Source organism: Camelina sativa, chromosome 18 (assembly GCF_000633955.1).
Source record: "Camelina sativa cultivar DH55 chromosome 18, Cs, whole genome shotgun sequence".
NCBI classification, from domain to species: domain Eukaryota; kingdom Viridiplantae; phylum Streptophyta; class Magnoliopsida; order Brassicales; family Brassicaceae; genus Camelina; species Camelina sativa.
Window position 1 is genome coordinate 3,348,034 of NC_025702.1, and position 72,089 is coordinate 3,420,122.

General features: G+C 35.0%; 4 protein-coding genes and 1 pseudogene across 4 annotated transcripts; 2 read left to right on the forward strand and 3 right to left on the reverse strand.

The window, feature by feature from the left end:
* LOC104763102 (uncharacterized protein At1g43920, Chloroplastic-like) lies at positions 12,450 to 12,990 on the reverse strand. The gene is made up of 2 exons (XM_019240022.1): positions 12,817 to 12,990; positions 12,450 to 12,737 (listed from the first exon to the last, which is right to left on the reverse strand). Exons 1-2 carry the CDS (start codon positions 12,988 to 12,990, stop codon positions 12,450 to 12,452), a joined length of 462 nt encoding a protein of 153 aa, XP_019095567.1.
* LOC109130457 lies at positions 28,714 to 29,885 on the reverse strand. Its single transcript, XM_019240023.1, has 2 exons — positions 29,093 to 29,885; positions 28,714 to 29,033 (listed from the first exon to the last, which is right to left on the reverse strand). Exons 1-2 carry the CDS (start codon positions 29,883 to 29,885, stop codon positions 28,714 to 28,716), a joined length of 1,113 nt encoding a protein of 370 aa, XP_019095568.1.
* On the forward strand, positions 30,296 to 31,569 carry LOC104760428 (annotated as a pseudogene).
* Positions 36,023 to 39,246, forward strand: LOC104763103. Its single transcript, XM_010486518.1, has 12 exons — positions 36,023 to 36,169; positions 36,281 to 36,376; positions 36,642 to 36,724; positions 36,822 to 36,946; positions 37,035 to 37,119; positions 37,196 to 37,325; positions 37,404 to 37,492; positions 37,555 to 37,581; positions 37,660 to 37,783; positions 37,880 to 38,092; positions 38,188 to 38,368; positions 38,669 to 39,246. The coding sequence occupies exons 1-12, from the start codon at positions 36,023 to 36,025 to the stop codon at positions 39,244 to 39,246; spliced, it is 1,878 nt and encodes a 625-aa protein (XP_010484820.1).
* On the reverse strand, positions 55,370 to 56,569 carry LOC104760430 (BOI-related E3 ubiquitin-protein ligase 1-like). Its single transcript, XM_010483354.1, has 2 exons — positions 56,429 to 56,569; positions 55,370 to 56,341 (listed from the first exon to the last, which is right to left on the reverse strand). The coding sequence occupies exons 1-2, from the start codon at positions 56,485 to 56,487 to the stop codon at positions 55,519 to 55,521; spliced, it is 882 nt and encodes a 293-aa protein (XP_010481656.1). The 5' UTR covers positions 56,488 to 56,569; the 3' UTR covers positions 55,370 to 55,518.

A 72,089-nucleotide genomic window follows, 5' to 3' on the forward strand; every position in this document is an offset into this window, starting at 1 on the left:
CTAACAATCCTAAAATAATAGAAGAAAAGAGTATAAACAAAGAACCACACGATCTAAGCACTCGATGCAAGCATTCGAGTACAGGATCGGGTGGGATGATCGAGTAAGCAAATGAAGTATGAACAACTCGAGGGGTTACTCGAAGCAGGTGATCGTGTACCTGTTCGGGTAATGGATCGAGTGATGAATAAAAATGCAAGCAATTAAAATACGAAAGCTTCTAAGGATGGGGTAATCGAATCCTAAGTGTTCTTGACCAGTACAGATGTCTTACATGCCTCAAGCAAATATTCCCTAGACAACGAATCTCTAATATCTTGCTAAAACACTCTCGTGATAGAAATAATCAACCTTGATCACTCCCCTATCCAACTCTCATTGGAGAAACATGACCAAGCAGGCAATAAGAACCGATTCATTATTGTCAATAAACCCCTTACTCATCTAATCTCTAGCATTAGTTGATTCAAGCATTTCATCTACACCTCTCGGTGGTAAAATATCTTAAAACTAATCTCACTCTCTCGGTTTGTTGACAACATTAAGAACACCAACCTAGAAGGGAATCTATAAAACATATACAATCAAACTAAGACATCCTAACCGAACAAGAACACAAAATCATCTATCCCATCCCTAGAACTTTGCTACACTACTCAGATCTCATTGCAAGAAAAACAAAATCATATACGAATGAAAATTGCATTGTAATAAACGACAGAGTAGAGAAGTAAGAATACAAGATAGAAATCTAAGGAAATGATAAAAAGTTATGAAACAAATCCTAACAAAAAGTGAAAAGTGTTTTGAGTCGCTCAGTTCTCTCACAGAAGCTCTCGCTCTCTGGTTTTGGGTCTGCGGCGTGCTCTCTTGCGAGCAAGAAGAGGGGGGGTTTAATATGGAAACCCATTAACCCTAGCTTCCCAGTCCTGCCTGAGGGTATGCTCGATGGGGTGCACGAAGATATGCTCGGGTTGCTCTTCGGGTAGACTCTCGGGTTGTTCTTCCTGCTCTTGGATCCTCCTCGATCGTGTTGGGGTTCAGATTGTTCTTCCAGCTCGATGACTCCTTCAGGTACATGCTCGGATTTGTCTTTGTTTCTCCCCATTTAGGCTTTAAAGCACCTGTTTTCATCCAAAGTATGCAAATGCAAGAATGCAACACCCTAAATGGCCTAAAAGTTAAATCCTACAGTAAAGAACATCTCTTTCACATTCATTTAAGTGTTTGGCGAATTCTTGCAAATGGAAGGTGAATCAAGCTCAATCGGTTTAAGGGTAAGGCTTTTTGGTAAGGTTGTTTCAAACAAATTCTTTGGGTGGTTTTCTCTCAAAAGAAGGAATGCTAGACAGTTGTGAAAACTATCTAAGATTGAGAACAATTTGGGCATACAAAGCTTAACTCTTGATAATCTACCCTTTTCTCATTCACCATTTTTTATTTTATTTAAACCCCCTAGAATTAAACTACCTACAACCTTGATTTTAGCTCTTTTTTTTTTGTAATCCCTAAGGTTTAAACTTTAGATATCTAGCTCTCTTCTCTCTTTTTTTTTTTCTTTTCTTTCTTTGCTGATCGGGTGGGATGATCGAGTAAGCAAATGAAGTATGAACAACTCGAGGGGTTACTCGAAGCAGGTGATCGTGTACCTGCTCGGGTAATGGATCGAGTGATGAATAAAAATGCAAGCAATTAAAATGCGAAAGCTTCTAAGGATGGGGTAATCGAATCCTAAGTGTTCTTGACCAGTACAGATGTCTTACATGCCTCAAGCAAATATTCCCTAGACAATGAATTTCTAATATCTTGTTAAAACACTCTCGTGATAGAAACATTGAACCTTGATCACTCCCCTACCCAAATTTCGTTGGAGAAACATGACCAAGCAAGCAATAAGAACCGATTCATTATTGTTAGTAAACCCCTTACTCATCTAATCTCTTAGGCTAAGTGAGTAAACCTCTAGCATTGGTTGATTCAAGCATTTCATCTACACCTCTCGGTGGTAAAACACCTTGGATCTAATCTCACCCTCTCGGTTTGTTGACAACATTAAGAACACCAACCTAGAAGGGAATCTATAAAACATATACAATCAAACTAAGACATCCTAACCGAACAAGGACACAAAATCATCTATCCCATCCCTAGAACCTTTGCTACACTACTCAGATCTCATTGCAAGAAAAACAAAATCATATACGAATGAAAATTGCATTGTAATAAACGACAGAGTAGAGAAGTAAGAATACAAGATAGAAATCTAAAGAAATGATAAAAAGTTATGAAACAAATCCTAACAAAAAGTGAAAAATGTTTTGAGTCGCTCAGTTCTCTCACAGAAGCTCTCGCTCTCTAGTTTTGGGTCTGCGGCGTGCTCTCTTGCGAGCAAGAAGAGGGGGGGTTTATATATGGAAACCCATTAACCCTAGTTTCCCAGTCCTGCCCGAGGGTCTGCTCAATGGGGTGCACGAGGATGTGCTCGGGTTGCTCTTCGGGTAGACTCTCAGGTTGTTCTTCCTGCTCTTGGATCCTCCTCGATCGTGTTGGGGTTCGGACTGTTCTTCCAGCTCGATGACTCCTTCGGGTACATGCTCGGATTTGTCCCTTTTTCTCCCCATTTAGGCTCTAAAGCATCTGTTTTCATCCAAAGTATGCAAATGCAAGAATGCAACACCCTAAATGGCCTAAAAGTTAATCCTACAGTTAATGACCTAAAAATGCTAAGTTAAGGGTGTAAACAATGCAAAATATGGACAAAAAAAGGTTGCTAAAAACATGTAAATTAGAGAGTTATGAGATTGTATTCCAACAATCTCCCCTTCAAACCAAAGACCATATATGGGATTTTAACACGCCTCCACAAGATGATAATTCCTTCTCGAACCGATCCCCCTTGAACCGATAATAAACCCCTTCTTGGGCCCCATTACTCGGGTTAACAATAGGCATGTCCGTATCCACTTTTCTAGGTCCACCAGAATTTTAACTTTGGACTCTGATACCAACTTTTGTTTTAGCAAGAAAGATCAAAAACAAGTTTGTTTAAAAGAATAACTCTCTTTATTAGCTCAAAGAAAAATAACTCAAAAACTTCAAGATCTCACAATCTCTCAATCTTAATCTCTCTCACCAAAACTCTATATCTTTCTGCAGACCCTAAGTCCCCTTTAATATAAAACACCAAAACGAGTTCCTAATAGGAATTATATTGTTTCTAGATAACTCCTAAGCACAAGTAATCCTTATCTCCTAAACATAACTCGATTAGGAAATCTTTTTGTATGATTCAAGCTTATCCAACAGGTTCAACATTTAGTCACCACTTCGGAAGCTTTTCGATATCACAAGGCCACGAGGATGTGTAAATATGGGCATAAGACTTCACTCATTGGTAACGAAAGCTGTTATAACTCATATATCAGAAGCACCAAAACGATTATCTAAACCAATTGGAAGTGGTGATAGAAAATATTCGTCAGATAAGGTTGGTAGAGGAAAATGATGTAGTGCTTTGGAAGGGAAAAGGTGATTGTTACAAACCGAAGTTCAGTATGGCAAATGAGTCTCACACCCTATGCTTAAATACCCATTCCTAACATGGTTCACAATGTCAATATGAAATAGATTAAATAACGACGGGACATACTAACAATCCCCTTAAGAACATAAATTCAGATCCATTGTCACTCCACACAACACAAACCTTTTTGTCAAATTGTCTACCAACCATAACACAAAATTTCTTAATGGAATCGACCACTTAACGTTTTTCATGAAGAACATAAATCCAAACAGCTCGGGAGAAGTCATCAACGATAGTAAGGAAGTATGCAGCGCCTGAAGAAGAAAGAGTCCGATAAGGGCCCCAAACATCACAATCAATTAAATCAAATAACTCAGCAGCTTTATTAGAACTTTCATGAAAATAATCATGAGTTTGTTTAGCTCAAAAACATATGTCACAAATGACTTCTGACTCCGTAGTTTTTCCAACATCAACAGACCCAGATAAAAAAGATAAAACCCTACTAGATGGATGTCCTAAACAGCGATGCCATAAGTCTCTTGCTCCTAAAATGGATGCTGCTTGAGCTTGGGCCCCCATAACACCACGCAAAACATAGGCCCCTTTGCACTCTTCACCACCATCAGCATCTTCGAAGTACGGTCCTGCAACACACATAAATCTTCAGTAAACGTCATTGAACCCTTTGTCAATTTAAGTAACTTAGCAACTCATATCAAAGAGCATTGCAATTGTGGAGAATATAAAACTCCCCGAAGCCAAAAATGTCCCCCTAAATAAGTATCCCCTTGTTTAACGGCAATTGCTCTATCACCATCTGGTAATCCAATCGAGCATGGATATATATCACAAACATTTCTCAAAAGGTCAAGCTTCCATGTCATGTGGTGAGAAGCTCCTGTGTCGATAATAAAATCTACATTATCTTTCTTACCGGTCAGTTTGTCAACAGAATATTGCTTAGTTGTGTTGATGAACTGTCGAACTGCACTCCATTGGTCATCCGTCAATTGTGGGAAAACACTCCGATCAAGCTCCACTTTCATCATCCCAACATGATCCGCTTGAACAACATTCGACTGTGGTGCTTGTGCTGCATTCGCACGACCTCCATTGCCTCTTCTGCGACCAGAGCCTCCAAACGCTCCACCACCACGACCAAATCTCCCACGAGCACCACCTCCTCTGCCGCGTTCACCAAATTCACGCCCTCTCTCTCCCCACCATTCGGGATAGCCTTTCAACTGGAAACAATCGGCTTGTGTATGCCCATACTTCCCACAATGAGTACATGTTACATCCTTTTCACGAAAGGGTTCACGGTAAGTACGACTGCCACGTGGTCCAGCTGCCACCGAGAACCCGACGACATCCGCGGTGCTTGTCTCCCTATTTCATATCACCGTTTGTTGTCTCTCCTCCCGGATGATACATTGATAAACTTGAGAAAGCTTAGGTAGAGGTTTTAAGCTCGTAATTGTAGAACGTACTGTTCCAAAGCGAGCATCATCCAAGCCATTGAGAAACGTGTTAAGTCTCTCTTCATCCCGATTTTCTTCTAATTGAGTAGCCAATTCCCCACATGTACAAGTCCGAATTGGCTTATATATTGCCAATTCATCCCACATCTTTTTGAGCTTCCCGAAGTATACCATGACGGTATCCCCTCCTTGTCGACAATTTGCCAAGGCTGCCCAAATTTCACCTATCTGAGGTCCGTTTCCTGCAGAAAACTGCAGTTTCAAATCATCCCAAAGAACATTTGCTTCATCGACCATGGAAATAGAGGTTCTCAGTGTGGGTTCAATAGTATTCATGAGCCACGCTACCACCATCGAGTTTACGACCTCCCATTGATCTATCTCTTCTTCCATTTCAGGCTTGGTGAAAGAGCCGTCGATGAATACCAACTTTCTCTTCGTCCGCAAGGCGTTCCGCACGTGCTTGGACAAATCCTCATAGTTCTCCCCCCTAGTTGCACCGTGGTGATTAGATTCCCAAGTCCATCAGATGGATGAAGGTACATCGATGAGAGTGTAGCCTTATCCACCGTCGTGTTTTGTCCCCCACTTGCACCGCCTTTCGCGAGTGCGATTTGTTTGTCACCATGTTCTCCCATCGTCATCATTATTCAACTGGTCGTTTCTTTTTTCTCTTCTCTGTTTTTTTTTCAAATCCGCTCTAATACCATAACAATGTGGTAGGCGTCAAAGTTGTCTTCTCATTAAGCTTTACAAGAATATATACACACAATCACAAGAACCCTAAGAGAATATTCTAGACTTGAGGACCAAAACTCTTTACAATAGGAAATACTCCCTCGGTCTCACATAGATTGATGTTTTAGAGAATATTTCTTGTCTCTAAAAGATTGATTTTCTAGATTAAAAAACTAAAATGATATTTTTACGTTATATTTCATTCCAAGTGGCATAATATTTAGTGAGTTTTGTTTTGGAGAATTGTCATGAATACTATAATTTTAAGTTTTTGGGTCAAAAATACCACAAAGTCCAACAATTACCATTTCTAACATTTTCCATTAAACTATGTGACAAAATTACCCCTCATATTTTTCAAAACGTCTTTCCAAATCGTTTCTCCTTGCCTCCCCTCACACGATGAATCTGATACAGTGGGCACCGGATTCTCGTCACCTCGCCGGTCTATCTCGTCGGAATCTCATCGCCTCGACGGGGTAATGTTGTCTTGCTTTGTCTCGTTGTTTCGTGTTCTCCTTGCTACAACTCGCATCGCCCTAGCCACCACCATCCTTTCCCTTCACCAACAGATTTGATATACCTCGCCGTTGTTGTTGCCGTTGTATCTTGTCGTTGCAGTCTGTACATGTATTTGTGGTTCTTCTTCTTCCTTGATCAATCTTCTCCACAAGAGGCTTTGGCAGTGGTCATCGATGTTTATCAGTAAGCTTCGTATCCATTTGTTCTCGGTGTTGATGTTTTGTTTGACGGTTTGGTAGCCACCATCCGTTACAATTCTCCATTCATCCACCTCGTTGATCCCCATTTGATTTTCTTAGAATCAATTATTGATTGATTCATTGTTTCAATTTCAATTTGAGTATATTTGATTTCACTGTATTTTTGAGTATATTGTTCATAAATTTAGATTAGATGAACGATTTTATTGATACATCTTCATTTGATTAAGCTCCATTAGATGCACGATTAGGTTGATTCAGCTCCATAAGATCTCATTGCTCATTGTTTCGAGTTTTGATTCAGTTCATTGTTTTGATTCAGCTCCATTATTTTGAGTTTTCTTTGAGTTTTAAGTTTTGTTAGTCAAAGTCAGCTCATTGCTTTAAGTTTTGATTCAGCTCCATAGTTTTTCATTGTTTTGAGTTTTTGATTGCGCTCTATAGTTTGTCATTGTTTGAGTTTTGAGTTTCTTATCCAGAAGAGTGAGTTTAATCTTAGGTTAAGTCAATCACATTTACTTGTTTTGTCATTATGTGCCGTAAACTATGTTTCTTTGCTTTACACATGTGTATGAGCACAATACATTAGATTGTTTATGATTTATATATGTTATATTCTGTCTTCTTTTCTCCACATGTTTGCATATTTGTTTTCGTTCGATTTGAGGATTTTATGCTTGAACATTTATAAAGCGTACTAGAAACTTACATTGATTTGATAATACATGAAGAACTTCATAAAATTCTTTCATGAGTATACGTAATTAGACTTGTTGTTTTTGGTTGTGTCACCCTTGACTTGATAATAAAGGAAGAACTTCATAAAATTTGGATTTGCTTATACTTCAGTTTAGTATCTTTTTTATACATTAAGCTTTGTTTGCTAACTTGGTTCAATGTTTCAGTTTAGTGTCTTTTTTATACATTAAGGTCCGTTTGTTGCTTCTTGTTTGTTGAAAAGTTCAATGTTTTTGTAAATTTGATTGGTTTCTATGGATTTCTACTATATTTGAAAAGTCAGGAAAGAGTCTATATAATTTAGGATGACTTTCATGAATCATGACATGATCTATGTTTTTTTTTTTAAATTTTATTGTAGGTTATGGGTGATTCTTTCCCTACATATTTAAGACTCTCTGAGCTTCATTTCAATATAGAAGAGGATCCAAGATCAGATGTGAAGATAGACCAATTTCCAAATTACAAGTGCATCAAGATAAAAAAAAACATCCTCTTGGTTGCAGAGTACGAGAGGATGAAGATTTTCTTCCTAGGACCTGTTTAGAGGTTGATTCTTTGTTTTAAGATGGTAGATTCAATAATTTACAATGAATTATTGGAATATCATATGGTATATCTTTTCACATTAAGATTTAAATGTTAAAAATACTTGGAAAATTGTGTGTTTTGTGAAATAATTTTATTTTGTTTAGGAAGGGTGTTGCTAAATTCAGGATGGTCATCTTTTTAAAAAAATGGGGTAGGATTACACGCACCCAGAAGACTCAAACCCGTGATATCAATTAGAAGTGTGAGACTAACCAGTAAGCAAAAGTATATAATTTAAATTTTGGTTAACAACTTATATATATATATATATATATATATATATATATTTATTTATTTATATTCTGAGTTTGGGAAAGAATGAGTTATTTAGGAAGGATTTTGTGAAATTCATGATGGCAATCCTAAAAAAAATGGTGTAGGATTACACGCGCACCCAGCTTGAACCCGTGACATAAATTCATTTATGAGTGTGAGAGTGACCATTAAGACAAAGTCTATTATTCATATATTGGTTAACAACTTTGGGATATATATATATATAAACGTATTCTGAATTCCGGAAAGACTTAATAATATTTAGGAAGAGTGTTCCTTACCAAAAAAAAAATATTTAGGAAGAGTGTTATGAAATTCAGAATGGTCATCCTAAAAAAAATGGGTATAATTACACGCATCTAGAAGACTCAAATTCGTGACATCATTTCAATTATGAGTGTGAAAGTAACCAGTATGCCAAAACCTATTAAGCAATTATCTTGAAATTCAGGATGATTTTGGTTAACATCATGAATTATCTTGAAATTCAGGATGACCTTCATAAATTTAGGATGACTTTATAAAGCTTGAACAATTCCATGTGCGGATCCAGTTTATCTTGAAACTTAATAACCAGCTGAGTTATATCACCTTCCACAATATCACAAACAACTTAGAGCACAAAATTAGGAAGGACATTATAATGTTTAGGAGAACACAAAATCAAATCATTACCACAAACTAAAATAGAGCAATATATGATACATTAAGGCAAAATATAGATAAAGTGATTAAAAACCTCAAATTTTAAAGGATTATATAATGTTTAGGAAGACGTTCTTGATATTTAGAAGGTCTTCCTAAATTTGTTTTAAACCTGAGAACTTATGGTTATCGATTAAATAAGTGATCATCTTCATCTTGTGTTGTACGTACCAACAATGTTCCCTTGAATTTTCTCTTTAATTAGAAATGTACCATCAACATCAATCATTTTTCTCATCATTGAATGTAATGCTTTGCTTCTTCCCATCATGTGCACTTCTCCACTAGATCCACCTACAATTCTGTAAATTACAACATCCATGTCAAGCTGCTAAATATAAAACACGAATCATGAAATTTTAGAGCTCGAATAAACTTGAAACAACATTAAAAGTCATAAATTGGAGGATGAGGTAGAACATAAAATGCAAGTACAACAAGAACAAGCTTCCATCTTTTGGCAAGAAGAGATGCTTCTAATGTTTCTTATGAGTATATTTGTCTCTATAGCTCCACACAGACACATAAAAATCAAGACAAAATACGATTACATAGGTAATCTCAAATCAGATCAAACAATTTGATTCACCTGAATCGATATGAATACACTGACCTTTGTGAAACCAATACCCATCGAATCATGAATAATAATTGAGGAGTTATGGTTTCATAATCTCTCAATTTCAAACTCAATGATTCGCCAGCTTCAAGAGAGAGAAGAATTTAAAAAAATATAAAAAGCAAAGAACATTTATGTTGAGATACAATTAGAATTGAGATTGAATCGATTCAATTAACAAAGCAATCATGATGTCAGAGGAAGATAGATGAAGACGATGTTGGAGAATGACACTGTCAGAGGAAGACGGAGATAGTGATGCTAGAGGAAAACGACGCCATATGAAATATGAAATTGACGATGCTGGAGGAAGACGGGGACGACGTCGTAGCTAGACGGGGACGATGTCGTAGATAGACGGGGATGACGTCGTAGCTAGACGGAGCTGCCAGATCTCGCCGAAAACAATGTTGTTCTCCGACGACGTCGTTCAAGATCGAACGACGGAGATGGAACGATCGATATCAAGATCGATAAACCCAAAAAAGCTTGTTCAATTTGTGTTTATGCTACAAGGATAGAATTGTCTTTCTAATTAGTAACTAATGGTATTGATGGAAAAATAAAGAATGTGTGGTATATTAGGAAGATTGGGAAAAAAGCCATAAAAATCTTCAACTTATCATTTTCGTTGAATTAAAGCCCGAACTTTGTATATGGTGAATTTAATATCGAACTCTCATTGATGTAGCAATAAAACCTCGAACTTATGTTGACTAGGCCAATTTCAGCACCACGTTAACTCACTAAACGGAGGAAATAAACGTGGTTAAATCTCTGTTAGTTTTACCCGTTAGCAATTAAACACAGTCGTTTTTAACAAAACGAAAACCCCCAAATCGTAACTCAAATATTTCTTTCTCAGAACCCTAAAAATTGAAAACCCCCAAATTCGATTCCTCTCTTCTTATTCTTCGATTCCTCTCTATTTCTTCTTAGTTCCTCTTCCATTCTTCAATTCTTCTTCTAAATCGTTAAGTGATGGTGAATAAAAAGAAGCCTTCTAAGCGTCGTTCTAAACGAAAGAGGGTTGATGTCGAATCGACTGCTCTCGAATTGGCTGCTCCCGAAGCGACTAATGGTGAAGGTAATGCTCTTGTAGTGTTCGGTGGTGATGCTGCTGGTGATAAAAACCGTGAGGACGTTAGTGAGGATGATTGTGAGGTTGTAGGCGATGATGATTGTGATGGTATTGGGTATGAAGATACTGGCGAAGCAAATAGGAATTGTGTTGGTTTAGAAGAAATTATTTGTGAAGACATGGCAAATCAGTNCATTGATGTAGCAATAAAACCTCGAACTTATGTTGACTAGGCCAATTTCAGCACCACGTTAACTCACTAAACGGAGGAAATAAACGTGGTTAAATCTCTGTTAGTTTTACCCGTTAGCAATTAAACACAGTCGTTTTTAACAAAACGAAAACCCCCAAATCGTAACTCAAATATTTCTTTCTCAGAACCCTAAAAATTGAAAACCCCCAAATTCGATTCCTCTCTTCTTATTCTTCGATTCCTCTCTATTTCTTCTTAGTTCCTCTTCCATTCTTCAATTCTTCTTCTAAATCGTTAAGTGATGGTGAATAAAAAGAAGCCTTCTAAGCGTCGTTCTAAACGAAAGAGGGTTGATGTCGAATCGACTGCTCTCGAATTGGCTGCTCCCGAAGCGACTAATGGTGAAGGTAATGCTCTTGTAGTGTTCGGTGGTGATGCTGCTGGTGATAAAAACCGTGAGGACGTTAGTGAGGATGATTGTGAGGTTGTAGGCGATGATGATTGTGATGGTATTGGGTATGAAGATACTGGCGAAGCAAATAGGAATTGTGTTGGTTTAGAAGAAATTATTTGTGAAGACATGGCAAATCAGTTTGGAGAGGATGCGAGAGACGAGGAAGACTTGACTGATGCGGATAGTGGAGATGATATTTGGGATGAGGAGAAGATTCCAGATCGTCTATCAGATAGTGAAGACGAAACAATGTTGATGGCGATAATCATGTCGAACCTGAAGATGCTGAAGAGATGCTGCATTTGGGGAAAACGTTTAGTTCTCCAAATGATTTCAAGCTTGCTGTTTTGAGGTACTCTCTTAAAACTAGATACGACATTAAGCTATATAGATCGCAATCTTTGAAGCTTGGAGCAAAATGTGCTTATGTTGACGAGAATGGTAAGTTTCTATGGAGATGCTATTGTGCTTATGATAAGAAGAAACACAAGATGCAAATCAATCGATATGAGGGTAAGCATAGATGTGTGAGGTCTGGTTACAGTCATATGTTAAAGAGAGGAACAATAGCTTGGTTATTTTCAGAGAGGTTAAGACCTCCTAACCATGCTAGGAGGAAGGGAAGATTTGAAACTGCCTCTTCAAGCACCACCAGATTATCACGACAAGGTAGAGTCATGACATGTACAAACTGCAAACAAGAAGGTCACAATAGGATATCTTGTACAAACCCGAGTGTTGCAGATCAACCTAAAAGGCCAAGAGGTCGACCAAGGAAGAACCAGGTTTGTTATATTTTCAAAATTCTCGTTTTATTATTGTTAACACAACAAGTGGTCATAATCAATATCATCTCTTATCTCTTATAGCTTGAACTAGGAACCAAGGAATGCCTTGTTTGGACAAGGACAAGCACAATCAGAAGGAGAATCACAACCACAAGCAACACAATGGGAACCTCAACAAGGATCACAACCCTCTCAAGGATCACATATGCCAGCACCACAATGGGAACAACAAGCACCACAGAGGCAACAAGTATCAGGAGGCTGGACATCATGGTTTCAATGCTCAAGTTAGGATGGAATGTTTTGGTGTGTTTTAGGACCAGCAACTTACTTATTTTGCGGTTTTTAGACAATGAGTTATGTCTCTTTTGTTATCAAACCATGAATGATGTCTCTTTTGTTGTTTACTAACTCTTTTATTATTAATGAACCATAACTATGTCTTTTATTATGAATGAACCATCTCTAACTCTTTCAAAGGAAACAAACTGATTTCATTACCAAACATACAAACCAACATACAAGTAAACAACACTAATAACCGAGAACAAACTTGGGTTGTTTTACATTACCAACCATAAGGTAAACAATGAAAATTGTTATTACACAAAGCCACAGAAAACACATTTTCCACAACAGTTTAAACTTGCATATGTCTCTTTTCCTTTGCATTGCATCATCCTTCAACTCTTGCATAGCAACATTGAGCTCATTTATCTCAGCTTTGGCTTTAACAATCTCGTTTGCCATAATTCCTAGTTTTGGTAATGCATCTTCAATATCCTCATAGATAGCATCCTCCACCCACTTAAATAAGTGACCCTAATGCATAAACAAACAACATTACCATTACCATAACACACATAAACAACATAAAAAAAAACCACGAGCTTGAGCTTACATCTCTCTTGCTTGTCCATGAGCTTGCATCTCGTTTGCTGATGCAACGGAAGAACGGTCGGCCAGGATTATCTTGAGTTTTTGATGTAAATTTCAATACCCTTTCACCACATACACACTTCGAGGGCAATCCACGATCACCGATTATCACCGACGTCTCCGAGCTAGAACTCATAGTAATTGCAAGAATAAATCAAAATCTGATGAAAGTGAGAAGAATAAAGAGGTATCGAAAAGAAATAGAGACGAATCAAAAAGAAATACAGAGAAATTTAGGGGTTTACAATTTTTAGGGTTCTAAGAAATAGAGAATTGATTTACGATTTGGGAGTTTTCGTTTTGATTAATTTAACCGCGTTTGATCTGTCCGTTTAGTAACTATGGTATTTCTCTTATGTTTTCTTTTTCTATCATAAAATAATTATAAATTGGTTTAAAAATAAAAAAAATTAACTTTTTCTTAATATGTATGAAACTATTGAAACATCAATATATGTGAGACAGAAAGAATATAATATAAGTGTATATATTTATACAATAGTCCCTAATACATACATAATGTTTAGCTAGAAAATTGGAATGAATCCCTCTTGTAGATTCTGTCATGATCCCATCGAAAGACAAAATCACTCGAGGTTTGGTCCGGTTTAACACCTAAGCTGCGCTCGGCGATTTTCAACAAGTTGAGATACAATTTAAAGACCTTCACTGTTAACTCCTTTATTTATCGGTTATTTTATTCTAACTTTATTTATTTAGTTTTTGTTTGTGATCAAATTTATTGTAGCTTTATCCAAATCGATATTCCATCTGTCTCATAAATATTGATATTTTGATATATTTTTATATTCCACAAAGATTGATGTTTTGTAAATTTCAAGAAGTAATCATTGAAAATATTTAAAATTTTGAATTGTTCGTGGTTTAAAATTAAATAATATCTCTTTAGTCAAAAAAAAATATATTTAAACTCAGTAATTGATAATCTCAAATTGTAATACCCTAATGGTACTAACAGTCTTGCAGTAGTAATACTCTAGGGGTCGAATCCACAGAGACTCAAGATCAAACACAATGGATTATAGAGTTTTATGATTACACTAAACAAGTTGATTTAAATAAAGAAAATCAATGCAAAATATTCAATAAAAGCTGTGTAAATTCAGATGATCAAAAAGCTAGGCCTAGGGAATTTTTCAGGAAATTATGAAATATTAAATCAATAAATTAATTAGGATTCAAGCAATTAAAAACAGATCTAGAACTCTAAAGAGTTTTGTAAAATAATTCAGTTCTCACTGCCATTATTATCTAAATTTAAAACCATAAAATCCAAATCTCTTTGTAAAATTCTAGGTTAAAAATCAGCTTTAAAAACATGTTTAGATTGTTCACAAAATAACTAAATCAAATCTCTTTGCAAGAAGTAATTTTCCTCATCAAAAGGTTTTATGAGGAAAATCAATTATAATCTCATATCAATTTATTTTCCTAGGGTATTAATTCTAGGTGATCAATCAAGAATTAATATGATGAAGATCTAGAAAGATAATGAATCCTAAATAAACAGATCTAATAAATCATAAAATCCCTGTAAAAAACTCTGAACCTAACAAGCAAAATACTCAAACATAATCAATGAAGCACAAGACATTATTCTGAATAATATGCAATAGAAATTAAAAGAGTAAAAGATGGAGTTTATGAATTCTTCTCTCAAAGCAGTTCAGATCTCTCTCTCCCAAAAGCTCTCAATATCTCACAAGGTTGCAGAAAATAAAACTTGCTAGAATAAAAATTAAGGGTTTTCTAAAACCCAAAAACAATATATATATATATATATATATGTCCTAAAACACGTCAGGGACTTGTGTTGCAATTTAGGAAAACTTTGGGCAGAATTGTAAAACTTCCAATTTCTTGTTCTCTCGTCGGATAAACAGGGGTGTCGATTGATGCTCCTTCAGTGTCGATCGGCATTGGTCAGTTGATCAGACTCCAAATTGACTTCTTCGGTTAAATGCTCCAAAACGATCCAAATTGCTCCATCCGTGTCAAAATCCTAGATAACCTGTAAAGACTCAAAAAACAACCTAGAAAAAAAATGAAAAGACTCAAAAAACACACTTATATCATGGTTAAAAACCGTAAAAACCATGATATATCAACTCCCCCAGACTTAGCATTTGCTTGCCCTCGAGCAAAACAGAAACTTAGACCTATGAAAGAGGTTTGAAAACATAGGAACTCACTCAACTGCAGATAACTGATCTTCACATTTTTCATCACCTTGACTCTCAAGAACTTAATTCATATATTTTGTCATTTGAAAAGCATCAACATTCCTTACTCAAATCCCACAATCCTCTGGAATCTCTAGTCTCACCATTGTCATCTCATTACATAAATTAAAGCAAGTACAAGTGAGTTCTTACCTTGGTGTATCGATCAGTGGCATATGAACTCTTTTCAGACCAAGACATTCTTCATACATCTCCTTTCCTCTCCCTTTTCTCACTTCTAATGAGTTGATTGCTTCCTAACTTTCTTCTTGTTTTTTTTTTAATCAAAGATGTAAGCGAATACCGGGGTCATTGGTAATTTACCTACCCCTCGCTTCCAACGTTTGTGTGATCATTTGACTCAAGAATAGAATAATGAGGTCACAGGTAATTTACCTACCTCTCTAAACTGATCAAAATCATCTCATCTTTTAGTCTTCCTTTTTTCTGATCTTTCTCTCTTATTTTTTTTTTAAACAACACTGAACGGAAGAGAGAGGGGATACATACTTTGAAAAATTGCACTGTCTTGTATGGCCTGAAAAAGAAATCTAGTCCACTAATTTCCAACCCCAAAGTAAGATATTAAGTCCGGTTAAAATCCTGATAAAAGTTGAGACAAAGTTAGTTTAACCAGATATTCTTTGAATAAGGGCTTTCATGATTGTTGATACAGCTCATAGTCTTTACCACACTTCAGTTCTGAGGTCAAGCTTAGTCAAGAGTCATTAGAGTGTTAGCCAAAGAACAGTAACCATTAGTTAGAGATCATAATTCCAAAAAAATTTGAAAAAAATTGACTCAATAAAAACAAAAATCGGTTTTGACACACTAAAAACCAAAAACTATGTTAGTAGTTAGTACTAACCTCCCCCAGACTTAAACGATACTGTCTCCAGTGTTTTCAAGCAAGGGAAAGGCAAAGAAACAAAAACGTATTGAAAATTGTAATGAAAAGATGAACTGTTTCCGGGTTACCAGCTGGTGTCGACCGATACCATTTCAATGTCGATCGACACTCATCACGAATGGTGTTTTGTTGGCCGAAACTCCTTGTTAGTTGCAGTTAGTTGTGTTGATGAGTTGTTGGATCAATCCTTTGGTGTTAGTTCTGTTAAGAAGCACTCAAACACAAACACAAGTTAAAAGCAACATGATAGATAGATAATTCATAATTTCAAACAAAATTCAAACAAAAACTGACTCAATGCAAAAAAAAAAAAATGACTCAAAAAGAAAAGAAAAACCTAGAAGTGGGTTGCCTCCCACTTAGCGCTTGTTTTCAGTCATTAGCTTGACTGCGTTGAAGCTCAGGCATCGGGTGGATCAGAACGTGACAGTGAATGCCTCCGAAAAAATGTCCTCTTCATCCAAGGTGGTGTATAAGCAGTAGAAGAGTGAGGTCTACCAAGTACTTGAGGAGCAGGACCAGGGTGGGATTTAGGGATGGGTTTTCTTCTTTTATGTCCTACAAAATCATCAACACAAGAAACAAGCGCTCTACGATAATCTCGTGGCTTGGTTAACTGCAAAACAGTTTTTGTATCTTTGAAAGTCTTATTGATTATAGGAGGAGGTTTGGGGGAAGAAGATGCATACCTTTGCCTTACCTGAGGATTCTATAGTGTGGAGTTGGAGGTTTCTGTTTGGGAACAGCTTTCTGACTTGGAGCATAGAGAACATTCTGCAAGCCATCAGTTTTAGACAAGGTTGGACTCAGTCGTAGAAGAGTGTCGATCGATGCTGCAGCGGTGTCGATCGACACTGAGCTTGATGCTCGAAAATCAGAAACTTCCTCAACAGAAAAAGTCTGTCCATCAATAGTAGGAGCCCTCCTCAGCTTATCCATCTCAAAGTTCATACTCAAACCTCCAGCATTCAGTGTTATATGTCCCTTCTGCACATCTATGATGGCACCAACTATAGCCAAGAAAGATCTTCCTAACATGAGAGGATCTTTAGGCTCTTTGTCATATTCCAGCACCACAAAGTCAGTGGGAATCATGAAGTTTCCAGCATTAATTGGAATATCCTCTAAGACACCTTCAAGAATTCTTCTTGAGCGATCAGCTAAGATAAGGGAAATCTGAGTTGGCTTGAATTCTGTCATCCCAAGTCTCACAGCAACAGAATGTGGCATCAGATTGATACTAGAGCCAAGATCACAAAGTGAGTGTGCAAACTTTCCTGTGGAGATAGAACAATCTAACACAAAACTTCCACGATCTGGTAACTTCTTTGCAATCATACTCTGGATCATTGCACTCACTTTCTCTGAGACAACCACCTCTTGCTTTCTTTCCTTCTTACTTTTTGGAGGCTGGTTCAATAAAATTGCGCTGACATCCTTGGTAAGCAGTGCTCCTACTTCAGGGATCAAACCATTGGATACCATTCTCTTCACATACCACTTAATCCCAGGAGAAAATTTGACTGCATCAATCAAAGGCATCTCAATCATCACCTTATCCATCATAGCCTTGCATCTAGCTTCCTCAAGCTCCTGCTTGGACCTTCTTGGCTTAGGAAAAGGGACCTTAGGCGTGTACACCCTCTCAACAGCTGCTGGAATTGGAGATTTTGTAGTTTCAGGTTCTGTCTGAGATGAGTGTCGACCGACACCAAGTTGGTGTCTATCGACACCAACATCTGAAGCCGACAGATTTGTCGATTTCTCTCCCTTTTCTGCAGAAACAATTTCACCAGCATCTTGATCTCTTACTGATATGGCATTGCAAGCATGCTTGGGGTTTGATTCAGTTCTTCCAGGAAGAAAACAGACCCAACAGTCTGCGCAACCTGATTCTCCAGCTTCTTAACATGAATATTCAATGCATCAATCCTCCTAGTAAGCTCATTGTAGACATTATCCATCTTCTCATTGAATGGCACTGTTAACTGTTCCTGACCTTGTAAAATTTGCTCTATCATAGCTTCCATTCGACTCTCAGAAGAAGTCTGTGGAGGAGGAGACTGATAAGATGAGTTCCCATAGGTTCTTGTGAAGTTTCTCCCTTGTTGCTGCTTCTGAAACTCAGGCTTAGGAGTGTAGCCTGAGGAGTTCCCACTGTAAGGCTTGTTGCTTTGCTGATTACTGAATCTTTGTCCTTGATACCCAGTTCCATACACATAGTTGACATTCTCCTCTGTATTATTTGGCTCTGGCAAATTTTTCAACCTCAGCAGCAAATTGGACTGACTTCTTACCCACTAGAAGATTGTGAACTGAATCCAGCTTGGCATTAACAGAAGCTTGATGTTTTGAATCAAATCCTCCATGCAATCTCTTCTTTTCAGTATCTGCTCTCTTAGTGCTATTGCTGGAAGCCAAATTCTCAATCAAAGCTTCAGCATCTTCTGGAAATCTTGTCTTGAAGTTCCCATGGCTTGCAGCATCCAAAGCTAGTTGATACTCCCAGTCAATCCCTCTGAAAAAGATACTCAACAGCTGCACTCTTGAAAATCCATGGTGTGGACAGTCTCTTTGATATGCCTTGAATCTTAACCAAGCTGCCATGAAAGCTTCATCTGGTCTTTTCTTGAAGGAGGACAGCTTGACTCTTAGCTCATCTGACATGGCATCATCATAAAAGTAGTTGAAAAAAGCCACCTTCACTTGTTGCCAAGAGGTCAAAGATCGAGTTGGCAACTGTTTTAACCACTTAGATGCTTCTCCTGCAAGTGAATAGGGGAAGAGCTTGCAGTAGATGTAGTCTTCAGTCACCCCATTGGCCTTGATACTAGTCACCAAGTCTTCAAAGTGCTCAATATGATCCAAAGCCTTCTCATTTGGCAGGTTAGAGAAGGGTCTTTGTCCAACTAGCTGGAAATATGCAAGCTTTAGCTCAAACTCATTCCTTAGGAATGGAGGTGGAACAATTGTAGAGCGGTTTTGATACATCAAGTCAGCTCTGTTGAAGTCCGCAATGGTCCTGATCAGATCCCGGTTTTGATCCTGTCTTCCAACTGGGTTGTAGACGTGGTTGGCAGCTCCACGTACGTCTGCTGGAGGTGGGTGTCGATCGATACCCTCTTGTTGACGTCGATCGACACCAAGGTTAAGCTCCTCATCGGCAACAGCTTGCTGGTTGACAACAGCTTGTTCGTTGACAACTGGTTCAACAATCACATTGCCTTCTGCATCAATCTTTTGGCCCTGCTCATTGCGCAAGTGGCCCTCTTGATCTCTCAAAGATCCATCTTCAGCAACTCTCATAATGACTGGATTGACCATCTTTGCTGATTTGGCTGCTTTTCGGTTCTCACGCTCAAGTTTTCCTAGCTCTTGGTTCGAAAGTTTCACAGTAGGACCAGTCTTGTTTCTCCTTGTGTGAGGTCTAGGAGGCACACACCTGAAAAACCAAAGAGAAAAAAAACAAAAATGTGTAAGTAGGAAATAAAAACAAAAAATTAGACGAAATAAAAAACAGAAATCTAATGGTAGATCAAAGAATCCCCGGCAACGACGCCAAAATTTGATAAGCTCAAATAGTAATACTCTAATGGTACTAACGACCTTGCAGTTGTAATACTCTAGGGGTCGAATCCATAGAGTCTCAAGATCAAACACAATGGATTATAGAGTTTTATGATTACACTAAACAAGTTGATTTAAATAAAGAAAAGCAATGCAAAATATTCAATAAAAGCTGTGTAAATTCAGATGATCAAAAAGCTAGGCCTAGGGAATTTCTCAGGAAATTATGAAATATTAAATCAATAAATTAATTAGGATTCAAGAAATTAAAAACAGATCTAGAACTCTAAAGAGTTTTGTAAAAATAATTTAGTTCTCACTGCAACTATTATCTAAATTTAAAACCATAAAATCCAAATCTCTTTGTAAAATTCTAGGTTAAAAAACAGCTTTAAAAACAGGTTTAGATTGTTCACAAAATTACTAAATCAAATCTCTTTGCAAGAAGTAATTTTGCTTATCAAATGGTTTAATCAGGAAAATCAATTATATTCTCATATCAATTAATTTTCCTAGGGTATTAATTCTAGGTGATCAATCAAGAATTAATATGAAGAACAACTTATGATGAAGATCTAGAAAGATAATGAATCCTAAATAAACAGATCTAATAAATCATAAAATCCCTGTAAAAAACTCTGAACCTAACAAGCAAAATACTCAAACATAATCAATGAAGCACAAGACATTATTCTGAATAATATGCAATAGAAATTAAAAGAGTAAAAGATGGAGTTTATGAATTCTTCTCTCAAAGCAGTTCAGATCTCTCTCTCCCAAAAGCTCTCAAAATCTCATAGGGTTGCAGAAAATAAAACTTGCAAGAATAAAACTTAAGGGTTTTCTAAAACCCAAAAACAATATATATATGTCCTAAAACACGTCAGGGACTTGTGTTGCAATTTAGGAAAACTTTGGGCAGAATTGTAAAACTTCCAATTTTTTGTTCTCTCGTCGGATAAACAGGGGGGCCGATCGATGCTCCTTCAGTGTCGATCGGCACTGGTCAGTTGATCAGACTCCAAATTGACTTCTTCGGTTAAATGCTCCAAAACGATCTAAATTGCTCAATTCCGCTCTATCCGTGCCAAAATCCTAGATAACCTGTAAAGACTCAAAAACAACCTAGAAACAAAATGAAAAGACTCAAAAAGCACACTTATATCATGGTTAAAAACCGTAAAAACCATGATATATCAGTAATCATTGTTTTCTTAAAATGTGTAAAAGGTTCTAAACTTCAATCTTTTAGAGACAGATGGAGTATAATTGATCGTGTACTTCTTTGGTCTTTGTTGATTCAAAACCAATCTTTGGTCTTTGTTGATTCAAAACCAACTACTACTGCAATTATTGATATATGTGTATTTGCAGTATTTGATTTGGGTTAAACATGTGCTTAACACTCACCACTCACAGACAAGTTCTTGAAGAAGTATGTCTGTTCTTTGGTAAGATACACCTTTCAAGTTCTAACTAACAGTTCATTCGATGTGGAGAATCACCGATTCCGCCACCCTGAATGATTTGAAGTCTGACCAAGCATCTTATGCTCCGTACGAGAGATAAGGGATGCTTAAACTTTATTACATTTAGAAATTTATTACATTTTATAACATATTTCAAAAATATATATACAATATATTTATAATTTTCTTTAAAACTTTAATATTCGATAATAACTATATTGTTTGTTATGAAAAAATTAATTTTTAATGGTTATTAAAATGTTGATTAAAAAAGTGTAATTATCAAAAGCCTTTAAATCTGAATTTTATTTCCCTGTTTTAATCCTTTTTTCGGATGATAAGAGTAAATTATTTTAGACCAGAGTAATATATTAATGAAACTTTACACTATACTTGTATTGTTGGTCCCATTCCATTTAAAAGAATCATAATATGGGAAGCTCAATTTCTGTTTTTTTTTTTTTAAACTACTTAATACCATAAAAAAAGGACGAAGCAGTACTTTATCTTCCCAATTTGCCGATGACGACTAATCCAGGAATGGTGTCGCATGTGACGCAGTGGTGGTGCTAGGCTTTGATTTTCCTCTTTCCATGCATTGGGACTGTGGGCGATCAAGTTCACATGGCCCATGTATCATGTGTTTTTTAACCAATTCATATCCTTCCGAGTCGACATCTCTCTTTGGAACTTCTGCACTAATTATTTTGGTTGATTATTTCTGGTGATGGATTTTCTCTAATCACAGTAGTACGTGGGCATATTGTACACCTTTTTTGTGAAATTCTATTGTGTAAACCACTGTAAACGTGAATTTTGATTACATTTTTTTGGTATTATTATTAATTTTTAATTTAATTGTGGTGGATAATTTTAGCGAATGTGTGGGAGGTTATTTTTTTTTTGTTAGTTTTTGGTTCTCATATTGGGTGTTTGGTGTTTGTTAGTTTTTGGTTCTCATATTGGGTGTTGGGTACTTTTTCTTTTTTTGTGCTGCTGCGGGTATTTCCTCCTCCATTTGATGGTGTTGTACCATAATGTATCCTACAATGTTAATATCAAAGTGTTAGCACTGTGATATTTTTATGGGTATTTTTTAAAATTTCCTTAATGTGTCTCCTCTAATTTGTATTTGCGATTCATCTATTTTTATCCCTACGCCCTACTTGAAATCATACTAATTCGATGCATTTTTTTGTAGCCGACTGAGAGTTGGGAGGGTAGATTTATAAATCATTGTGTCGACCTTTTTGTTTTGATGCCCTGATTTTCCTCCGCTTTCCCTGGTTTTCTCTTGATGTGTGTTGCTCAGTGGTTTTCAAAGGCCATTTCTGAGATTCACCCATGGTCGCCGTTGATTTGTTGAAGCTTTTTGGTTTAATATACTTCTGTGTTTTGGCGTAGTCTAATGCGCTGCTATCCCGTTTTGGCTATACGTCTTTTTGCGGTATGTGTGTGTTTTCTGAGAAGATTATTGTTTGCCTTGGTTTTTTTAATAATATGTACTTGTTGAGGTGGCCAGCTTGGTTTGTGACAAACCCTTTTGTGTAGTTCACGTTACTAATAGCACCCATCGTATTTAGTAAACGGAATCGTCCCTTCGAAGGAGAATCTTTTGTGTAAATAAAGCATTGAGTGGTTAATTAATAATAACCCAACGTGTATCGCCGTTTCCGTTTCTTCCCTTTGAAATCCTTTTGTCCATCTTATTATGATCAGTTTAATTTGTTTGATTTGGCCATAGTCTTTAAATTATTTAAACCATATGAATATTTCATGTGTTTTATTTTTTTATTTTTGCCTTTTATTTCTTCCCCGAATTATATTTTTCGTGTTCTGCTTTGGTTGTATTTTGTCCTTCTTTAGCAGTAATTAATGATTTATTCGATACAGTGTTTTAATTTTATTTGATTAAATATTTTTGTTTAAATTAATTCATATTTTGTATTATTATAATTTCACATGATGTCTTAAATTTCATATATTTTATATTTGTGTGCCATATTTGTATATACAAATATAATCATACCAAGAATGGACGTATGTTATGGATAAAGCATCTATAAAATAGTGACATGCGTCCATTCTTGGTCGTTATCTAGAAATCCCCTTGCATGACATGCATCTTTGAAAGTGTTGTGTTTTACACCTCCAACTGTTAAAAGTTCTTCAAAACTTGTTGCCCCCTTCAAGGCATTCACCAATATTCGAAGATAATATATTTCTCCTGTCGATGGTTAATTTGTTTCAATCTTTTCGATTATACCACTTTCTTTTCTGCGTGTCCAGATTTCATTTACCCTAGCCCAGACAAATGTTGAAGGCATGTCCGTGTAGTTTAATTTCCGTGTGTCGTTTGACTTTTTAATCATTTCAAACCATTCAGTTCTCCTATGTGCATGCTTACTTTCACCATGATCTTCATCTCATGTGTCTTCTAAAATAGTAGCGTGTTCTTTTGGGAGGTGAATTGGTTGCGGTTGAACTGTTGGGTCATGCGAGCTGTATAAGTTTGTGATTTTGGTCATTGCAAAGTATATATATATATATATTGCTTTTGTTGGTTCTTTTAATAATGCAGTAAGAGTGTTTTATGTAGACGAATGTGTTGTTTATATAAATAATGTGTAAAGGAGATGGTTTTGTATGTATGTTTTATTGCTTACGTACCTTTTCCCAGGGAACATCTTGATGGCCGTACGTCTTCCAAATATGGTTGTGTGAGAACTTCATTGGGCTGTTTTTTGGAGCATGACATATTATTAGGTTGCTTGTTTTGCTGTTGTTGTTTTGGGTTGTTTTTGGACTCCAATGTTACCTTTGTATTGGGTTTGGCAATGAACTTGAATAGTCTGGCAATGGGTGTGTTTCTTTGGTTGTTTCGGCGGCCTTCTGATTCTTGGTGGGTTAATGGCTCCATGACTATTATTCCGAAGCTACATACATAGAAGATGTGTTACAGATTGTGGTGGTTTTAAATGCCAATATTCGGCTACTTTTAAGAGTATAAAAGGGAGTTGTTACTTGTGTGTTTTACCCGGTCGATTTTGAGAGCTGCTGGATAGCGGGAATGGTAGTTTTAGAAAACAATCGACTGGCTTCTGTGTAGTTTATTATGATTTTACCTGTTCAATCAGGCATTTTTTTTTTTGATATGTAAGGGATCTACAGTAACAGATCAGGTGGATTGTTTTTGTGAGAGCAAATGATTATGTATTTATAAGGAATTAAGGTACTTTACGAAGAGGTTACATTTTAATAGCTATGGTGAAGACAAAATAGTATGGGTAGCCTATGGTGATGAGCCGTTTTGGAAGAACAGTAAATTGCACTATTTATGTTAAAGTTTAAGGACGCAACATAGTTCTTTTGACAGTTACAAATTCATTTCTCATACGTGTTGAAGAGAAAGAGTCAGCAAAAAGAAAAAGGTGAAAATAATAGCTTCTGAATTGATACTGGTTTTGCTGTAATGGGCTGCAGTTAAATAAGGCCCAAGTATGTTTTGTTTGTCTAAGAAATAGTTATGTGATACACAAAATTTGATTTATCACGTAGAAAATTGAAGACGGAGAACACGTGGCACATTCTCGGGTGATGAGGTGGCATGGTGAGGGAGAGAGTTAACCAACTTTTATAGTATAGATTATAGCGTAAAATTTTTATGTTTTAAAAAAATAAAATTTTGTTTTAGTATATACAAATTAAATTCTTTATAGTTGCAACATATTTTTGTCAACTTTGCAACATTTCAGTTTTTTTTTTACATACAAATGTACAATATAAAATCAAGAAAAAAGATTAGTTAAATTTTGTGAATGATCTTTTTGGGTATTACTTAATAATAATTTTCATCCCTAGTAATAATTAACGGGAAATTTACGTTTTAAACTTTCAAAGTGTCACTGGATAGCATTTTAAATCTCAAGAGAATTTCACTAACACTATAAACCTTTAAAATGATTTTACTGACGCTTTAAACCTTTAAAATGATTTTACTAACACTTTAAACCTTTAAAATGATTTTACTAACATTTTAAACCTTAAAACTAACTTTCATTTTATACTGTTAGTGAAAATATCTCAAAGTTTAGTGAAAATATCTCAAGGTTTAAAGTGCTAACTGAAGGACACTTTAAAGGTTCTCATTTTTCCAATAATTAATTGTTCGATGTATTTTGTGTGTGAGACCGACGCCTGATACGACTTTTGAAAAGGCAATATCCGTACAGTCTATTACGTACAAGAAAGTTTCAATTTCAACATAAACTATAAGTCTATAACTCGCCTACGTGTTATTCGTTTTCGCCATTCGTCAGCAAAATTCCGGCATGGTAATAGCCCAATTATATTCAACGTAAAATTTTCCTATATAACCTTAAGTCTCTTGTTTTGAAACTTTGAGATCACACTTAAAAGAACAACTCTTTTTTTATTAGCTTAGAAAACTTCCTCAAAAACTAAGCTCTCAAACTCTCAATCTCTCAATATCATGGGTTATGTCACATTTCAACACATCCTTATTTATACATTCATTAATTCTATTCCTAATTGAAATAATCTTTGGTTTAGATAACTCCTAAACCAAACTCAACCTTATCACTTTAACAAAACATAGTTTAGCTAGGAATAGGATAACTTCTAACTTAGCTTATTCAACATTTTCCCTCCTAAGTTTGAAGTCTTCTGCTGCAATCTCTCTCATGCCAATGAGCTCCCTCATTTCCTTGAATTTGTTCCTTCCAAGCGCCTTGGTTAGTATCCGCCTTCTGCTCATTTCCAAGTACATGAACCACATCCACTTGTCCATTCTCCACACATTCCCTGATAAAGTGATACCTAGTTTGAATGTGTTTGCTTCGACCATGGAAGACTGGAGTCTTCGTTAGAGCAATAGCAGATTTATTGTCTATCCGAATGGTAACCTTCTCACTTGTGACCCCATTAACTTCTTCAAGCAAATCCTGTAGCCAAATAGCTTGTCTAGCTGCCTCTGTCCCAGCCATAAACTCTGCCTCACATGATGACAAGGAGACAGTGTCTTGTTTCTGAGAACACCAAGTGATCGGACTCTCACAAAGATAAAATATGTGTCATGTAGTGCTCTTGCCGTCGTCAGGGTCGACATTGTAGCTGCTGTCGCTATAACCAATTAGTCGTGGTATCCTCGAGGTCACACGGCCAAACGTCAGTCCAAGATTGATCGTACCCTTTAAGTATCTCAGACACTTCTTCATAGCAACTCCATGAGACGTCCTTGGATCCTGCATATAACGACTTAACACAGTATGATAGGTCCGGTCTCGTATGCAATAGATAACGTAGACAACCAACATTCCTCCTATAGTTAGTAGCATCAATCCTTTCTTCCTTCAGTGCTTTGTCCAACTTTAAACCTGTCTCCATCGGAATGTGTACCGGGTTGCAGTCTTTCATTCCAGCCTCTTCTAGAATCTTTAGAGCATATCACCTCTGATTCAATGTAATTCCTTCCTCATGTTGACAAACTTCGATTCCCAAGTAATATGTTAACTTTCCCAAGTCACTCATATCAAAATTTGTGGCCATCTCCCTCTTAAACCGATTGATAATGTCTTTGTTTGTTCCTGTAACAAACAAGTCGTCAACGTATACAGCCACAATAAGACGTTCACCACCTACCTATTTTCGATACACCGATGGCTCCTTAGAACACTTCTTAAAACTTAGCTCACAAAGAATCTGGTTGAGCTTGTTGTTCCACGCCCTTGGAGCTTGTCTTAGCCCATATAAGGCTTTGTTTAGCTTGTACACCTTATTCTCTTTTCCTCTTTCTTCGAACCCTTCAGGTTGATCAACATATACCGTTTCCTTTAATTCACCATGTAGGAATGCTGTCTTAACGTCAAGATGATGCACCTCCCAACCGTTGGAGGCTGCAAGATTAACAAGGAGTCGGATGGTCTCCAATCGAGCAACAGGAGCGAACAATTCTTCAAAGTCAATCCCGTGTTGCTGTACATATCCTTTGGCAACAAGACGTGCCTTATATTTATTTATACTCGCATCAGCATTCTTCTTGAGTTTAAAGACCCACTTTAAGCCGATTTGTTTCACGCCTGCAGGTAGTTCAACTAAATCCCAAGTATGATTCTTGTTAATAGAAAGAATCTCATCTTCACAGGCCATGATCCACTCCTTGGTCTCACTTGCTTCACTAAAGTTCTTAGGTTCCTCATTTAGACATAAGAGTAATGTTTCACCTTCTTCCTCCACCAGTTGTAAGCATTCTTGTTATGTGATTAGAACATAATCTCCAAGGTATTTGGGTCTTGAAGTCGTTCTCATAGACCTCCGAAGAGATATTTGAGTGTCTTCATCCTTGTTTTCAGTATCAGTCCTATCTTCATCTGCTCTGTTTTCAACTCCTCTTTTTTCCTCTCTATCGATTCTTTGCTCTGTTTCGATGTTTTCATTACTCTCCATCTCATCATAAATCCCATGATTCCCAAATTCGCCAAGAACTATACTGAAGTTGCCATTATTCTCTGTTTCAGACTCCAGTCTTTCCCCACACCAGTTACAGCCCTTTGTTTCATCAAATACTACATCTCTGCTAACCACTATTTTCCGGTTCTGCATATCATACATCCTATACGCCTTCGAGCCTGGTTCGGTTCCTAAGTGAATAAGCTTCTTTGACCTGTCATCAAGCTTCCTTAGGTGTGGTTTGTCTATCTTGGTGTAACCAATGCATCCAAATACTCGTAGGTGTCCAATGTTCGGACTCTTGTTTCTAAACATCTCATATGGTGTCTTGTCTTGCAGAGCTCTTGTAGCTATATGATTCAAGAGATAGGTTGAATGTCGAATAGCCTCTCCCCACATGAAGTTTGGTAAGTGCATGTGCTTTAAACAGCTCCTGGTCATCTCCAATAACGTACGGTTGCGCCTCTCAACCACTCCGTTTTGCTGCAGAGAGTAAGGAGCAGTGAGGTGCCTTCTGATTCCTTAATTCTCACAGAATGTGTTAAACTCATGAGAAACAAATTCTCCCCCTCTGTCAGTCCTAAAAGTCTGAATGCGTTCTCCTGGTTCTTGCTCAACTAGTCATTTAAAGCTTTTGAATTTTTCAAAAGCCTCTCCTTTCTCCTTAAGCAAAGTTGTCCACATGTAACGAGTATGATCATCAACAAGGACAAAAATGTACATGTTTCCTGCAGCTGTGCTTGGGGTTATAGGTCCACAAAGATCCCCATGAACCAATTCTAGTGTCTTGGTTGCCCGATATGAAGTTGCTTGTGGAAATACTCGCCTAACTTGTTTACCAAGTAAACATGAGCTGCAGATTTCCTTCTCAAAATTGACATCCGTAGTACCTTGTACAAGCTTCTAATCAAACATAGACTTTAATGTTTTCGTATTTATGTGTCCCAATCTCGCATGCCACCTACTAGCCTTGCTTGTTTGTGAGAGGTTGAGATTCATAGTATCTCTGACCATAGTACCTTCGATCCCCATTCGAACTTTGTAGAGACGGTTTAATGACCGTACAACTTTAGCAAGTAGTTTCCCGTGTTGATCATGCATAGTTAAGATTCCTCCTCTAAGTATTATGTCACATCCTGATTCAGTGGCTTGCCCGAGACTTATGATGCTGCTTTTCAGGTTCGGTATGTAGTAGACGTCTGTCATAACTCTGGCTCTCCATACATATCAGTGAAAGCAATGGATCCTTTCCCTTTGATATCTATCCGAGAGTCATCTCCAAAACGTACCTTCCCAGTGATAGAAGTGTCAATCGAATCAAAATAGCGTCGGTCTCTAGTCATGTGGTTACTGGCTCCATTATCCAGGTACCAAACATTCTCTTCCCTTTTATTTGTTTCAAACTTGCTTGGTATACATCTTTCTTCGTTCAAGAAAACGATCTCGTGCATCATGAGTTCGTCAGCTTCTTGTGTTTTGCTTTTCCCATCTTCATGTGTTTCTTGCAACTTAAGCAGTCGATCTGGGCAGTTGAAAGTGAAGTGTCCGGTCTTGTCACAACAGAAGCATGTTATTTTTGACATGTCTCGACCTCCGCCAAAGCCTCTTCCTCTGCCAAAACGCCCACGACCTCTACCTCTGTAAGAAAATCTTCCACCTCGTCCTCTGTTTCGATATTCTCCATTATAATCACGGTTTGTATAGTTAGATTGTCCCTCCAGGTCGCATATAGCAGCTTGGTGTGGTCTTCTTGTATCTCTTCCTCCTCTGAGATTCGTTCTTCATATGCCTTTAAGCGTCCAACAATGTCCACGAAGCTTGTGGTGTTAAGATCCAACACCTGCTCCAATGATGCAACCATGTGTATGAATTTTGCTCTTGGAAGACACTTTAAAAACTTCTTCACCATCCTTGATTCTTTGAGATTTTCTCCTAGTGCAGCCATCTTGGCTGAGACTTCAGATAGTCTTCCCACAAAGTCATCGACCTTCTCGGTGTCCTTCATACGCAAACGATCAAACTCGGCCATAAGAGTCTGTAGCCGAGCCTCTTTCACCCTTTCTGCTCCCACATGTCTTGCCTTGATTGCTTCCCACATCTTTTTCGCCGAGTCAAGTTCGCCGACTTGCAAGGTAAGAGATTCGGGTATGGATTGGACAAGCAAGGCAATCGCCATGTTGTTTTTGTCAATGTTGATGGTGTCTGTTGCAGATTCCGGTTCTATAACCTCCCAAACCTTATGGACCCTAAGCGCAATCCTCATCTTCATGGCCCATACGGTGTAGTTTACTGTATTTAACATCGGACATGAGATAGAAGGAGATCCTCCTCCTCCTTCACTTGATGTGATGTTTGAGACGGTAAGATTTCCCATCTTTGAAACTCGCCTGAAGCTCTGATACCAATTCTTGTTTTGAAACTTTGAGATCACACTTAAAAGAACAACTCTTCTTTTATTAGCTTAGAAAACTTCCTCAAAAACTAAGCTCTCAAACTCTCAATCTCTCAATCACATGGGTTGTGTCACATCTAAACACATCCTTATTTATACATTCACTAATCCTATTCCTAATTGAAATAACCTTTGGTTTAGATAACTCCTAAACCAAACTCAACCTTATCACTTTAACAAAACATAGTTTAGCTAGGAATAGGATAACACAAAACACTCCAAGCAAACAAGACCAAAAAAAACACACACAGACAAGAACACAAAACACTCCAAGCAAACAAAAACAAAAAGATGTTTCTAACACAACTATAATGGAAGCTTCGGCAACACTAATGAAGCTCTTCTTCTTTGCCCTAATTCTTATCATTTTCGCCATATCTCCGGTGATGTCAACGGCGCCCGAAGAATGTGAAGCGGAGTCAACTAATCCATGCGTCAACAAGGCTAAAGCCTTACCTCTAAAAATCATATCCATTGTAGTTATCCTCGTGACCAGCATGATAGGTGCCTCGGCTCCTCTCTTCAGCCGATACGTTCCTTTCCTCCATCCGGACGGAAACATTTTCACAATTGTCAAGGCTTTTGCATCCGGAATCATCCTCGGAACAAGTTTCATGCACGTGTTACCAGATTCTTTTGAGATGTTGTCATCAGAATGCTTAGAGGATGATCCATGGCACAAGTTCCCATTCACAGGATCTGTCGCTATGTTGTCGGCCCTCATCACTCTAGGTCTCTATCCATTGACTCCTTGGCGACTACCTTCTACTCTAGCAAGAACGGTACTGAGATCGTACCTTCTGCTAGTAACGGTGATCAGAAGAGAGCCAATCCGATGATAACTCATGGCCATAGCCATGGTCATGGCGTTACACTAACTAATAAAGATGATGGTTCTTCACAGTTATTGCGGTACCGTGTCGTTGCTATGGTAAGTTTACCACATATATAAATGTACCATTTAAAGTGATATAAGTTTTTACAAAATTAGTTAACAATTTAGTATGGTTTTATAAACACATGATAGGTGTTGGAGCTTGGAATTATAGTTCACTCCGTAGTCATTGGGCTATCCCTAGGTGCAACAAATGACACATGCACTATTAAGGGTCTTATTGCAGCTCTTTGCTTCCATTAAATGTTTGAAGGCATGGGTCTCGGCGGCTGCATCCTCCAGGTAAATCGCAAACTACATCTTTATTGAGGTCTTTTAATACACATAATAGGTATTTTAATACACTATATCCCATAGATATATTGAATAAATGTTTACTAACAAAATCTTGTAAATTGTGAGTAGGCGGAATATACGAATGTAAAAAAGTTTGTGATGGCTTTCTTTTTCGCGGTTACAACACCATTTGGAATCGTTTTAGGGATTGCATTGTCGAGCGTTTACAGGGATAATAGCCCGACCGCATTGATCACTGTTGGACTGCTTAACGCGTGCTCAACAGGACTGCTCATCTACATGGCCCTCGTCGACCTTTTAGCGGCTGAGTTCATGGGACCAAAGCTACAAGGCAGCATCAAGCTTCAAATCAAGTGTTTCTTTGCCGCTCTACTTGGCTGCGGTGGCATGTCAATCCTCGCCAAGTGGGCTTAGAAACTTATAAGTTCGGTTTTAGAAAGGGTCGTTGGATCTCTGTCTGTCGCGTGAAGTGTTTATGTCTTCTGTTGGTTACTTGCATATAAATTATGTAAAGAGCAAGAATTTTCGTGTGATGAATAATAATTGTGTATTAGTATTTTAGAATAAACTTTCAAGATTGGAATTTAACACAACGTAACAGACAAATTAATGATTTATATATAAGACAGCATAACAAAGCATCAGACCAACCGTTTTAGGCTCTTAAGCAAAAGTTTAAAAATATTTTCTCTTTATATAATGTCTTCTAAGTAACATGAAGAAAATTTAATAATTTTAAAAATTAAAATAACTTTTTTTGTTAGTGGAAGCAAAAAAAATTGGGTTATAAACGAAAATTGATTTGTTTTAAGTTACAATGTTTAAACTTGGTGAGAATTGCACACCTCGATTTACCTCTGTAGTGAACCGCATATCGTGACTCTGCCTCTACTCCTCGTCCATTTTACAGACCAATAACATAACATAAACATAACACAAAGATTTATGAGTTCTTCTCTGATTGAGGGTACATCTCATGTGGGAACCTTTTCCCACAAACATCCACTATCTATCACTCTATCACTCAAAGTTTACATTGTGTTTCATATACAAAGCTTAGAGAGTAACTAATCAAAGATCAATTAATAACCTAATGTGTACTCAACCACGATCTAGTGGTATCGTTGTAACACTTTAGGATCAAATCCTCAAAGACCAAGAAATTGTACTATGAAATTGTGTAGATTAAATATAGCTAAGATAATGTAAAAGTTTGTGAATGAAAGTAACTATCAAAAACGGAAAGTAACAAGTGGTTTAAATCAAAAGAAAAACATTGGGCGCAGGGAATCATTAGGGAATATAACCACAAAATTAGGTGATTAGATAGGGATGCATTAGACACCGTTCTAGAACTCAAATCACGGTTGTAAAGCTAACCCACTCTCGCAGCATTAACTATCTAAGCAATGAATTTACTAAACCCTAAACTCTCGTTTGAATCTAGCAAACAAAGCAAGCATTAATAAGTTTAGGTTTGATTAGTTCATAAGGTGCCTTAACTTCAACTTTCGTTGGGTAAGGGTCACTTTGCTCACCTATTTTCTTTTCCAGCAACTCAACAACACTTTTGGTGCTCCGATGAATTAAACCTAAGATCAGAAACTAGGTAGCTAATCCACTACAAGAAAATCTGCAATTTGGGACTCCAGTTTGTGACTACTTTTTTGGTTGCAAAATAGAGTGATGCTTCTGAGACTAATTTGCGACGATTCAACGACTACAAAATAATTGAAGAGAAAATTTCGATTATTAACGACAAAACATATAAGTCACAAAAAGTCTCAAATTAGCGACTACATTAGGACTAGTTTGCGTCGAATAAATATTGGTCGCATAATGGTCACAAATTACGACTACTATGTGACTCTTCATTTAGTCGGTAAAGATAGTCGCAAAAGTATCGCATATTGAAGACTTATTTTCATCTTCATTTTTTACCCTGATTTAGTAACAAAGAGGTCACAATTTGCGACGAGATTGCGACATACCTGAAGAATTTGCGATAACACATGATTTAGCTACTCTTTTAAGACTATTTATCCACTCTGGATATTTTTTATTTTGAAATTTCACATTTGAGATTCATTTACATGTTTAGGTTGATGTTTATGCTTTGTTTTGCTCGACCTTATCAATAGTAACTTTTTCAAAGTCTTAAATTTCAATGATTATAACTAAACATCCATAAGTTCTAAACCTATCTTAAGTGTTACATGTTCTTTTGTGAGAATGTGTTGCAATGAAGAAAATTTTCAAAACTAAGTGATGAAAACAATGTTTTACTAAATCTTACCATTACATGTACTTTATACTACTACTATGAGTTCTCCTAAGTGATTTATATAAACAGTTTTATTCATAATGTGTAGAATTCAAGATTTTTATTTTGTGATGTATATTAGGTAGTCTCAAAAACGTCACAATGTGCGACTTATTTCCCACTCTGTCGAGACTGATTTTAGTGAATTTTGGCGCTTAATTTTCCCTCCCAACTATTTACTTTGTGACCAATTTGCAACCATATAGGGACTCTCCTTCGTTAATAACTAGGTAAACAACTTAATCGATTTCTCTTCGCTGATAATTAGACTCGATCTAACATTCAACTCTCTCCTTTCCTAAAGAGATTTCTCTCCCAATCTTTTCTCATTTAATTCATCTCATTTCTAGAACGATCTAATGGCTCTTAAGGGTATTAGATCTACCAGAGGTCGTGGAGCCAAACCTGTATCAGGTGTAAGAACATTCAATGGTCAAAATGCCACCATAGGTGTCAGTGCTCACGGAACTTATTCTCACTCGTCCAACCCATCGGCAACACATTCTAAGACCCATTCACATCAAAGTCGTCCTTCGCAGTTTCCGCCGAGGACAGAGTATGGGAGCCATTCACATCAAAGCCCTCCTTCGCAGTTTCCATGGAGGACACAATCTGGGAACCATTCACATCAAAGCTCTCCTTCACAGTTTCTGCTGAGGACATAGCCACTGTCACTACAAGAAAACACTTGATTTGCGATGGAAAAATATCTAGCAAATCCCTTGCAAAACGACTATAGCAAGGGATTTGCGAGGGAAGTCAATTCCTCGCAATTCGTTTCTCGCAAAATGGTTAACATTGCAAATCCCTCGCAATATTTGCTAGGAACAAAATCCCTCGCAAAATCATTGCAAATTGCAAGGAATAAAAGCGGTCGCAAATTTCTTGCAGTTCTGTTCATAGTACATCTCTCGCAAAGTTTGCTATGGATTTGCAAGGAAACATAAAAATGAAAAACTAAAGAAAATATTAGTTTCTTAAATAATTTAATATATTTAAAATTTTATTTAGCATATATAAATATATATATATATATATATATAATTATAGATTTAGTGACAGGTTTTTTAAAATTAATATATATTGGTATTAATAAACCACCCAAACCGGGAATTGATTAAGAGTTACAAAATTGAACCGATTACAAATTGTCGGTTGAACCGAAGGCTAAAATCAACAAACAAAAAAGACCCTAATCCCACAGCTGACAAGCCCCCGTTTCCAGCTGCTAGTATGTCGGCCTCTTGGCCAATTAATCCCTCAAAAATGATCTTCAAACCAACCAGATTCTCAACCCGGTAAAGGGGAAGAACCAGCACTAGCTCCACTCGCGGCACAAGCCTTTTGCTCCGCCACCGTCTCCTTTAGCACTCATTTTCTGTCGCCGGATTTCTGTTTCCATCTTCAATTATAGTGGTGGCTAGAAGAGGAGTTCAGATTCAGAGATCTTCAGGCAACATATCTAAATCTTGTTGTGTCTTGTTTCGTGGTGGTGGTCAAATCTCTGTCTGCGGCGGACTTTACTCTACTCAGGTCTAGACTTTGCTCTGCCACTGTCTCCTTTAGATCTTGGGATTTCTTTGATTATCCTTCATCATTTTCATCATTTTTATGTCAAGAGAGGTGACGAAGTAAAGAAGGAATAAGGAATAAGGGATAAGAGAAAAGCGTATAAACCCATGATTATCCTTCATCTCTGTTCGTAACTTAGGGATAAGGGATGGATGAGGATTGAGGAGAAGAGGTGACGAAGAGGAGAAGGAAAACAAAAAAAAGGGAAACAATGATATCCGTCAGATTTAATCTAATCAACGGTTCGTGATAGGCTAAAAGACCAATCCATGTCTCTATGAACTAACCAATAGGGACTCAATATCTTTTGTTTTATTAATTTTGTAATTTGGATTATTATTTGGTATATTAAAGGTAGACAAAATATCTTAAACGTATTTGTAAATCCCCCTTTTAATAAAACGGAAGTACACGACTTAGTTTTTGTAGACTTTACATTATTAATAAATGGTTAGTAATATGTTACGAATATAGGTTATAGGTTATACATTAATTCCAAAAACGAAATATTAATAAACGATATACACCTTCACAACTACATATAACTTTCGTAACTAATAAAATATTTCACCAAATGGTTAACAAGATTTATTCAAGTAAATCTTCCACCAAACGGTTTATCTTAAATATTCCAAAATATATACTTCAAAATATTTGATTAACAAATCAAATCGTCCTTTATCATGTCGTTACCTAAAATCTCTAAACTCATTATTCTAATTGTATATTTCCCAAGAATTTATTCCCACGAATTTATTAATAACCAAAGGTATTTAGAAAGTTAAGCAAAGGTATAATAATATGAATCAAAAAAAGGAATAAAATCTTAATAATTTAACAATATCATACGAAATCTCGGATATCGTATTCTTCAACTAAAGAAAAAAATCCTCAAGAAAATCTTACTTTGTATATAAGTAATGCTAATCGACTTTCATTACGTATATTCAGAGATTTTAAGAAAACAGAAGAATGACGATACTTTCTCAGTTTACCATGCTAAACAATCTCAAGCCATACAAGAATTCATGGTGTATTCGAGCTAAAATACTGCATACTTGGACACATTACGACAAGGATGTTGGTATGTCTTTTGAGATGGTTCTCTCGGATCAAGATGTAAGTAACCTACTTATTTATTCTCATTACTATCATCTGATTTCTTGAGAGTAGTATTCAATATTCATTGACAATCTTTTATATTGATACTTATCACTATAGGATAACTAGATTCAAGCAGCGGTGAAGAAAGAGGATGTTTCGAAATTTAAGAAACATCTCACTAAAGGGGATTGGAAAGTCATTGATGAATTTTCTGTCACTAAGGTCACTGGACAATATCGATCCACCATCAATCCTTACAAAATAAATTTTCTGTATACAACAGAAATTTCTCCTTCAGATCCTATGTCCAATAATATTTGGCTTGATTTGGTTAATTTTAACAAAATTAACAATGGTGCCATAGATCTAAATTACTTGGTCGGTAAGTAAACCCTTCCTTATTATTTACTTATATATTACTGTTGATTTCTATTAGTTATATTTCAAAGTAATCTTCGATTTTGTAAATGTAGATGTTATTGGACAGTTGGTGAACGTGAGAGACATAGAGTTTCTTGATGTCTCTGGAACCCCCAGGAAAAAGATTGATTTCCAATTACGAGATGTTGAGTAAGTCAATCCATTAGAAATACTATAAACATATTACTAAAAAATCAAAAGATCTACATAACATTATAATGCAAATCTGTGCGAAAATCGGTTACAGGAATAACTACCTCAACTGTACTCTTTGGGGAAAATGGGCCGACCAAGTGAAAGAGTTATCTAAAGAAAACATTGGTGGGATGGTCATTTGTTTAATTCGATGGGGCAAAATAGTAGAGTATAAAGGTTAGTAATAGTCACATCTTATAATGTTAGTAACTCCCTAATGTGGATTTAGTGGATTTACTACTCTTTTATGTCCATTTTGTAATAGGTGTGAGGAGTTTGACCACTTCTTTTGATGCATCTGATGTATGGTTTAACCCTGACATACCAGAGGCAGTGGATTTCAAAAATTTGTAAGTATTTTCAAGATCCTTAAAATTTTGATCACATTCGTTGTTTAAGAAGTTACAGTGGTGGAATATATCTCAGGTTACCTTCGGATGGTCTTGCCTTATCCATGTTGGGACCTAAACCGAAATTTAATTCCCGGAAAATAACTGATGCAATGGCAAATCTGCTTCCGTGGAGAACTATATCAGAGCTTCGTGACTCTTATGAGGTGAGGGTGGATTCCATTAATCGTTTCTCATTAATAAACATGTGTTTAGATATTCTAATGCAAGTTTTATGACAACAGCCTGAAAATGTTCGCATCATGTGCTCAATCCTGGGATTTGACACTGACTGGTCATGGTATTACTACGGTCATGTTAGTTGCAAAAAAAGGTAACAAAGAAAAAATCTAAATACCTTAATAAGAAACAAGTCTATTGGTGTCAAAAATGCAGACAAGAGGTCATTGAAGTTGTTTTAAGGTAACTACTTTTTATTTGCCAAATAATTGGATAATAGAATCTTAAATTAGAATATACTAATCCTTTTAACTTATACAGATACTGGCTACATTTGCTAATAAAGGACAGCACAGGTGAGGCGAAGATATTCTTATTTGATAGTACTCCACAGGAAATCATTGGGCAAGAAGTATCTGAAGTAATGGAAAGCTGCGGTCCTGAGGTATAATAAGACCTTAATCTTGCTGAAACATAATAGTAGAATAATAAATGTTTCTTAATACATACGTCACTTAAATGTTAGTGTTTAACTTTTCAGATTCAAGACCCATGCTATCTACCTGCTGTGCTTACTAAACTTATAGGGCAAAAACATCAATTTGTCATCTCAATCGCGAAAGACAATATAACTGGAAGTAATGATGAGTACAAGGTAGAAGAAGTGCTACCAATTCACAACTTGAATGATGATTCATGTGCTATCCATTCACAAGGCCCTATGGAACTATCTACAGCCAGTTCTACAGACCAGGTAGTTACGTGATTACCTCAAGTTCAATATTTTTTTATAGTTTTATAGAGGAAGAACCTTGCTCAGATTAATGGTTATATTTAATATGATTCCAGGTTTTAATGCTTACTAATAGTTCCGAGAAATCAGACTGCACAATGAATTTGGTGTCTACTCCCTCATCTAAACGAAAGGAAGATTCAGGTGACGGATCAAATCAGTCATCCACAAACCAAAACAAATGCAAGGGAGTTGTGGACGAAGAGATTATAGATCTTGAACAGAAGGCTGTTGATGGTACCAATCTCATGCAAAAAAATACAAGTTGTGGCTGACAATGAAGCAGATGGTAATCAAAAACTGGAACAAATCATGCTGAAGAAAGTTAAGATTGAATAGATAGCCGAGCAAAAGGATGTCAACTCAGTCAATGAATTGAAAAGATAGCCGAGCAAAAGGATGTCAACTCAGTCAATGAACGAATGCTATCAATGTTGAATGGTAAGTGTTCCTACATTTATTTAGTAAGTATATTCTACAATCTAAATTGAAACAGTCATGTATAAGTTGAAAACAATTTGTGTGATTTATATGTAGGTGATGAAAGAGTATATTTAAGCTCAGACAGTATTGATCCTTCCGACAAGAGTTCTACAAACAATCCAGTTTACTCTCCAGATTTGTTTAATGGTATAAAAGTTTATGGGTTGCCTAACCATTGTTTGCGACTAAAAATAGGTTGTCCGGTAATGTTGATTAGGAACATTGACACATCTAAAGGGCTATGCAATGGAACAAGGCTACAGATCACTCAAATGGCATATCATGTGATTGAAGCTAGGGTTATTACAGGTAATAGAGTTGGAAAGATAGTTCTTATTCCTAGGATGCTAATCACGCCATCAGATGCCAGATTGCCATTTAAAATGAGGCGTAGGCAATTTCCTTTAGCTGCAACTTTTGCTATGACTATCAACAAGAGTCAAAGGCAGACACTACAACATGTGGGAATTTTTCTACCTAGACCAGTTTTCTCACATGGTCAATTGTATGTCGCCATGTCTAGAGTTCAAAGTAAAACTGGTTTGAAGATTCTCATTACCGACATAGAAGGACGACCACAACAAACAACAAAAAATGTTGTTTTTAAAGAAGTCTTCCAAAAACTTTACTAGAAAAAAAAATCAACAGATTCCACTACTTGATATTAAAAGGTAACAGTTTTATTAATAGTTCATGTCTTTTATGATTTTTATGATTTTTATGATTTTTATGATTTTTATGATTTTACTAATTATGTTACATATAACTTTCATATACAGAAGGCTTTTATACCAGCTCAGGAGTGATTGTAATTTTGAAGCAAATATATTGTTTCTCATACAATAAATTTTATAAAACAACTCTTTATTTTCTCATTATTTTTCGATTTAAATTAGCAACTATGTTTAAACATTTCTCCATTATTTTCTTCATAATTATTATATAATAAACAAAAACAATTGGATCATTTCAAGTACTAACCTCTTTATCGAAGAAGAAAAACGGGTTATCTATGAACTTTGTCTTAATGTCTGATCATTCTGATTGACTTGATTACCATCAAAACCTGCAGAGGAAAATATCAAATGATATCAGTGTCTATATCAACACTATTTTCCTCATCCATAGTGTCGTAATTGATAAACCNAAATGTTGTTTTTAAAGAAGTCTTCCAAAAACTTTACTAGAAAAAAAAATCAACAGATTCCACTACTTGATATTAAAAGGTAACAGTTTTATTAATAGTTCATGTCTTTTATGATTTTTATGATTTTTATGATTTTTATGATTTTTATGATTTTACTAATTATGTTACATATAACTTTCATATACAGAAGGCTTTTATACCAGCTCAGGAGTGATTGTAATTTTGAAGCAAATATATTGTTTCTCATACAATAAATTTTATAAAACAACTCTTTATTTTCTCATTATTTTTCGATTTAAATTAGCAACTATGTTTAAACATTTCTCCATTATTTTCTTCATAATTATTATATAATAAACAAAAACAATTGGATCATTTCAAGTACTAACCTCTTTATCGAAGAAGAAAAACGGGTTATCTATGAACTTTGTCTTAATGTCTGATCATTCTGATTGACTTGATTACCATCAAAACCTGCAGAGGAAAATATCAAATGATATCAGTGTCTATATCAACACTATTTTCCTCATCCATAGTGTCGTAATTGATAAACCAACTTATGAAGAAACTAAAACTATAGATTCTTAATAAAAAAGCTAGAATACTTATCTTCTACCTAGAAGAATATATGTAGATTCCATTTACTCCTAAAGCATTGTTTTCATACGATATTAACGATTTCCATGGATGTTCATCAGAAAGCGCAGTATATACAAACCTGTAGAATATACAAAATCGTGTTAGTACAAATAAATGATATAAAAATTAAGAAACGCCAATACATATAGCTTTTTGAGAAAACGACGATCTGGATTCTACAGTTTAAAAAACAGAGTTTTCGATTATACAAAAAATCGAAGTAACAATTGGATCATCTAACTGATTAGTGATTTATAAATTAGAATACATACTGATAGGAGAAGATAGGAAAAGCAATTTGAATTTGCTTACCGACGGCGAAGAATATAACCTTAGAGCATCATCCCACATCTGACCTCACCCACCTTCAACAATTGGAAAAGAATAAGATCCGATAAATTGATCGAATCAACCATGCGTATTTGGAAACTGAAACACAAACACCTTCTGGTTTTCCAGATAAATCGGTGGGTGATGGTTTGTCCAAAAACATTCCCGATTTCTGTCTTTTCGAGAAAGTTTTAAAGGATAAGATACTTTCCTTTTTTTTCTAATCAGATCATTGTTTTAAAAACATTAGTAACCCATAGGCTTTTCTAAACAAGATAGGCCCAAATTTGATTATTATACATAGATTTTTATTTTTTTTATAACCAACATATGGCCCATTATAAAATCTAAATATTGAAAAGATCCATATATATTCATTTCGAACCAATATTCATATTTAAAAACTTACAATACACATGTTATAAAAAAAGCTAATACAATAACAAAAAAAAACCATTTTTAATAAACTAAAATTCAAAATTAATAATATAAAACGTACACAATATGTTAACATTCCACGAGTTATATTTACCACAGATATTTATTGTATCAGTTGCATCCAAATATTATTATAAACAATCACATGTATAATATATAGGTGATAATAACATTTTTTCCAACCCGGGTTGTAGCACGGGTCTAAATCTAGTTAAATTCATTAATTTGCTTCGCTTTAAAGTTAAACATATCTTAAAATATATGTATATTCACTAATTTTTCTTAGTTTTTGAGTTAAACGTATTTACAAATATTTATATCTTTTTGTATCAATGAACTTTTTTCCAAGTATTGGACTTAAGAGAATATTAATATTTGAATTTATGATTTAATTTCTAAATTCCAAAATTTAAAAATTTAAGTTTTAGAGTTTATGATTTAGGATCTGTACTAGGTTTTTATGATTTAATTTCTATAATGAAACAGTCACAAAACAATCGTATATATAATTGGGATTCCAGGTTTAGAGATTTAAATTTATAAGTAAATATATAGTATTTTTAAAAGATTTATTTTATATAAAGTAGATATATATGTTTATTTTTACTATATCGGTTTTATGTATATATAATGGAAAAGTTTTGGTTTTGGTTTTACGATTTATGATTTAATTTCTATGATTAGAATTTTTAAAGTTTAGAGTTTATGATTTAGGGTTTTGAGTTAGGCTAAGAGTTTGATGTATAGGATTTGGGGTATAGAAATTTATTTGATGAACCTTAAGAACACTCAAATGTATTTAAAATAAAATTCGATTAAGTTTTATAAGTAGTTTATTGAATTTTATTTTCTCAATTTGCTACTGATTTGCGATGGCTATCGCAATTCCATCACAGATCCCTCGAAAAATTGCTATGGATAATATCATCGCAAACCCATCGCAAACCCATCGCAAATTTGCAATAGATTTGCGAAAAATGTTAACTTACCTTGCAAATCCCTCGCAACTTTGCGACGGATTTCCGGGGATCCTCTTCCTCGCAAATTTGCGAGGAATTTGCTAGGAATTTTATGTTTATAGTAAATGCCTCGCAATTCCATCGCAAATTTGCGTGAGATTATTTCCCTCGCAAATATTCCTAGCAAATTGATTGTTTTCTTGTAGTGTGTCTCCTACTCCTCCACCACCGCCTCCTGCTCCTTAGCCTATACAACAACATGTTCTGAATCCCCAGTTTGGTTTAGAGCAACCAAACCCTAATTTTGAAGAGGAAGGTGGCAACGAAGGAGGAAACCCAAAACCTAATCCACCCCTTCAAAAAAATCCTAATCCAAATGTTCACTACCATGATTTTTTGGATCGTTTGCTTGCTCTACTAGGCCACGAACATCTACCACTTCTGGTATAAATTGTCTCCTTATGCATATCAAGTTTTCATGTCCTTCAGTAGAAAGTGTAGTTTGGCCTTGTTTGGTTTAAGATTTTTTTGTAGTTTGGCCTTGTTTGGTTTATGAATTTTTTTTTGTGTTTGGCCGTGTTTATTTTCAGCTTTTAATCGCATGAATGAGTAAACTTACTTTAAATGTTGTTCTTGTGATTCTGTTATTTTAGGATAAGAGTATCAGTAGGATTGATTGTTGCAATGTCTTGATACTTAACTAAAGTAACATCTACTTTATATGGACTAATACTCAGTTTTTATAACAGGTTTAACAAACACAAAGGGAGGCTGTCTCGAGCGATTGCTGGAATCTTTAGGAGGAATTTTGATGGGCCTTACTACAGTTGGAAGGTGACTCCAATACCCATTCAAGAGAGATACTTTAGGACGTTTGCGGTAATGTAGATTATAGCTTTCACAACATGTTGTTGTTTACTCTATGTATGACTTAGAATCATTGATAACTTAACTGTTTCTGTGATGTAGCGGAAGTATATTTGGAATTCCAGGATTATTGACCTCGTTAAAGAAGCTTTCTTGAAGATAGCCAAGAAACGGATGAAAGGTATTGTCAGTCAAGCAAAGAAGAGTGGTGTGCAACCATCATGGATTCGTGATACATTATGGGCTAAGATGTGGGAACACTGGGACACTCCTGATGCTATTGAGAAGAGTGAGAATGCTTCACAGTGAAACGACCGCACCCGGATTCCCAATCCTCACATAGGATCCACGGGAAACGATCTCACCGAAACTCCATAATTCTGACGAGACAACTTGCGTAGAAATCGCTCTTTACAAAAACTCCCACAAATAAACCAAACTGCAACTCATCTAGTTACTTAGTCGCCCACGACATCACTTCAGTCAATCTCGTATCATCCAAACCTAACTCCAGCTTTCTTCCTATGACCCAAACACACAACAACATGCTGGTGTCGGTCGACACCCCAACCTTACCACAAAACCGTCTATGCCAGACCACAATACAAACACTTGATTAAAACACAAACCAACCATTCATTTCACAAATACACCGTTGGATATGAAGCTTATAGCCCCACGAAGCTGCCTACCAAAATTCAGCCAAATTGGACTCTGTTTCATCCTCCACACATTGCTCCGAAGTAGCCATCTCGAACCAGTTTGCGCTGTTCATCCGCAGGTGTTGGTGTCGACCGAGACCAACCCAGAAATCATGAACAGAGCCTCCGTTCAATCTCGCTTTCGCGACAAACCTCAAAACCTTCACAACCATTGATTCCCTAATCAAATAAACACCAAACAACAAGACTTACCTGGATAATAGCTAGGAGAGAGCCTCCTTCTCTCTCTCAATCTACAACCAAGTAGTCACATCCTTCTCCACACACATATAGATGATGGATCTCCCTTCTCCTTCTCTTAACCCTCCTCAAGGCTCTCTTTGCTCTCAGCATCAAACTCCCGTTTCTCCTTCTCATCAGAAGCGACGACAACTCCCCCTCCCTAGAATAGAGGCTGTGGAGCCTTTAAAAGACTTAGGGTTTTCTCTCCAAACCCAAACCAAGTTAAACCGAGCAATTTCAAAAAAAACCAAACGACCCCAATTTAGTGGTGTCGATCGACACCCTCCTTGGTGTCAATCGACACCCACCCTAAATTTGGGTTCGGGATTTTACCCACAGTGCATAAACTCTATTCGTAGAGGTCTTGGAGTGCACAAACACTTAGCCGGTCAGAAATCATGTGTACAAGTACATCAAGAAAAGGCAAGAATTCGGTTTCCATCCAGTCACTTAACTTTTGATTTTCTAATACTGCTTATGTGAATTCAATCTGTTTGATTATCATTGTAGGAGGAAGAGTTGGGATGTCATGTATCACTTAGAAAAGTGTTTATGAAAACACATACTCGGGCTGATGGATCTTTTGTGGATCAAAAAGCGAAACAAGTTGTTGATTCGTATGAGAAGACCAAAGAAGAGAGATTGTCTTAAATGAATGAGGATGGTCTACATACTTCAGATAATTCCCCTGAATATTCAAATTATCAAACTCTCAGCCTTGATGAAAAGAATGAGATCTTCCTTTAGGTAATTTCTTTCTCTTTATATTTTGCTTAATGTATTTGATTGTCTTCGTCTGCTAAGCATGGATAAGTTAATGAGCTTTGATTATTCTCTCATCTCTTTGTCTAATTTATTTTTTGATCAATTGTTTTTGCATTTCATTTTCTGTTTTCATTTTTTTTTGTGATCTTGTTTATTCAATGATTATTTTTTGTTTTAGTGGACTCAAAAAGATAACAAAGTCAACTTTTTTGGCATTGAATCTCTTGTTGAGACACTTAACAAAATAAAAATGAAAGAGAGTTATGTGAGCCCTATATCAACTGTTGTGGATCTTCAAGATCAACTTTGGCACAAGATAGTTGAACACGAGGCTGAAAATGCATAACGTGATGAGGAGCATCGACAGTCTCAATCTAGCTTCCAGAAGCTGATCACTTTCATGAAAGACAAAAATCTTGAGTTGGCCAATTTTATGGCTTCTGATCCTGCTAACCATGAACCAACCACACATGCTATCCCAACAGCGACCACAAAAGCCACAAGAGTAGGCACTACACCAGCCACCGGATTAGTCACCACACCAGCCAACACCTCAGCTGTCAATTCTCCTTTGTCTAACACTTCTTCCAACATATGAACTTGATCTTGTATTTCCTTTTGTTGTGTTCTAAACTCTTTTAGGATGATGATCTTTTGGTATGATTATGATGATCTTTTGGTACGATTAGGATGATATGTTGGAATGATAAGGATAATCTTTTGGTATGATTAGTATTTTAAATCATCATTTTCTTTTTAATTAATAGGATTTTGAATTGGAAATTAACCAATATCAAACATGTTACCAGTTTGTGATCAAACCAAATTACAAAAACTCCAAACTCAGACTCTTTTGTTAGTCCCAAAACCATCCCTGCTATAGGACTGCCAAATATGGTTACAAAATTTTCCTTAAGTAATTTTCATTGCATTTTAGTCAGAAATGTACAACTCCCACTACTAGTCACTTAATCGTCCCTTTATATAAGACTATACTTTCTATTCGGAACTGAGTCGAAAATTAGAGACTATGTTGCGACCATTTTATTTTGCGACCGTTATTTTACGACGAACATATTTGGTCGCTAAGTAGTCTTAAAACCCTTATTTGCGACTACTTAGCGACTATTATAGGAGTCCCAAATAGTGTGTTTTCTTGTAGTGATCTAGTTTAAGCATTAAGAACAACAATAGATGAAGAACAAAATAGATCAATCCCAAATCTAACACACCTATGTCAGTTACTCATAAACCCCTTTTGAAACCCGAAACCCAATTTAGTAACTACTCAAACATGGAAAAACAGAAACAGCAAATCAATGATGAAGAAGACATAATTGAACTGCAAAAGAAGATATTAGAAGGGTTCAGAAATCTTCTCCAAAGTGTTAAAAAGGATTAGAGATCTTCTCCAAAGCTTACAAATGCTCAAAGGCTGCGTAGAATAAAAAAGTTATGTCTCTCGAGGTCGAGTCTCTAGCTTAAATACTAAAATAAACACTAGAAGAAAACAATAGATTTGCGATGGAAGAATTCATCGCAACTCCCTTGCAAATCAACAATCGCAAGGGAATTGCGAGATACTACGATTCCTCGCAAATTGCGTCTCGCAAATTGTAAACATCGTAAATCCCTCTTAAATTATAAAAATTTTCCTTCGCAAAACACCTTGTAATTTGCGAGGATATCTCTCCTCGCACATCACTAGCAGTTTGCGAGAAACCTATTGATTCACAAATCTGAAGCAATTTGCGAGAAACTAAATCCATCGCAAATACGTTGCAAGCTGCAACCCTCGCAAGTTGCCTATTCTGGATCGTTATAAGTTGAGAATAGAATTAAAAATCCTAATAAAATCCACATTTTAAATAATATCCAAACAGAAAAATGAAAATTAAATTGAATTAAAATTTCAAATATTACAAAATATATTGTCTTAAAAATAGAGTTGATAAAAGGAAGAGTTTTTAAAAATATTCAGAGAGAGAGGTGATGTTTTTGGTTCCCGTTTTCCTACCGGCATTTCTTGTTTCAGCGGTGTTGCCCTCTTCTCCTGCTTTTGGGTTGGTCCTTGTCTGGTTTCAAAACTTAGCAGCAAATTTCGGATCTTTTTCAGCGAGATACTCAAAGTATGCATCATAGCTATGCATCCTCTCTGCACTTTGTTGAATTTGAGTCGCCTGAGTTTGAATATATTCCTCAGCGGCAGCTAGCTTTTGAGCCAAAATAATCGGATCATTAGCCAGAGACATAGGCAGTGGACCGCTACTGCTAGAGGATGCTTCAAACTGCAAAGAACCAACCCCATAAATCCTGTTTTTCTTCTTCGGAGCAACCTACCAACAAAACAACAATACAAAGATGAACTTCAAAGAAAGACAAAGACAACGAATTATACACCACTTGAATAGATGAGTTTGGCATCCACAAGACATTCAAAGTATATAAAACAGACAAGTATTTAAAACTTACTGATGTGTTAATTTTGTTTTTAACATGAATGGGCACCCCCACCAAAAGCAGTGCTCTCTCCATTATCCCCTGAACAAAGCTCAGATTCCAACTCTTGAATCTTGGATACCACCTCATTGAACAGAGACTCAGACTTTCCATCCGTAAATGACCCATCAGGCTTTTGATGAGTCTCTTCTAGGATGCGTACAAAATCAGGAGTTAACTCGCCAGTTAGCTCAGACTGAAAAAGAGAAAAAGAGAGATGATTAGTCAATTATTAATTATTGGTCAATGCAGCTGAAAAATAAGGCTTAAACACTTACATGTTTTCGAGCACGGGCTTTAAAAGAGGTTTGGCCTGAGTGGTGATTATATATCTCGGTGCCATCAAAATCATGTTATCGACCATTACGGTTGTTGGTACTCTTGATTTCTGATTTGGGATCAAGCCAATATTTAACAATACCACCCCATACTTGAGGATCAATCTATCGTGGCTTTGCCTCATCACCTTTTAGTTTCCACTTTAACTTCCACCTAGACACTTGATCACCCATCCTGTCCTTAAACTTGTCTTCAAACTCCTTCCTAACTCTATCGTTTATGGAACGGTCCCAATTATATGTTTGCTTCAAGAAAAAAAGTAAATTAGTATATGTTTAAAAACGACAAACAAAACATATTCTAAAGTAGCAAAACAAATTTGACTTACCGCCAAAGATTCATACCAACGGTCTACCTTTTTCGTCGGTGTTTGTGTCCAATTGGCATGAGGCTCTTTAAAATCTCTTTCAAAGATGTTTCATACAGTAGCAGCAACAGAGGAATTTTTGTTAAAACTTCAAACAAAATACAACATGAAAGGAGTTGAATGAAGAATGATACTTGAATAAAGAATGAAGAATGAAGAATGAAGAATGATTTGAATTCAAGGCTTAGTACAATATGAAAAATGATTCGGATTCAACATGCAACTATGAAGAATAATTCGGATTGAATGATGAATGATTCGGATTCAACATGCAACTATCATAGTCCTAAGTCCTAACTGAAGAAACTATCAGATTTTATTCTAAATGAAATTAAAAACTTTAAAGTGATTTTTTACCAGAGAGTTCCTGGAGGTCGACACGGATCTAGCTTTGTTAAACCTCACGCCCAAGACTATCAAGGAAATCTTCCAGTGTAAGAATGTTGAGACGTGTAGAAGCTCCTGTAGAAGAAAAACAAGCGGGTGGAGACGTCTCTTGATGCTCCCCAGAGCCAAGATTCCCATTAGAGGGTGAAGGAGAAGGAGTATGATAAGATGACGTCTGAGGTAGTGGTTGCAAGGTTGAACGGCGAGGTTAGAACCGGTGGGAGTCCGTGTACGGTTAGAACCGGTGGGAGCGGGTACACCTTGAAAAGACAGGAACCTTGTGTCATCGTTGTCATTAAACATCTATAAGAAAAAAACAAAATCAATTTAATCAGATCTAAGAAAATTATTAGAAACAATTGAAATAGAAAAAACATAGAGAGATTAGGGTTAATACCTTGACGGAGAAGAGCGGCAACGATGGAGAAGAAAAATGAGATTAGGGCTCTGGTTTGACGGAGAAGACGAAGAAGAAAGAGAGATTAGGGTTTGACGAGGAGGATGGAAACAAAAACGAAGAAGAAATCGGGAAACAGAGCCAATTAAAGTTTGACAGAGAAGACGAAGAAGAGCGTCTAGGGTTTGAGAGAGTGAGTTTGAGCTTCACTCAAACCAGAGCTTTCTTGTATATATAAGTATTTTGTGGCCTCGTAAATTCCTCGCAGGCATTGTGACGGACTAACTACTAGCCCTTGCAAACCAATCGCAATAAACCGACAAACTGACCAATAAATATACACCAAACTTTGCGAGGGATTAGCGTGGATCAATCGCACATCCCTCGCAAATTAGTCGCAACAAGCCGACAAACTGACCAATTAAAATACACTAACTTTGCGAGGGATTAGCATGGATTAATCGCACATCTTTCGCAACTTTATGATGGATCTGCAAGGCCCAATAAGAAATTCGTCGCCAATCCCTCGCACCATTATGCTTTTAATCAAATTCATTTTCTATACCAACATTATCCTCATTAAAATTTACTCAGTCAAAAACTCAACAAATACAAATGATTCGTTTAAAGTCAATCAGCTGGTTCAGCATATGTCCACATCGGTTAGCTAATTCAAAATGCTTGCAAAATACTACGTACATACCACGTTTGAAGTGATACAATATTTATTTTATGTTTTGGAAAGCTCATTGCTTGTATCATCACATCTTTATTTAATACATATCTTATGTGTCTTCACGTCAAAGTTTCTTTAAACATCTTAGCAATTTTCAGCATATCCCAATATATTTCTTAATCACAAAAGTTTCTTGTCTCTTGATGTTGATTAGTAATGCTCTTCTTTAGTTTGCCTGTAAAAGATCAAATTGCGAGGGAACGGTGAGGAGCTAGCGAGGGATTAGCTAGGGTCAATCATACATCCCTCGTAAATTGTGAGTGATCTGCGAGGCTCTGTAAGAAATCTGTCGCATATCCTTCGCAAATGTATATATTCTTTTTAATCAAATTCATTTTCTTAGTGATACAATCTCTATTAATTTCATGTTTTTCCCTATGTTTTAGAAAGTTCATTGTTCGTATGGTTGGTGATTACTAGACTATGGACTCTACATTGCAATTGTTGATAAAAAAAACTTTAACACTCGATCTCATGATCATAATGAAAGTATATCACATCTTGATTTATATATATATATATATATATCTTCCATGTCTTCACGTCAAAGTTTCTTTAAACATGTCAACATCTCAAATGTTTCTTGTCTCTTGATGTTTATTGGGAACTTCACTTCAGATTTAAACCTAAACCCTAAACCCTAAACCCTAGACCCTAAAGACCTCACAAATCTCTCGCCGCTTCCTCGCAAATTTCCTACGGAAAAAGCCACTCGCTAAGGCATCGCTAATCTGAGGGATTTTTCCCTAGCAAATTTGAGGGATTTGCAAGGCTCCTCGTCTTCGTAGCAAATTACCCGCAAATCCATAGCAAATTTGCGAGGGCATATATTCGTCGCAATGAGTGTGTTTTCTTATAGTGAAAACCCCTAAAAGTCGGTTTAAAGCGAAAAATAAAAAGTTGCTTTGGGTATGGGATCGGTCGATCTCAAGTGAGGACCGGTCAACCCTGGTGCTTTTTCTGCTTGCTAGTCTGATCAGTTGTCACCAAATTAGCTCCATATGCATGTTTTCATCCCAAAACATTCAGTTTCCTTTCAAAGTAACATAAGACCTGTACAGACTCACAAAAGACTAAAAGTACTCTAAAAGCACACTTTGACTCAATAAAATACTCAAAACAAATGTAAAAAATATGGTTAAAACCCTATAAAATACAGACACATCAGTGACTACAAAGAAACTTGAAGAAGAAAACACATAGTAAATAATTTTCTTCTTCCTCTCTCTTTGTCTATGGTTCAGCTCTCCTCTCCATGTATAACTCTCATCAAAGTACCCTGAAGACACCTTAAACCTATACTAGGTCATGTTCGGCTCTCAGCCCTTCGGCCCCAACCAAGCTTCTGCTCTTTTATCATGGTTCTGCGTATTGCTTCAAGCTCTATGTACGACGTCATGCGCATGGTCTCTACACTGCACTCTACGCTCTTGCATCTGTCATGCACAGCGCCTTGCGTTGTGTCCTACAGCTGCCACAAGAGTACAACTAACTTCTTATATATGTCTTTGTGCTTTCGGCGTATCTTTCTTCAACCCTAGCTTCCCTTATATAGTAAAATCTTACAGCTTGTGTCGGTTTACCTTAAAAAAATATACAACTCGGATCTTATATTAACTACACATCAATATATATATGCTCAATTCATGGTTTCAGACTAAATAAATCCATATCAAACAAACATATACTACATAACTTACTAAAAAAACTCGAAAACCGCGTAAGTTGCTTACTATGGTCAGTTGGGATCTCTCAAAGTCTCATAATCAAGTTTTATTCTGTGTCGGTTGGTTTCCTTTGTTATATTGAGGAATAAAAAGGATTAGTTGGTACAATATTAATTATCCAAACAACAACCATATTACTAGTTCAACATTAGTTTCTGGTTCAAAATTTTGGTTCTTTTCCTATCTAACTAGAGTTTTTTTTTTTCATCTAAATTTAAAATTTTATATATATAGTATTAATGAAAAATTAGTGAGATTATTATAAAATTGTTTAGTAATCTATATTAAAGATAACCGTTATCAGGATAAAACTTACAATGAAGACAACCAAATTTACCTAAGAGGTGAGGTACTTTGTTACAAGCTCTTTTGGTAAAAACCAAATTACCCAGGTTAAAATGTCATGACATTATCCTGCAATTTTGTTTCTATCCGTATGTGGGTATTAGATTAATTATGATGGTAAGTAAAACTACCAAATTATTGTTGGCAAAATAAATTGCCCAATTAAGAGGTTGGCCCCTTCACAGAAACAGCCCATTGGCATTTACAACGGCACACAATTCTCTGTATCCTGAATTTTATGTAGTTGGATCTAAGTCAAATTTTGATTAGTAATATAATTTTAACTACACAGGTAACTTACGTAAATGTATGCTGGGAAGAAATTTGGCCTGTTAGTATTAGGCATCAGCCAGTTAACATATCATGTAGGTTTCAGATTACTGAAAAGCCTACTAAAGATGTAGATATGTTCCGCTATTAGATTTATAGGTATATAATGTTCCTTATTTTTAGTTCCTTTGAGCCAAATAATTTAAGATGTTTAAAAAAGGTCTAGATAAACTATGTTTTAAAATTGATGTATCTCATAAAAGCACTTAAAAGCTACCCTAAACTTCATAAAATTAAGAACATTTCCAGACCACTTCAATTGCGTATATAATTTAATTAATAACCTATAACATCTTCTCACAAATTTAGATTCTTTTGCTCAACAAATAATATTCATAATAAACTGGATAGAGAAAATAATTATCGTTAATTAAGATCAAATGTTTGTTTTTAAAAAAGAGGAATCTGGTTTTAGTCAAGATATGTGAAAGCATGTGAATCATCATCTAACCAAATAGTATCGAAATGTCATCACTACGAAAAAAAGTTGTTGGACGCAATATGAGGAGGAAAATATAAATTTTGGATAGCGACATTGTAACGTTTCTTGGACGCAATCATCGTAAATCGTGAATTTACACATCGTATTCATCGTTCTGCGTTCTGATATGCACACTTAAATGGTATATTTGAATAACATTTATTTTAGTATTGAATCTGGTTATCTAAAAAAGTTATGGGGTCTTTGTTTTGTTTTGTCTATATGCACTGCACAAGATACGACCCCAAATTTTTAAAGTTTTGTAACACGACAAATAATAATGACTTTGAAAATGTCGTGGAAGGTATCAAAAAATTCAGACTATTGCTTTTTTTGACGTTTTCCTTTATACTTTTTTTCTTATATATTAGTTGGGATAGCGAAATTTGATTCTTCTTAGAAAAAACAAATTAATATACAGACATATTTTGTTATATTAAACGTCACTGGACAATTTCATTATTAGTGATTGCGACAAAGTTACATAACCTTTAGTGGGGAAACAGTTTTTTGGGTAGCATTGAAATTCGAATTTTGAAAGAACAACAATTAATGGACACAAGAAAATTATGAATTTTGTGTTTCTTCATAGAGGTGTTGATGACACTTTGAGTTAAAATGATTCCCTCTGACACTTTGAGTTAATATCAAACATAATCGAAAAATTAAGGATGCTTAAATTTTAGTTTTTTTAATTATAACATTCTTAATAATATTAATTAATATATAGTTAAGCAGACACATATATAATTATACATAACAAAGAATAATAGAATCCAAAATTTAGCCAATAAGATATTAGTAAAATGTCCAAGGTCCTTTTCACGCATTTGGATCTGGTCCAGCAATTACTCTCCTTCTTGCTAGGGTTTGGCAAGTAAAATGTCCACCAAAACTACAACATTTTATGTGGCAAGTTTTATCGGGTTGTATTTCGGTATCGACTAATTTGCATCGTCGGAGATTGAGTTGTAATGTCGTTTGTACACGGTGCGGGATGGAGGAGGAAGATATAAATCATGCCATCTTTCTATGTCCGCCGGCCCGACAAGCCTGGGCTTTAGCTCATGTACCAGTGGGGCCGCAACTCTTTCCGACGAACTCTGTATATGCTAATGTTGATCATTTTCTAGATCCCATAAGTCCGAGTTCACAGGTTCAGGTTTTTCTTTGGATGATGTGGTATATTTGGAACGCTCGAAACGCCCGTGTTTTTGAAAACCAGGCTGAACGCCCTGATGAGGCTGTCCGGGTGGCGGAGGGTGGGGCTTTTTCCTGGCAGGAGGCTCAGGTAGATGTCGAGGAGGAGGAGTTTCCCTCCACTACTACGGGTCTAACACCTGGGTATAGAAGGGGTTTATCTCTTCCTACAATTTTTATGGGGCAGAGATGTTATGTTGACGGCTCTTGGAAAGCGACAGATGTTTTTGTCGGTGCAGGATGGTGCTGTATTTCATCAGAAGGATCGCCCCCAGTGCTTGGAGCGACAAATTTCCGGCGAAATTTATCCCCGTTACATGCAGAAGTTGAAGCCTTCATCTGGGCGATGCGATGTATGATTGGACATGACTTCCGGGATGTGGCTTTTCTTACCAACTGCTCTGACTTGGTGAAGATGGTGTCTTCCCCAACTGATTGGCCAGCTTTTGCAACATATTTAGACGACATTCGGATCGACAGGGAGGAATTTTCTTCTTTCTCTTTGATTTATGTTTCTCGTAATGCTAATGTACGAGCGGATTCTTTAGCACGCCAAACGCTTGTGTCTCCGCATCATGTTTTTGTTTTGTTTGTAGACAATTTTTCTCCTAATTGGCTCGTCTGAGCTGATTCTTTTGTTAAAATAATAAAAAAATATTAGTAAACTTGTTAGAACATCAACTTTTACAAACATTACAAAACAATGTGAAACCAAATCTGACTAGGAAAGTTTACCAAACATAAATAATGAAATTTGAATATTACAATGTAGTAATATTCTAAGTTTTTCAAGTAATGAATAACTAAGAAAATGTCAGATAAGTAAAAGTATTTTATCTTTAATATTATCCAAATTCAAGGAAATTTATAACAAATTTGTTTTATGTTTTTCAATTTGTTATATGTAAATTGCTTTGGCTAGAGGAGAAGTAAAAGGCCAAGGACCACCTCACATGTTTTGGAGGGACTCTATAAGATGTCTTTCCCCTCATTCAATTATTATGTCGTCTTTTGCAACTTCCATTTTTGGCTTCCACTTCTGAAGTTTCCAGGAAAAACAATTAACCAAAGAGTATTTTTATAATAACATTCATGACGAATAATGACGATAATAATGTCAACAGATTAACAAAACGGATATACACCATTTCATTTTCAAATTCTAACTAGGAAGAAAAAAAGTAGGGACTAATTAAGGATGTAGATTAAGCTTTAAACCAAACCCGTAAGATTGCATCGTAATTTAAACAAAAAAAACTAGGACCACAAAATTAAGAACTACTATTTCGTACATAATTACACTGTTAATATTGTTGCAACAAGACACTAATTGACACTGAAACTTGTAGGGTAAATTTTGTTTAGTGCGTTCCGAAGCATGCGCACGTACACACCACAAATTATAGTATTCATCATCATTCACAAAAAAAATGCAGTGTAATTGGACATATTATTTACATATTACATTCTACATATTCCTTAGTTTTTCACGAATATATACAATCTACATGATTATAAAAAAAATACAAAAAACTTATGTTTTATTCTGTACAGTATTATGTCGCATCATCACAATATATATATGTAACTGTATGGTGTTAAGTCATTAAGCAGTTCTATAAGTTTAATGATAAAAACTTACAAGAAGCGTAACATTCTTTGACTCTAAAACCAAATCAAATTTTTTAGTTTTAATGATCGTAAAATCCTAACATATCCTTTTTTTGATTTCGCACGGTTACAACAATCTTTTCAAAGAGGTCACATTAATTCAAAAACACAAATATTTAGTTATCTACTATGATTGAATAAACTTCCGTACGAATGAAGGAAACAAAAAAATTAGAATTACCAAAAATAAACAAATGAATCAAATCCATATTTTTTAAAAAAAGTCAAAAAGAGTCATATTTCTTCCTGTTTATCCTATTTTTACTCTTTAATCCTTCAATTTAATACTAAAAAAAAACTAAAAAATTAAACAAATAAAATAAAATAAAAAAATGGTCATGATGACATGTTAACATGTACACTAGCATTCATGACCATATCACAAACAGGACACTTTTGTAACAACGCCGACGATCCACAAACCGTACACAAACACAAATGACGACAAGGCAACACCAACACACTCGCCGTTAATTCACCGCACCTTCTACACCCTCCGTTAACCACCGTTTCCGTTACCGTTACCGTTAGATTCTTCTCTCCGTCGCAGCAGCTTCCACAGCTCGACTCAGCGTCATCTTCAGCCACCACCAAAGGACGACGAACCAAATCCAAATCATCGACTTGAGCAAGAACTTGTTCAAGATTTGATCTGAGATTATTAGCAGTAGCTTCATTAGTCTGAGCCAAATCACGCCAGATCTGATTCTCAACGTAGAGACTCTTAACACGTTCTTGTAAAACCCAGTTTAGTTTCCCAACTCTTACGATCTCTTCGTCTTTCGCTTTCAAGTTTTTTAAAATCGCGTTTTGTACCGCGGACGCTAACATCCGCGTTTGCGTTCTCTGTCTCGCTTCCAACTCGATCCTCAGCGTTTCCGTTTGCTCCGCGACGAACCTGTCGATCTCCGAGTTTTGCTGTTGGATCTGAGAGACGAGCTCCGCGTCGATCAGTGACGACGACGGAGCAAACTCGGAGATCGATCTGCGTTTCTGAGACGCGAACGTTGTTGCGTCTCTCTGGCGTTTTGTAGATTGGTTGAAACTGTAATTTGTGAGATCATTTTGTAATTGGTACTGTAAGTTCTGATCACCGATTGTTACCGGAAAACCACCGCCGCCGTTGTTGTTGTTGTTCATTTGTGGTTTAACACATTCTCTGCAAAACAAACAAAAATCAAACACTGCAAAAAAAAAAAATAAATAAACATGTGGAGAGAGAGAGAGAGAGAATGAGATTATTTACCTGTTGTTGGTGATATACTGAGAAGAGAAGAGATTCATGTGTCTAGCTTCAACAGCCATTGATAACGTTTTCTTAAAGGTTAGAGAGAGTTTAGAGGGAAGAGGAGGAAGAAGAAGACTGGTGAAGAAATGTATAGAGGGAGGCTTTTTTATTTAAGGAAGAGAGACAAAAAGTCAAAAATGAATAATAATAATAATAAAAAAAGATTATTTCTAGAAAGAGTCTTTTTCTAATTTTACATTTTTAAAATTTAGGGATATTTATATTTCCTATTGAATTATCAAATATCTTAACAAACAACAGCACATGTGACTTTGACTTGTAGTGATATATGGTATTAATATTTTTTATATTCCTAATTTTGTAAAATTTAGAATTGATTTGTTTTTTTTGTTAATAATGTTTTAAAGAAAGAGAAAAGTCTGTATATCTATTTTTCCCGTGTATATAAGAATTTTAGCATAAATGCTATTTATGTCATAAGGAAATACAATCTAGCTAAATTTAAAAAAATTTCTTGTGGTTTTGACGGTTTGTTTTGACTAACATGAAAATTAGGAATCATTTACTAAAATAGTTAAAAATGCTTTTTTCAGTTTTCTTTTGACTTAACCAAAAAAAAAGAAATAATATATTAAAATAAAATAAAATAAAATATTAAACAATGATATGATTGGTCAGTATATGTCATAATACAAATCTTAAGGGGCACTTTCGTAAAACAAGTTTTCTAAAATGTACTCGTAGAATAAATAAAAACAAAAAAAATCAGAAGCATGCACGTCGCATATGCGATGTGTTAATTCCTCTCCACGCTTGCTACATCACGCTATTACCAAGAAGATTCAACCATGTACTGTTTTTTTTCTTTTTTTTTTGTCAATTGATAATATTCATTAAATTTGGAAGAGTACATTATCAAATACGACCTAAGTTGATGGAAAATATGTTTGGAGTCTAAAATCCAAAATGGAAAAATTAAGACTGTAAATGGTGATTTACAAATTGAACAAGCTGAATAAGTTGAATAATAATGGGATGAATAAAAATGAGTTGAACCATCAAAATTAACTGAAGAAATTGAATGAACTGAATTAGCTACAAAGAAATAAATTGTATGCTAAATGGTGACAATTAAGTTGAATAGCTGAATACAAAAATCAATAAGATATCTATAATAGTATATGAAATTCTATAGATATAATTAAATATAAGAAATAAAAATTTTAGAAAAACTAATATATTATTAATTCTTATTTAGAAATAAATATTTTATTACAAAATATAAAATTTTATTTGTAAGAGTTTAAAATTGAGCTGATTTTACATACTTGAATATCTTTTATTCTTAACAAATAATGCTAATTTAAATTATTTGGTTTAATATTTAACATTAATTACTGCAAAAAAATTTGCAAACAAAAAAGTATAATTAGTTAGTGATTGTAGGATTCGTTTGTTGCATATTTCAAAAAAAATGTGTGTATATATATATATATATATATATATATATATATATATATATCTTTTCGGTCAAAGGTTGCGAGAGAACTCCACACTTAAGCGTGTTTATGATAGAGTAGTCTTAGGATGGATGACCTTCCGCGAAGTGACTGTCGGAACTGTGCGAGTGAGGACAAAACACAAGGAAATATCATATGGTGATTTGTAGGGAAGGTAACAAGTCTTTAAAACCCCCCAGACGTAGCAAACCGGCCGTCGAATATGGATGGGCTCACGGGCATAGTGAGAGGACGTGAGGCTCATTAAAGAAGGTATATCCATGGATTGGGATTAGACATAGGGCCTACTAAGAGGTGGCGGTCAGGGTGTTACAAGTGGTATCAGAGCCGAACCCAGACGAGTGTGGAGTCGAGTGGGCTCACACCGTCAGGGGGTGACAATCTTGGTGCGCAACGAGGACATTGCGATATGTTAGTGGGGATGAATTGTGATACCCCGGTTCCAGAGACTTGCAGAGAAGTTTAAAAGAATTGATTTGTCCACCTATGTCACCAAAGTGCACTTATTTTTTCGGTCAAAGGTCCTGAGAGAACTCCACAGTTAAGTGTGCTTATGCTGGAGTAGTCTTAGGATGAGTGACCTTGCGTGAAGTGATTGTCGGAACTGTGCGAGTGAGGACAAAACACAGAGAAAGATCATGTTGTGATTTGTAGGGACGGTAACAAGTCTTTAAAACCTCCCGGACGTAGCAAACCATCTGTCGAATATGGATAAGCTCACGGGCCTAGTGAGAGGATGTGAGGCCCATTAAGGAAGGTGAGCCCATGAACTGAGATTGGACATAGGTGCTACTAAGAGGTGGCGATTGGAGCGTTAAAGTTCAACTCATTCAACCTGGTTCAAAAGTGCAACCATTTGCAGCCTAAGTAGTCGAAGAAAAAAATAATTTGGGAGACATAAAACAAAAGTAAATTAAAAATCTACGAAACAAGAGAGAATTCAAAATGAGAAGAGGACAAACTCATAAATTAAAAACCGAAACAAGACTTAACCCTTACACAACATACTAGACTCAAAAAAAAAAAAAACTTTCTCGAGAACCACATGCGAATGAGATATACTAAAGATGCCTACAACCAATTTGAAGTTAACATCAACCACCTTCTATTATGGTGAGAGCTAATCTCTCCAAACCAGAATCAAAGTCTTCATAATACGACAAATAAAGATCTGAATACACTCTCGGATGTGGTGATGAAGATAACATCGTCCAAAATTGTTTATGTAGAAGCCTTCAAAACATAATCAGATCTAAACAGATCTGCGAATCCAAAATAAGTAGCAAAACCTAACCTCTCGATAAAAACCGAGCTTCTTAGAGCACAAAGATGGATCAAAATAACTATCAACAACAATGAACACCAACTACAAACAACAAAAACTAGCATATCTTCCAACAAAACAAAGCCTAAGCTATAGAAAGAGAACAAGCCTTATGGGAAATAGTGGTTGGAAGATTAAATCAAGGGTGAGAGGTGAGACAAATCTGGGCGGATAAAAACACAATCACAGCCAAACAACACAAACGACTTCAAATCGATGAGAAACACATGAACGAAAACAACAAAAAGGAAAGGACAAAAAGATGCATTATTGTTAAAGTCACACCGTGGAACTACTAGCTCCAGAATAACTAACATCTGCTTGCAACCACAAAACCCAACAAAATTGACCCCTCCAACCGCAATCACAAAACTCAAGATCAAAACTCTAACCAAACCACAAGACTCCCCAATCAAGGGCTAAAGCTCAACCACACCCACCACAAACATAAGAGAGAAAACTAAACTAAGAGACTCAGACGCTTATGCCATGGTCCTCGAAGACAACAAAATCGTGAGATGAGGCCACAAAAACGGCGAGCCTCCGAGAACTAAACCATCCCAACAAAAAGCTACTACAATGAATCTCGATTGAGACAGCCGCAAATCGAATGACAAACCAACACCACTATCAGATTCCCATCTAAAAGATACGTCAAAGCTGGATCTTAGCCTCACTACCACCGTTCTGAAGCAAGAAAAACGATCTAAGGAGCCCTCTCACAGCGTCGTGGTGGCCGCCGGAGAGGCAAATATGAGAAATCAAGACCGGAGCAGAGAGGCTAGATCTAATCACAAAACGAGAGAATTTTAATTTTGAAGTAACGCCATGTATATGTTTTGACATATAATATCTATATCGTTTTGTCGTAGAAAAAAAAACGAAAAATGATTTATTTGTTCTTTAAAACACGATGAATAAATGCATATTTTACTTTGTGGTACGCTATAAAAAAATCATTTTATTATATTGAGAATAACAATATTTGGTAATTCAGTTTTAAAATTTATAATTATCTCACAAATCTTTTGTTGTTAATTAATAGTAAATGTCATTAGTTGATTACTACGTGCCTCATCTAATGGAAGTGGTGCAAATAAGTTGTTCAATACTATAGTTGCGGCTTAGCAATTTACTAAGTCGATGTTGTAAATTTGCTAGATAGGAAAAAAACCTATGGCAAAGAGTTTGATAGTAAATTAGTTTGAATTATGTATTAAAAAAAAATTGATTCTCTAAAAGATAATTGAAGATCGATTCATAAAATAAGGCGATAATAAAATTTTGAAAAAAATGGGGCAATATTGTAAGTTTAAGAGAACAACATGTTGGCGATTGTTTTTTAGTCGAGGTTGCTGGTGTTTGGGAAAGGAAGACTATTGCGTAGGAAACTCAACTGATTTTTTTTTTTGATCAAAGGAGGACTCTTATATTAAATTAATAGAGTTCATTACAAGAGGACAGTAGAGCGTTTATGGCTAGTCTATCGGCCAATTGGTTCGACTCTCTGGAAATAAAAGTGAAATTGCAACTACATAAATTCCTTGAAAGAACGGAGATATCATGGAAAATCCCGTGAAGATCCTTGTGTTGGAGTTTCAAATTAACAGCCTTGACTATCAATTGCGAGTCTAAGGCGAAAGATAGATGGGTGAGATCCGATTCGATTGCAACTTCAATCGCAGTTAAAGTTGCCAACGCTTTGGCCATCAAGGGAGAACGGACTTCAGTGACTACGCACGAGCCTTGGAGGATTTTTTGATCTAGATGATTTCTTAAGATTCAAGCAAGCCCCACCGTCCCATCGATCCGCCAAGAAGCGTCAGGGAAGACGGTTAATCCAGGGCTAATTGGAGGGTTACTCGATCTAGCAGAAACTAGGGAAACAGGACCCGGTGTCTGTGCTTTACGGGTTTGAGCCTGATGCCATTATTTTGTCTAGTTATGGCTAGATTTAGGGACTCATCCGCCGAGGTTGTTAGTCTGTTAAACAAGAGCCGGTTTCGGGATGTCCAAATGGTCCATAGGATCCAAGGGGAGAGAGGACCATCTCCGAGACCTGTAGGTGGAAGGCAAGTAAGACGGCTGGCTGTTGAGATTCCTTCCTGAGCCGATGTAGGCTGTTGTGGGTTGAAATCTTCTTTAAAAGGGGCTTTGCTCCATACTTGTGTAGCAAAAGGACACTTAAAGAGTGTATGTAGTTCCGATTCCACCTCTTCGAAGTGAGGGCATTTAGCTGAATCAGTAATGTGCCGGGTTGACAGGTTCTCTCCCACAGGTAGAGCATTTTGAGCTGGCTTCCAAAGGAAGAGCTTCGTTTTAGGAGAAGTTTTGGCTGCCCAAATGGTTGATTTCCAGTTAAAGAGGTTCAAATTTCCATGCATAGGGGGTTCCTGCTGCTTACTTTCATTACCCAGGGCTTCAAAATACCCGGACTTCGTGGAGTAGACCCCATCCTGGGTGGGTAACCATGCCCATCTATCGTGTGCTCTGGTTTTGCTAGGCTTTAACAATAAAATATCCCTCTCATGGTTGGGGAGAACCCACCGGATAAGATCCATGTTCCAGGTGGAGGAGTTTGGTAGTAACAGGTCAGCAACAATTAGGTTCTGTGATTCTTCCGTGGGGGGCCTATAGGAGCCAATGGTGAGTCTAAAGAGAGCCAGGGGTTACGCTAAATGGGGTTGGACAAACCGGAGCCTATGAGGCGTCCCACCTTTGGCTTAAGAAGGTCCCGTCCTAAGCAGATGCATCTCCAGCCATGAGATGCTGAATTGGGTACTTTGCTCTCCAAGAACTTGCCATTCGGGCAGTACTTGCTTAAGAGAACTATGGCCAACAAGTATGACGGGGAGGTAAGAATACGCCAGCTAATCTTGGCTAACAACGCATCATTAAAGGTTTAAATATCCCTGAAACCCAAACCTCCCTCCTTAAAGGATTTAGTCATGGTTTTCCATGAGATCCAACACATTTTTCTCTTTCCGCTTTTGTGTCCCACCAAAATCTTGTTAATGCAAATTAAATTCTCTTACAAAGGTTATTTGGGATTTTAAAACAGGACATGATATAGGTGGGCATGGCTGCTAGGACAGACTTCAGCAAGGTCAGTTTTCCAGCTGAGGATAGGAACTGTGAGGACCAAATGAGAGCTCGTTGTTTAATGCGATCGACAATCATACTGAATAATTCTTTCTATTTTCGTCCAAACAGTTCAGGTAAACCAAGGTATTTGCCAGTTCCTCCCTCCTTCTAAATTCCAAGAATGATTTTTGCCTGTTCTTTGAGGGAAGAAGGAGTTTTTGCTGAGAAAGTAATAGATGATTTTGCCTAATTTATCTATTACCCAGATGCTTTCTCATATTGGTGCAGTATTTGCTAGAGGGTGGTGCAGGATTTGGCGTCTGATCAACAGAAAAATATAGTATCATCAGCAAAAAACAGATGGTTCACTCGAGGGCTTCTCTTGGATATTCTGATCTCCAGGAGGTTATCCTGTCGATGTGCTTTTGAACAAAGACCAGAAAGAACTTCACTATAAATGATAAAGATATACGAGGAGAGAGGGTCACCTTGTCTAATGCCTTTTTCTAGAGTGACAAAAACTCTAGATTGGCTATTGAACATGTAAGAATAAATAACTGTACGAATACATTGCATAAGCCACTTAATCTATTGCGGGTGAAAACCCATTTTCTTCGTCCTTCCTTTTGAGAGTCGTGCCTGGGAAAAAAGTTTTTGAATGTCTTCTACTTCTTCTATCTCTAAAAGATTGATGTTTAGAACCTTTTACACATTTTAAGAAAACAATGATTACTAAGTTTAAATATATTTTTTTCGTTGACTAAAAAGATATTATTTAATTTTAAACTAATAACAATTCAAAATTTTAAATATTTTCAATGATTACTTTTTGAAATTTACAAAACATTAATTTTTATAGGATAAAAAAAATATCTCAAAACATCAATTTTGACTAAAACGAGGGAATAACATTTAAGTCCTCGACTCAATTGAATATGATTTCAGAGTTATGCTAAAGAAAATAGTGACATATATTTTCAAGCTTCGGTGACGATGTGTAAGTTTATAAATTCGATTAACGTATATCACTTTTCAATGTAAGCCATATCATTACCGTCTAATAAGCAGTTTATTTTAAAATATATATATTAATTTGACGTTCTTTGTTCGTAATTCTTATTAAAAATTATATATACTCTATTTTTTATTAACATAATAATCTTATAATCACTTATCATATATATAATTTAATACTTTACATTTTTTTAAGTGTACAATGAGGTGTTATAATATAATTAACGTTTAAAATAATAATTGATTTTTAAAAATTACTTAAAAAAAATCTATGTATTTTCCACCTTATCTAGTAGGCATTTTTGTAATCGATATATAATCTTGTAAAAACAAAATCCAATAATATATTATTAACTATTTATATAAATAATATTAATTGTAATTTTATTTGTTTTTTTTATGTGACAGATTTTTATTATTAAAAATTTAGAGAGTGAAGGGTGAACCCACCAATTTTTCATAACTAAATTCTAAATACTTCACACTTTCTATTTTGTGTACAATGAATTAATGTAATAATATAATTAACGTTTAAAGCAATCATTTTTTTTTTTTATCGTATAAAATAATTCTTTAATTACAATTTTTAGTTATTATTTTTTGTCCTTCTTAATTATAAGGTAACACAAATGGTAAGGCAATCATTTATGTGAATAATTTCATACTATTATATTGTTTATTATAATTATCATGAATCCTGATGAGTACGTAAGTCTATAGTAGTTTCTACACGTGCCGAACGCGTGAGATCCATGATCGGGGAAAAATACAACATAAGCCACGTTTTTGGTGGAACCCATTCCTCAAAACTTCACTGTTTCCAGTTTACTATTTTAGTGATTCGGAAAAGAAAAAAATAGCTTCTTTTCTTTTTTGGTCCATCCATTGCTTTGCTGAAAAAAAAAACATTATTGTCTCGTCGCTTTTATTATCTTTTTTTTTGTAAAACAATATACAAAACAAAAGAAAAATCAAAGTCATCGTTGAAAATAACAAATCCGATAATGTTATAACACTGTACGGACAATAAGTGATTTTATTAATAAATTGTTTTTTAGATGTGCGATAAATAGGTGGATGGACCACATGAAAATAAAAATTTAGAGAGACTCTATTATATATATTTATATATATATATATGTCTGTGGACACATTCATGCGTGTCTCTGTGTATATTTGATGTCTTATAGTCATTGTTATATGTACAGGCGAATCTACGTATCAATCTCTCTTTCTCTGTCTCTCTTTATATTATATGTGTCATTTCATACTGACGAATACGTATTGGTATATGTCACCAAGAAGAAATAATACATTTAAAAGTGTATTTTAAAAAAGTTTGAAAATGAAATCTTCAAACCGTCGGTATGTCATTTTATCTTTAAGATTGGAAATAGTTTGATAAAAATGGAGTAGATATATTTCTATCGAAAAAAATAAAGAATAAAATAAATTTTAAAATGGAAACGTATATACATCATTTAAGGATTTAAGTTTTAAATTTTAGGTGTTACGTTTAGGGTTTAAAGTTTAAAATTGTTAATTAGGGAGTTTATAAGTTTTTAGTTTAGGATTTAGATGATAGTTTTTTTTTGTAAATTATAAATCAAATATATTGATTATTACTTTCATATTTTAGAATATGAGATCACTTGATAATAATATATATACTTCTAGCTATTGACAAAAAAAAAAGTTATAGGTTAAGAAATTTTAAACCTAACCTATGAGTTGTTCACTTGTTTTACACCTGAGACCAACTTAATGACATAATTGGTAGTTCGGTACAACATATATATTCTCTTTCCAAATTTTTGTTCATGTTCAGTTTCATGATCCAGTACGTAAAATCAAAATCACGGTATATAACCATATATCCTCTAACATTAAATTAACTACATTCAAGTTAAATACTTATTTATTAGATGTGATAGATATATCAAGAGATGGGTGAAGAGAACATGAATTGGAAGTTGAACTGTTGAAGCATCGTAATAAAGTTATGGGGGAACGGATCGAACAAAGGAAGTGGGTAGGACTTAGGAGTGACATATACTAGGCATGGCCATTTAATAGAAAAAAAAATCTATATTTAAAACCGTGTTAGCCACAGTATTATTTTTAATGACGAAACTGATTTTGTAGGCTGAAATTATATACGAGAAAACCTCAAAATATAATTCAAGTAAATTTTCTATTTTTTCCGTTTTTTTATTATTTATCGTTCAACAGTTTTTCACACAAATTAAAAAAATAGATAAATTTTTTATTATACTCTTTTTTATTATAATTCTAAAAGATTTATTTTTATTTATTTAATAAAGGGTAAATAAGATAATTTTGACTAAAAATTATATTGAAAAATGAAAATGACAGCTAAACTGAAACAAAAAAATTAAACCTAGAACAACAACTATTTTAAAACGGTAGGAGTATAACATCAAAATACATAAACTATTTTGGTTCCTCAAAAAAAAATATCTCAACTAATAATAATTTTCTGTTTAATACCCAACATCACAATTTTTTGTTATTTTACACATACACATTACTATAACATTTTGAAAACCTAACAATGTCCACAAATATGTTTGTCATTTTCTATCCATCTTTTGGCTTGAAATTTTGCATAGAAAAACTCTACAAATTATAGTCATAGACTTTTTTATATAAAAATTATAATCATAGACTTGTGATTACTAAACAGTATAAGATTATACCAAGTGTCGTTAGTTCAACTAGTAAAAACTCTCTGAAAAAGTCTAAAAAATTGCCGATTCGAGGAACATAGATTAGAGAAAACCTTACAAAATGTTCTGATTCATAGCCTAAGGGGATGTACCAACCTAGATCTAGTAATTTAAAAAATAAAAAAACATAAGATTATATAAATCTCTAATCATAGACCAAAAGTTCTTAAATTCACTTGTCAATCGCCGAGCTAATGGCACCACCAACTAGATTTATGAGCTCACTTTCCTTCTAATATATATTTTCAGATTTTTTAACTTATCTTTTTTAAAAAATAGTGATAACTGATAACTAATAATAAGTTGATTAACTAAAAGTTTAGACAAGAACAAGACAATAGTACTAGGGGCGTGCCCAAGCTCATCCTTCGTATTTGCGGAAATGCGCCCACATGATAATAAATGTGATAAATGAATTATTAGGTTCTTTCACATCGTGGATGAGTTGCTCATCACATCTATCAACCAATTTTCATTGTCCTTTTCATTATTGAATGTTTTTATTTTGTCCCCAAGTGATTCTGCAAAACTTGAATAAATTTATTCACGAGACACTTTCACGCCCATTAAACATATATTGTATACATGTCTAGGTACCATTGATATTGCCCTTTTCACTATTACAATTATTTTGGATTTTACAAAATTTGCATTAAACTCATATGAAAAAAGACAGATAGTGATGGAACCAAATCTGAGATTGTTGAAATAATCAAATTGGTCCCCATCACCACCCACTCCTGCACAACCTTGTTAGGTCATTGATCCTAAGGCACAGAAAAAGGAAATAATTGAATATTAAAACACAATGAAAAGAAATTTCAAGAAATAGGGAAGTTATGGGAACAGTGAACCCCACTATATAATGTGTCTGAGACTTGCTAGCATAGTCTTAAATTCCCTAAAGCACTGGCAAAAATAAAGGTACGAAAAGATCCTCACACACATGTATGTACTTATATATACATATACCTAGTAATCTATTTCTATATATGTGTATAAAATAAAACTCAAATAGTATAAATAGTTGTAAATTTTAATGGAACAAGATTGATAGAAAAATCATAAATGGAGATGCCACCAGAAAAGGTGGCATATATTGAGATTGATGGATTCTCGGTATCCACCACCATTGCTCTTTGTATATTTATATTTTATTTCATGTTTTGAATGGCTAAGTAGTTTATTATAGGCCAAATTTACGTGTTTCCACACAATAAGCGAGTAAAACTAATTCACTTCTTTTTTTTCAGCATAAAACTAATTCACTTCAACTGCAAAATTTACTACTACAATACAACCACTTTTGTTTTCAGTTAAATTTGATAGTATACAACTAAACTTTACGAGTAGTTGTGTTTGTGTGTGTCTAATAATCAACAATTAGGTTTGTAATAAATGTTATGAGAAAATTTATCATATCAAATTTATCATTATTGCCCAAAATATATATATATATATATATATGTATTATGAGAAAATTTATCATATCAAATTTATCATTATTGCCCAATATATATATATATATATGTATTTATATATATATATATATATGAATATTGACAAATCAATATTATCACTCGGATGATTAAGAAAAAAAGATTTTGATCTTTGTGATAGAGCATTGGAATAAAAAAGCAACTGTATAAGCTCGAATATAGATAAAGAAGAAACCAAAGGATGACATAAAACAATGTCGGAAGGCCAAATAATAGGAATATACAAAGTATCTTCGTAAATTATTGGAGATATTATAATACTAGGTAGTAGTGATCTAGACTTTTTATTAACACTTTAATGTAATAAGATAAGCATATACTAACAAATTAGTGTTTGATAAGTTGGAGAATGGAGCATATTAGGTAAAGATTTTGTGCACTTTTAGAAACACATGCTAATTATAAAAATAATATAACTAGTGGAGATTGATCAGAACTTAGGGCTAATTTGTCTGTATGAATGTGTCAGCATATAATGTTTAGTTATTTAGATAATCAAAGGACCTATAATTCTATAAAGCTTAATCATATGACCACAATTGTCTTATATATATATGATATATATATATATATATTATTACGGGAAAATGGAAGATTATGGATGGCTAAGATAAAAAAGAAAAAAGAAAAAACAGTAATGCAATAAAATTAATCATCACATTCACATGCCACCGAAAACACAAATACATGGGAACTTGATCATCGTCCCACGCACACATTAGTTGTTATACTAATAAAAATTGTTCTTTAATATACACAAATCAGAACTAAATTTTCGTATTATCTTCAGATTGAGATACACTCATCAATACAATAAAAGTAGGATGTGTTTGTTTCGAGTAATGACACTTCAGCTTTTTAGTTGAAAGAGTAACTGACACATCAGTTAAAATGTGTAACTAATCAAATTATAATAATTAATACATATCAGCATTAATTTTGCTTACATGTCATCATCATTCCATTAATCTCATCTTTCTCTACCGCATCATTATAAGATTGGTCTTCGTAATGGGCTGTGTTTCATTTTCAATATTCTTCAATTGGGGTCTTGGACTCTCTTATATTTTGGTCCACTAACGGTTTTGATTGACATCAAAACATCTGTTTCGATTGGAATATTCTTAATCGCAAAAACAACTGTGCATGAAAAACAAAGAATTTTTTTCTTAATGGCAATTATGTTTTTTTACATTATTACATTACCTACACAATTTGTTTTAGCTCATCTACCAATAGTATGTAGCACAATCACTAGAATGCATCGAAGTTGCTAAAATAGATTTTTTTTTAAAACATATAACTCACAAGAAGTCACTTATACAATAGAAAATACAAACAAAGTCAATATTATCAAAACCTGCATACTAATGATTCATTTAACAAGTTGATCAACAAGTAAAATCTAAAAACAAATACGAGATAACATTTATCATATCATTTATAACTTATAAAATCTTAAAACAGATAGCCAATTAAATTTAAATAATATAGTTAAGCATTTCATCTCCAGTAAAAAAATCCTTCTATGTTCCACATCACATTTATAATTAGTCAATAGTATTAATTTGTGATATTAACAAGTTATGATTAGTTAAGTTATTCATTTCTTTTGTTTATTTTTGTCAACACTTTGGTATTCTAAATTTGAGAACAAACCATACAATTGCTTCTCGACCAAAAAGAAAAAAACCATACAATTGCTTAATTTACATTCTATGAATGAGCTACGTTAATTTCTTAAGCTTTTGTGGAAGATAAACATCAGTTATTGGATTCTTGGAGCAACATACATAAACTTTACGTATTATCAAACAAAAATTATCATATGTCTATCTTATTGGATGCATTTACTATGAATATAGATATGATTTCTTCTACGGTGATGATTGCAATGTTTGAATTTTCGTTGAGCCAATTATACAATTAAATTTATCCTACTTAAAATATAAATGCATAAGTTATAACAAATACTACGAAATTATAAACCATTGTAATTTATATATTTTATCATTGTGTAAATCATAACTTTATGATTAATATAATTTCAAAAATTTTAAAATCATATATTTAACATCAAATATATTAAAAATGTATTAAAAACATTGCGCAGATCTAACCTAGTTTATCATAAAATTGTGGAAGCACGGAGTTTCATCTCGAATATCGAAACCTGCAGACTAGAATCGAAGTATAACTGAAAATTTTACATTGTTTACAAGAAAAGAAAAAAAAACAAATGAAATATGCTACTACAGTGTCTGTATGGTCATATAAATTTGCTAAAAAGATTATTCTTCTTTTTATAATTATTGCAATATTCGATATCTTTGGTTATCACGTTGAAATGTTTCCACCGAAACAATCAAACACTTATACTCAAAATAAATATCACCACTGGCAAAAAAAAAAAAACGTAGCTTGAGTTTATACAATATTAATGGATCATATATATCTTACATTTAATTATAAATTGTAATTGTAAATATTATACGAAGTATGATATGGTTCGGTTTGGTATTAAATACTTTATAGTGGACCATATATATAATTAATGAAATGGTGGACTACACTTGAGAAAGCAAAAATGTACTTTACCTTTTAACCTATATTCTAGTTATTTTTTCGATTCTCTCGTTTTTTTTTCTTAATTATTGTTTATAATAAGAAAAAGACACAAGAGAATCGATGATAATTGCACGTCCCACTAATGACTTATTCAGCATCTCATCTTTTACTTTGGCGTTTCGCCACTTGTATTTCCTTTTTCCTTCGTGTCCGCCAAGTCCTCGGGACAAAAGAAGAAAGATAGAATTTCAAAACGACTAATAACAAATCAATAGAATTTCAAAACGACTAATAACAAATCAAGTGAGTTATATTAATATACTATGATTACAAAAACTAACATGAAAATAGATAGAAGGACCCACTATTTTAGTGAAAGTATCTTAATGTTCAATCTGTCAACCTTTTTTTTATAGGATTGTCTTCTGACTTGTTTCAGGTTTCTGTCGTTTCATTTATAATATATATATATATATATATATATATATATATTTTAATTTTATTCAATATTCGTTTTACTTTTTGCGTCTTTGCGATTTTAAGGTAAAACATTTTCTCTTCGGACAAGTTCTTTGCTTTTGTATAAAGTGACAATTGATTTGATCAAGGATGGTTCTCGCGAGATGGTTCTGGCTCCGGTCGTTCTCCATCCATGTACAATATGGAAAAAGTCTAGTAAAATCGATTTGAAAAAACAGTATATTGGTGGTACTAATGACGTTCTAAAAATACTGATGTTATTTATTATATATAAAAAAGAAATAATGCAAACTTTTATTTATTTATTTAGTGGATATCGTCTTCTTAACATAATGTTTATAGTTGAAGTCATTTTTAGTGTTTCGTTTACTCAAATTACGAATAGTTGAGTAAATTCTTTAAAAAGTATAGTTGAGTAAATTTTGTAACCATGATTGGACCTTTTATTATAGACCCCATTCTTTCCCAAAGCAAGGAAGAAGGCAAAGTCATCGTGGAGTGGGTCTCTTACACATCCACGTTTCAAACATCTCAAATGATGTGTTGATTGATTACTTTGTCTTTTGGGACCAAACTGAAAAATCTAGATATATAGAACGTATGATTGATTAGAGAGTACAACCATATTTTGTTTCATACTATACTTTTAGAAGTTTGATTTGACCGTCTCTGTCGTCGCTTCCAAGTTGTAATGATTCATCGCGAAGTCCAGTATTGAAGCATTACAGTTTATATTTCTTCGAAGGATACATTATATTCAAATATATTTTAGCTAGGTATATGTAGAACCTGACCATAGTAAACAACCCATGAAAATTTTCAGTTAACTCTACAACCACGATGAAGTTTAATCTATTGAGCATTGCGCGAAAAAAAAAACAAAAAAAAACCTCAACGTCAATTTTCAATAAATCAACTTCATCGTGGTTGTAGAGTCAACTGAATTTTTTCATGGGTTATTTACTATGGCAGGTTCTATCGACGTAGAGGTTTGTTTATTCATATAAAATTTAGACTGTTTTCAAAATTTCAGTCTAAAGTCTACCCTACCCGTTAGGTTAGAGTTTAGGAATCATCGTCCCACCTATCTAAATGGAATGATTCAAACGCACTCCATAATCAATTTGTCCCCACTAATACCGCCGCCTAAGTGTTTAACCACGACACGGTTTCAGATCTAATCACTCATTATTATAAAGTATATGTCTCTCATACTATATTTTATGACATAAAGAAAATCACTATCATGATTTACTTAATTTTGTGTATATTTTTGTCATGATTCCGACGGACAATCAACCTCTGTGCTAATCTTGAATTCAATTTGCTTTAATTAATGTTTAAAGTTGCACTGTTCATAATCAAATCACTATTACTTCAGACCAAGAAAAGAAAATCACTATTAGTTTCACACATGAC

Coding starts and splice junctions, on each gene's coding strand:
- LOC104763102 (XM_019240022.1), bottom strand. CDS start 12,990: ATGAGTTCTAGCTCGGAGACGTCGGTGATAATCGGTGATCGTGGATTG. Junction 12,738..12,816: donor CATGGACAAGCAAGAGAGAT/GTAAGCTCAAGC, acceptor TTTATGCATTAG/GGTCACTTATTTAAGTGGGT.
- LOC109130457 (XM_019240023.1), bottom strand. CDS start 29,885: ATGGGAAATCTTACCGTCTCAAACATCACATCAAGTGAAGGAGGAGGA. Junction 29,034..29,092: donor TTTGGCGGAGGTCGAGACAT/GTCAAAAATAAC, acceptor TCAACTGCCCAG/ATCGACTGCTTAAGTTGCAA.
- LOC104763103 (XM_010486518.1), top strand. CDS start 36,023: ATGACGATACTTTCTCAGTTTACCATGCTAAACAATCTCAAGCCATAC. Junction 36,377..36,641: donor ATGAATTTTCTGTCACTAAG/GTCACTGGACAA, acceptor GTTATTGGACAG/TTGGTGAACGTGAGAGACAT. Junction 37,784..37,879: donor TGGAAAGCTGCGGTCCTGAG/GTATAATAAGAC, acceptor TTAACTTTTCAG/ATTCAAGACCCATGCTATCT.
- LOC104760430 (XM_010483354.1), bottom strand. CDS start 56,487: ATGGCTGTTGAAGCTAGACACATGAATCTCTTCTCTTCTCAGTATATC. Junction 56,342..56,428: donor CAGTATATCACCAACAACAG/GTAAATAATCTC, acceptor TTTGTTTTGCAG/AGAATGTGTTAAACCACAAA.